This window comes from Myodes glareolus, chromosome 20 (genome assembly GCF_982192425.1).
Source record: "Myodes glareolus chromosome 20, mMyoGla1.1, whole genome shotgun sequence".
Taxonomy (NCBI): Eukaryota; Metazoa; Chordata; class Mammalia; order Rodentia; family Cricetidae; genus Myodes; species Myodes glareolus.
This window is the reverse complement of record NC_142045.1, coordinates 45242580-45314312: the sequence shown is the minus strand read 5'-3', so window position 1 is coordinate 45314312 and position 71733 is coordinate 45242580. Positions and strand designations below refer to the sequence as shown.

The 71733-nt window shown below is 45.9% G+C and overlaps 2 long non-coding RNA genes across 3 annotated transcripts; both read left to right on the top strand.

Moving 5' to 3' along the window:
* The first annotated feature begins 11531 nt into the window (after positions 1 to 11531).
* LOC125394067 (uncharacterized) lies at positions 11532 to 12971 on the top strand. Of its 2 annotated transcripts, none has more exons than XR_015735734.1 (3): positions 11532 to 11668; positions 12335 to 12586; positions 12663 to 12971. It is a non-coding gene; the product is annotated as an uncharacterized LOC125394067 (long non-coding RNA). The 2 variants fall into 2 exon arrangements; XR_014999315.2 differs by lacking the exon at positions 11532 to 11668 and adding an exon at positions 11685 to 12047.
* Positions 12972 to 29267: 16296 nt separating this feature from the next.
* On the top strand, positions 29268 to 38186 carry LOC148118809 (uncharacterized). Its single transcript, XR_015735733.1, has 4 exons — positions 29268 to 31304; positions 31654 to 31750; positions 36302 to 36442; positions 37677 to 38186. It is a non-coding gene; the product is annotated as an uncharacterized LOC148118809 (long non-coding RNA).
* Positions 38187 to 71733: the final 33547 nt, after the last annotated feature.

The window sequence follows — 71733 nt, the reverse complement described above, 5'->3', positions numbered from 1 at the left end:
GTGTGGTAAGGGAGGGGTCGACTTCAGGGCAGTGGGTACACTTTGGAAATGGAACCATTCTCTCTCTTGAATGTGGGGTGGGGGCTTGTAAGAGTCAAAGTTGACTTGGAAGCCCCACTTGCCCAAGGACAGATAACTTCCTCGAATGTTGGGTGCTGTAGTCCTTGGGAGTTACAAGTCACATGTTTTTGCTCCCCCACACAAGTTTGTTTGCACCAGATATGCTCGATCAGATGTAGGCAGGAAGTATGCAGCCAGGAAATACATCAGGATGTATGTCTACCCCTGATTGAACTCCGTGGGAAATATGGTGACCCTGTATGTTTGCCTTTTTAAGCCCCTGCAAAACGTGACTCATGGCCATTTCCTGGGAACCCACAAGTGGACCTGGCCAGAGTCTATCTTCCTGGCCAAAATTTAATTAATGTTCGCTTCAAATTTGGCTCAAAGATTGTGATATAAAAAGCCATGTGCCTGTATGCATTCGTCAAAACTCACAGAACTGTACATTACAAAAGGAGAATTGATGTACAAATTATATGTTAACATAAAGAGATTCTCAAGTTCACTGTAGACTGGAGATAACCACTGAGCACTGCGAATGTGATGATCTGTAAGAACGTCCCTTTAGCCAAGAGAGCAAATGTGAAGAGAATCTCTAAAGCCGTGAGTGAGCGAAGGCTGGGGCAGGCTGCAGGGAGAGTTTGCGGCGAGCTCTCACTGTATTTGTGCGGCTCCTGTTCTAGGCTGGCTGGGAGAGCCTCACCATGGAGGAAAACCTTCCCCAGTTAGTTCGATGTCTGAGGGAGAGGGAGCAGACACTCCTGAATCACACACCAACTTGGCAAAGGAGTCCCCTCCCTGCAATAGTAACTTTTGAGGCAGGGAACTGGTTAAAATTTATTTTAAGAAGAATCACGGCATTCTGGGAATAAGGCAAATTGGCCGTTTTCCTTGGCTACCGCCAGTCACACAGACCTCCTTGCAGGGGCTTGGCTATCTACGCCGTGACCAGGAGGGCACACCCTGCTCTCGCCCCAGGCAGAGGGGTAATAACAGCGTGCTAGGCTGGTAGTCTGTGTGCTGGAAGGGTTTATGAGGAGGAAGTCCGCAATTACATATTTCTGGGCAAACATTAACCAAGATTGAAACCTAGATTGGAAGAGAAAGAGCAGGCTGGGATCTTTAGCTGCCCTTGGGAGCTGTTCTGTGGATGGTGAACCGTGGTTAGACACCCCTCCCTCTTGCTCTGCTAGCTGGATGGAAGAGAAGACAGAGGCTAGGAGCTGGAGGGAAGCTTTTCTCACACCTGTCCCCAGAGCGCGACTGTAACACACAGTCGCTGTTGATGAGCGATGTTGGGAAAGCACTGTAGCTCCCATAACCAAGGCGAAGCCGCCACACAGGGCCCATTGTTGCCCTCCTACTGATGACCGAATCCATTCATCCCTGTGGCTTCCCAGCTGCCGCTGAGCACTGAGAGAGGCCTCTTCTTGGCAGAGTCACCCAGAGCATCTCAATCACTTCCTACCGTCACCCGAACAATTTTGGTTCAGCGCTGTGGTTTTGTAACTTCTATTTTTAAAGCTTCTTAGACCGAACCCTGATGTGCCCAGTTGGGCTAGGCAAACTTAAAACGAAAACGGGGGAGCTAAAATTAGCTCGACATCAAGATGGTACAGCTCATGTTCATTCTATTTCGGAGCAACCACAGTCATTATATGGAAGGCTTCCTGTGTCTTGTCCTTACCACATGCTTTAGGGAGCCACAGGGCCAGAGGCAGCCATCAAATAAAGAACCCAACGTCTTTCCAGACAAATAGCCCTAACTTCTCTTAGCATAGGTCAGGGCAGAGGATGGCACTCAGAGCAGTGATTGATCCTGTGTTCCTTACCAGCTGATCAAGGTGATGGGACCTTCTCTCAAGGTTGGGTTTGGTGGCCCAGAATTTAACTTCCGTCCCCACAAAGAAAATACAGGTAAAGCCTCCTCTTAGTGTGTCTTCACCAAGAACTCAGAGGTGGACGGATCCACTGAGGAAGAAAACCTGACTCACCACACAGGGTGAAGGACGTTTTGATGAGGGCAGAAGGTCAGAGTTCTAATTCAGTTGCACTCTGTAGCTGGTTGTGTGGTTTGGGCTCAGTTTCACCCGTTGAATTCAGAGGTTTGAACTCAGATTCTAAGGCTCAAAGTTCTGGCATTTCTCAGCTCTTCTGAAGGGAGAGAGAGAATCATTCTCAACTCTCATTGTAACCACAGAGAACCAGCATTTGGCTTTTTTTTTTTTTAAATTCTAGAACATTGTGATTGAAACTGCTTTGGGGGTAAGAAGTCTTGTGAGACAATGTCTATTACTCACCTTCAAGGTACTTGACTTTGAACTGAAGGCCATAGAGTTCTGAATGCTTTGCCCATTGAGCTAAAATTTCCAGGGGGAGACATTAACAACATCTACCCCCCACCCCATCCCCCACCTCTAACCCCCTGGTCCCATTGACAAACAGAGGCAAAATTCCTCTGGGGAGTTCACTCTGGAGAAACCTGTGAGTTTATTGGACTTTTTCATAGAGCACAGTTGAGGGATTAATTTACAGGAATGTGGGTACTCCTCCCCCAGAAGGCTGCACCTGGAAAGTCTTACCCAGCAGGAATGAGGGCTTTCCTGTAGCCATATAGATGGAGCCCCCACCCCAGTCTTTCCTGGCCTATTCCCCCCTGCCCTTAAGACCCTCCTCCAGGTCATGTGAAACTAAGTCAGGGGGCCGAGGGCACCTAGATACCCAGGTGAGGGTCTTGTGACCCTTTCCAGTCCTCTGCAAGAGAGTGTAAACGACCAATAAATCCATTTGGGATAATTCTTTCACAAGGGGACAGAGCTGAATTCCCCAAGATAGAGGCTTCACCTGTTAACCCTTCATTAGCTTGATTGGGATGGTAGGTAGGGCCCAGCCACAAGCCTATTTGAAGTCAGGCTGTATAGTAACCTTTCGGTGTGTCATGGGGAAGCTCAATGGGTTATGTCATCTAAACTGGCAATGCAAGGTTCCTTACAATCTGCTGACTTCCAGGTGTGTCATTATAGTTTTTTTTATTGCCGCCCCCACCCCTGGAGCCTCCGAAAGGGAGGACCCGCAAAGAGAGTATTCAGGGCTACTTGGTCACGGATGACCTGTCTGTTGGTGATAGTGGAGACCGAGAGGTGGGTTACTGAGGGTGAAACTTCAGGACACAAGAAACTGGAATTCTCTGACTCCCTCCAGTGTCTTTTGTAATATCTCCTGTCTAGTCTCCATTTTATCAGTTTGGGTTTTGGCTAGAAGTTTGTCAATCTTATTGATTTTTCTCAAAGAACCAATTCTTTGTTTCATTGATGTGTGTGTGTGTGTGTGTGTGTGTGTGTGTGTGTGTGTGTTGTTTTGTTTCTTTTTCATTGATTTAAGCCATGAGTTTGATTATTTCTTCTGTTCAGGGGCATTCTTCTTGCTTTTCTAGAGCTTTCAGGTGTGTGCCTAAGTTACTAAAGTAACATCTCTCCTATCTTTAGATGTATGCACTCAGTGCTGTGAACCTGTGTCTTAGAACCACCTTCATTGTGTCCCATAGTTTGGGGTATGTTCTGTCTTCATTTTCATTGAATTCCAGAAAGGTTTAAGTTTTCGTCTTAACCCAACTTTCATTCAGTAGAGAGTTGTTCAGCTTCCACGAGTTTGTATACTTTCTGCCGTTTCTGTTGCTGATCCAGCTTTAATCCATGGTGGCCAGATAGGAGGCATATTGTCTCATCTTGTCTTGGTTGTTTGTATTTGGGGCTGGGACCTAGGCATCTGGAGTTATAATGTTAGAAGTATGTCTTGGTGTAGATATCTGGTCTTGCCTTTATTGGGTAGGTGTTCCATTCCTTGGCTGCTGTTGTCCATTTTGGGCCCTAGCCAAGTGTGGTGGCTGCAGGGTTTCTGAGTACCAGGCAAATGTCCTGCTCTGGGATCCCTAGTAGAGATCAGATCTGTGGGTTGGTGGGGAGTCACAAAGGAACGGAAAAGGGGAACAAGGAAGAAGTGAGGGACCCTGGTTGCTGGCTTTACACCACGAGGCTGAGCCCCAAGTTCTTCTTCTTTTTTCTTTCTTTTTGAAAATATTTATTTATTTATCTATCTATCTATTAATTTATTATGTATACAATATTCTTTCTGCCAGAAGAGGGCACCAGACCTCATTACAGATGGTTGTGAGCCACCATGTGGTTGCTGGGAATTGAACTCAGGACCTTTGGAAGAGTAGGCAATGCTCTTAACCTCTGAGCCATCTCTCCAGCCCTCGTCTTCTTCTTTAATTATAGTTCTCTCTGTGTCTCTGTCTGTGTCTCTCTGTGTGTATGCCAGAGGTCAATCATACACATCGTTCTCCAGGGGCTTTGTTTTTTGAAAACAGGGTCTCTCACTGACTTGTGACTCACCACGCAGGCCAGACTATCTGACCAGCAAGCCCCAGGTTCCAGAAATCAAACTCAGGTCCTCACCAAATGAGCCATCTCCCCAGCCCTAATTATAGTTTAATAGCACCGGGCTCAAAGCCAGTAATGTGTCTTGTGTTCGTTCTAGTTTTTTTCTTTGGGCTTGATTTATGGTCAACATTTTATAAACACACCACAAAGCCCCGTCGAGCAGGTGTGACAACTCTACCGGTCTCTTACATTCAAGTGCATCATCTTTACCAACCCCAAATTTCACTCATCATTTGTTTACCGGAATTTTAGCTAATGCCTGCCCAGCTGATTTTAACTTTTAAACGTATTTATTTACTTATTTATTGTGCTTTATGGGGGGAGGTAGGCGTGTGGGGGGGGAAGCATATGTGCCGTGTTGCGCATCTGGAGATCGGAGGACAACTTGCAAAGGCTTGATTCCCTCCTTTGACTGCATGGGTCCTGGGGACTGAGCTCAAGTCCTCAGTCTTGGTGGCTGCTGAGCTATCTCTCTAGCCCCAGTTGGCTTTTCACACACTGATGATTGCAGGTCCTCTGGCCTCCTGGTGTGCGTCTTCATATTGTCTGTGCCCTGTGGGCTGTAATGTAACTATCTTGTGTATCAGGGCAGGTATAATCACGCTATCATTTTCCTTTCCCTCCCTCTGTTTACCTCCTTCCCTTCGCATCCCTCCTCCCTTCCTCTCCGTCCTCCCCAACACCCTCCTTTCCTCTTTCCGGTGCTGGAGCTCTGGTGCTGAGCTACACCCCCAGCTCAAGGATTGCAGCCATTCTCACAAAGGTTCCTATTTGTTTTGTTTAATAATTTTGCTTGTTTAACAAGAACACCGTGACCAGCATTTGTGGCCACGTGGGGTAATAACTATAAGTTAGATGGACAAAGGAAAGCACCATGCATAAAACATATTGTTCATGCCTTTTCTTTAACCTCTAAGGCCAGTTTTCAACAAAAGCCGTTACTGGGGTAAGCAATCAGTGGCTGCATTCTGGGTTCTGCCCTGGCATCCCAAAGGCTGCTGGATTAGCTTCCGTGGTCAAAGCCTCTGGAGATTAGATTCCCTCCTCTACTGGCATGGCTCAGTCTGGCTGTGCTCTATGAGTTGGTTGATCTGTCATCTGGGGGCCTATGCCCATTCTCCTCCATGCCCTCTGGGGCCATATGTCTGTGGTTTCTTATGCTCTGGACTTGTCTTGAGAGCCTGTGTATATTTTGAGCTCTGTCTTTTCTGAGGTCGGGTCTCTGTGTTTCCTTAGCCTTCCTACGTCTTTTGGGTCCAAAGTTTTTCTGGGACCCCAAGCTCATGGGCCTAGCTCTTTTCTTTGGCCAACCCACGTTGCCCATTTTATTCCCCAGGGCATGTGACTTGGTCCTAAAGGGACCGAGAATGGTCCATGAGAGCATGAGCCTCTGCAAGCCGAGGACCACCCAGGCCGTGATGTTCTCAGGCTCTTCCGTTCTGATTGGGCCATCCTTTGGTTCTGGCCCTTTCTGTGTCCACTTAAAAACTGGGGCTTTGGTAGACAATTTGTACTTGAAATCAGAACCGGCTCTGAAGCTAGTATCAAAGCATGATGCCCTCCCTCCTAACACCTTTCCTTCGCTGAGTGTGTCCCGCAGTTACCTGACTGCTGCTCACCAGCACATCCTGCTGATTTTATCTCTAGGATGTGCCTTGGCCCCAGCTGCTTCTTGTCTCCGCCCTTCCTAACAGGAGCGCCTGCTGGCTCGGTTTGTTTTGTTTGGATTTCTACAGGACTTTCCAGATTTATCTCCCTGATGCCTATCTTCACGGCAGCTGAGTGATTATTTAAAAATGTAAATGAGATCATGTACGTTTGCAAGACCCAACAAACCTCTTCACAGGCCAAGTAGGACTGGCCTCATCTCCCCGCCTCTGCATGGTCTGTGATTTTAGCCGGCGCCCTCCTTCTCAGTCCCTTTCTTCCCTTCTGTGTGCACCAAACCACACTGACATTCTCTCTGCTCAGGAACAGGGCACATTTTGAACCAGGTTATCACGTAGCCCAGGCTAACTTCCAATTAGCTACGTAGACAGGGATGACCTTGAACCCCTAGTCCTCTTGTCACCATCTTCTGGGTATGACAGTCACTTCTGTCACCGCTGGTGTTTTATAGTACTGGCCATTACACCTTCATGTTAAGCCAGCACTCTGCCAACGGAGTCACATCCCCGGCACCCACAAGACCATTTTCCGTTCAACCGCGGCACACATGATTTCCTGATTAATCATGTTGCTATATTTGTTTGCCTCTCTGCTGGAGAATGATGAATAAGGTGCGTGAATGTTTACATATGCTGTTAAACATGTGTAAATATGTAAATATGTTTAAACTTAGTATGTTTTTTACTTACAGTCACGGTCACCATACCAATGTAATGCAACCCCATTCCTCAGTCCCTGGCCTACGGCCCTTCTCATGGATTAGGTCTTTAATCTTCAGGGCAGTCTTATGAGGTCAGGACTGTTATTATCTATATTTTATTGTTGACAGAATCAAGGCACAAAGAATTGCAATGACTTTTCCAGGCCTGAACCAGATAAATAGGGGGTAAAGGGATTTGTGATCCGGAAAACGAAAGGCAGACACTTGAGGGCTCCACTCACAGAGTGAGGAAGGACAGACCCTCCGCCTTTAACTGTTGGGGAGACAGGAAAAGTGAGGAAACAGTCACATCCAAATAGGAGAAGGGGTCAGCAGAGTAGGAACAGAGAACTTTATTACATTATCCAAGAGTCTCTTGCTATTAGAGTATGTCAGAAAATACTGACCGGCCTTCACATATGCTGAGACTTCTTTTTTTCGCTAAGGTGACTATTTGGCATTGTCTTTGTGCAAAGTGGGGAGGCTGCAGGTGAGGTGGTTTAATTATAAAACGCACTGAAGGTTAGGGATGTGGATCAGTCTGTAGAGTGCTTGCCTAGAGCAAACCCCTGGTGTCCTGGTCACTGCTCTGCAACTGTGACGAGAGACCATGACCATGGCATTTAACTGGGGCTGAAATTACAGTTTCAGAGGTTTAGTCCATTATCATCTTGGCGGGGAACATGGCGGTGTGCAGGCAGACATGGTGCTGGAGAAATCCACGGGCTAACACGGGAACCAACTTGGGCTTTTGAAGCCTCAAAGTCCACCCCCATAGAGACACACTTCTTCCAACAAGGCCACACCTGCTCCAATAAGGTCATATCTCCTCATCTCTCTGAAGTAGCACCACTCCCTAACGACCGAGCATTCAAATCTATGAGCCTATGGAGGCCATTCTTATCCAAACCAGCACAGCTGGGCTCAGACTCCAGCACAGTATAAACCAGGTACGATGGTATTGTGTCTGCAATCCCAGCACTTGGGAGGTGGAGGGAGGAGGATCAGGAGTCTGGAAGTCATCCTTGGCTACACAGCTAAATCAAAGCAAACCTGGTCTGCACTAGACCTTGTCTCAAAAAACAAAAGCAAATCCAACAAACAGTGAAGAAAGTCTGTAGAGATTTTTTCCCCCCTGAAATGATTTTGTGTCTGAGCTCATTTATTTTTTTATAGTCACTGTGAGAAAGAATATTTAAAGGTGGTTTGTGGACGGCTGAAAATTGAACCCAAGGACCGAGAGAAAGCTGTGATCTATTGACTTTGAAAACTCATTTTGAACTCTGACACACCATGCCAGAGTGTGAGATTGCATGTGAGTGTGCAATCCCCACGGTCAAAGTGCCAACCTGCTCCCAGGTCCACCAAGCTGCTGGGCACGCCATGCTGAAACACCAGTAGGTACGACTAACTGCAGAGATTGAGTCACGGTTGCCTTCCCCAAGCATACTCTCCGCTCCAGCTTGGTGATGAGATTTTTTTTGAGAACCACAGAGTCTCTGTCTGATTCCGGTAACTCAGGAAACTTGAGGGTTAGACAATCAGTGGTCACCAAAGCTGTCCTAAGCTCCTTCACACAGAAGGAGAAAAAAATGAGACCTGGACAAGGAACGAGCAATGTGAACATAGTCTGTTAAAGGAAAAGGGGAGCTGTCTCTCCGGAGTCAGTAAATGGCTGCTTTCCCCTTTGCCTGATCCCTCCACAGAGTCAGAGACGCCATCAACTCTCACCCCTGCTCTTGGCATTCAGGCATTTACACCGGCTTGCCCTTGAGGACTTAGTAGGACAAGCCATCAACAGCAGCCAAGATGTGACCCTCCTACAGCCACTGAGTAGAGCATGCCCCCAATGCGCATGTGTTATACCGCCTTTTACAAGGCAAGTCCTTCTCTCTTGCTCAGAGGCCACCACTGCACACTCTCAAACCCCCCACTTGAGCTCCGTTGCACGGTGTGACTGTGTGGTGCCCCTTAGCTCCAACCCGCCAAGGTTTCCTTCTGCCCTTAAATTGTTACACCTCAAATGGGGGTTGAGTGGGGAGTTGGAGAGAATACCTTGATCCATTTTGTCCCAACATGTTTCACTCATTTTGTAGGTTACTGATTAAATTTCTTTTTACACCACTACCTCATGGCCCACTACAGGCCCTGCCTTCTCCCTCCTGGGTACCAGCTCTTGTTCTGCTTGAAGCCAGTCTAAGATCCTTGAGGGGGTTAGAGGAGGAGTTAACTGTATTTCATCCCTGTGGCAGACCTAGGAGTTATGATCCCAGTTGAGGAAACTGAGACCAGAAAGGTTACACAATCTGCCCATCAACACACAGCCCCAAAGTTCAGAGCTGGAATCTGAACCCAGTTACAGGCTTGTGTAAAACAAAACAAGAGAACGAGGAGTGGAGGGGCTGTTTGCCTGGCTGATGTGCCTGTCTCCCTTGGTCTTCAAGAAGGTGATGTTAGAGTCTTATCACAAGAAACAAAGGCTCAGATAGGACTGAGGCGTTTTCCCTGTCTAACTCCAGAGTCTGTATATAGTAACTTACCTTAACTTCTGTTAAAATGCTTGCTTGTGCAAACCTCCCCCTCCAGCTAAACTGCTTAGCTTAGCTTCTGTTAAACTGTTTACACACACACACACACACACACACACACACACACACACACACACACTGTTATGGTTAATTGTCACTTTAAGAGACGAACTACGCCCACTCCCGGTGACCCTCCCCTGACTCTCTCTCGCCATCTTGACTCTCACTGTTCCCCTTTTGGCGCACTTGTCCCTCTCTCCCGCTTCCCTTCTCTGTCTCTCTCCTCTTCTTCTCTTTCTTCCCACCCACCCTCTAAGTAATAAATATCCAATTCTATTCTGTATGATGTGTCTGTCCATGTGCCTGCTCACACCCCTGGGCTCACTGGGACCGGTCCTCCTGCAGTGCACCAACCCACCCGGGAACAGCCTCCGCTCGGGACCAGCAGTCAGCCTTCTCTGCCTAGGACTAGCTGCTCTATGGGCCCGCTGCCTACTGCCGCTGAGGATCTTGCAGCATTATTAACACACACCCTTGCTGAGTGAGATCCAGGGTGTATGTTTTGCTTTTAAAAGCCCTTACCTTAAACACCTAGTTCTACACTCGGGGTTCCAAGGTTCCTGGCTGGAATAAAGACTTTCAGTTGGCTATAAACTGTCCGAGTGGTCATCTCTGGTGGGCTCCCTCTAACACCCTCTTGAGGATTTTAGTCTCATGGACCAAATGGAAGCTTGAGGATAGTTTTACTTAAAATAGAGTTTTAAAAGACCCCAGGGCAGCAGGCAAGCTGAAATATTACAGCCCGTAGGAGGAGAACAGAGAAGGAAAAAAGCCTTGCTGTTTGTGCTAAGACGCCATGAAGGTCAGACAGCTTGAAGCTACATGGTAGGGGAGGGGAATGTTAAAGGAAAAGTCAGGAAGCCCAAAGTACCAGGAGAAGCATGCTTAGGTTCTGGCCTTCATCGAAAAGAAAGGCAGAGAAAAGAAAAAAGAAAAGATGCACCTTTTTTGAATCACAGAGGTGGGCAAACGTTAGGGGGTGGGAATTCTGGGAAGGAAAAGCACATTATCTCAGTCAGGAGCTAATTATTCCACCCATTTCTTATTATGGTTTAAAGTAAGCTTGCCTTCCTAGGGGTCCCTTAGCCAGGCCATTGATGAGGCCAGCTAGGATGTTAACTCTTCACCTAGGTCGGAGATTTTTATCCTCTTGACCAGTGGTTTCCCCTTAATGGACCTTCACTGCTGCTGTGTCAGTTACGCCCTCTGGGGGGGAAACTCTACCATCCTTTAGGAGATGAGCTGAAATTGGGGACTACATATAATCCATTTTATCATGAAAATCTGGGCAGTTCTAAGTCGGTCCACTGGAAGGGCTGAAGTTCTCATCTCTACCCCCAGGTAGATCCTTGAGAAGGCGGTCGGAAACCTGGCATTCTGGCCAAAGAAACAAGGCCACCGTGTGAACTGCAGCTTTGGAGTCCCTGCCCTGCCCAGCCTGCCATTCCAGCTTCTGTCTTCTGTTCTCATAGTTTATGTTTTTATTGTGTTAATATGTTCATAATATAAAATCAGCTGGCATTTGTAGAGCCCAGGTTGTGTTCCGGGCCACTATATTAAAGTCAACATTTATCTCATTGAATCCTCCCAGGATCCAGTGCCTTTTTATGGAGGAGACAGCAGAGGTTAGGAAAGGTACTCTAGTCAGTGGCCTGATGAAGGCCTTGTTGCAATGTTCTGGGCAGAAGGAACATTTTCAAGACTTTTTGTCTTCCCCTGTGCTGGAAATAAACAAACTGGAATTAATGTCTTAAAAAAATTGAATACTAAAAAATATGCTATCTAATTTTAAAATGGTTTTCTTTTGGAAGGAGTGACTAGTTTGGAGTCGCATTATTTGTGAGGTATTTCCCCAAAGGGTCTGCAAGGCTAATCTGGTTAATTCTGGTTACTTCCTCTTTCAGTCTTTCTGTGGCTTCTCTTCTATTCTCAGGACAGCCCCCATTAGTGTCTCCGGAAGGACTGAGTGGGGGGCAGGGTGTCGGGTCCCTGGGAAACTCATTTGCATACCTCTTGTGACAAAGGCGACTACATGCTGGTTAAGACAATGTGCTGTCTGATAAACAGACCGTGTCTCCAGTGTCTGCTGGGCTTGTGCCAGAGAGTGGCTGCCTTTGATACAGGTGCTGTTTATTCTTCCTGGAAGTCCAAGGACAGGACAAACTGTTACAGGACCTGCGGTCACAGCCTGTGCCCTAGTGAACCAGGTTTGGCCACCAGTTAAAAAAGCTAAATTAATATTGAAAAGCAGAAAAAGCAGAAAAAGGAGATTTATTCAATGTAGCTACATGGGGAGGAGGAATAGAAAGATCCAGTGACTCCCCTTCCTCAAATCTATCTTTGGAGTCCTGACAGGAGGATGAGGTTTAAATAGAAAGCAAGAGACATACAAACTGAGCCGTCTGGCCAAGGTGTGGTCCGCCATTGTCTGGGCTCCAAGTCTCTCCGGCAAAGCCCCTGATGAGTTGTAACGCTTTCTAGTGGAGACAGCTTTCCTCTGGCTGTCCCCAGGCTTCAGTATTTTCTTGTCCTGGAAGGAGATCCCTGGGGCGATTCCTCTGGGTCCCGAGAGAGGGACACAGGCAGGTGGGTTACACAGCCTTTTCTCGCAGAAATTCCTTGGGTCAACAATCTTTCTTAGTGTCGGATTATGGGGAAGCATTGGAATTCCCCCCAGATGCTGCCTAGCTTGGTGAAGAGGCTATAAATAAGAAAGTTTTGTCTTCTCTAGCTATAAATATCTTGGGGTTCGGGGAAATGAGGGAAACAGTGCAACGGAGAAATACTGATCAAGGTTTGCCAAGCTTTTGTTGATAAATATTTATTTCCACTTCTTGTTTTCTGCATGTTCTCCTTCCCCTTCCCTTTCCCAGCCCAGCACACACAGATAAAAAGGAAATGGAAGATTAAACAATTAACTGGGGACAGAGAACTTGCGGCTTCAGAATCTGGATAAAGTGGACCAGAAGGATGGCTCAACCGTCAAGAGCGCCGCTTGCAGAGCGCCAGGGTGGTTCCTAGCACCAGCATAGTGACTTACTGTCTATAACTACAGTTCTAGAGGCTCCAGTACCCCTTCTGAGCCCTGGGGAACCTGGGCATCCATTGACTGCACATAGATGCAGGTAAAACATCATACACATAGAAAATCTTAAAGAGAATCTGGGTAGTGAAGTAATAATTTCTGTCTTTTTCCTGCAGCTGATGACTCTGAGACACCATCCTTTTTGGCAGTGGAGGCTAGAAATCTCTCAATTCAGCTTGGCATTTCCTGTTCTACTTAGAAGACATTCAAATCTAAATGTGACATAGTTGAAGACCCATCTCTATCGGTAACTGTAACCACGGAAAGAAAGGTGTTCTGAGACACACAGATTGCTTTATCTCGTTTAGTCAATGATTCTTACAAACATGCGTTCCCTAAACACGTGTTAGGTTTTTCTTAAGAAGAGCCTCTCCGCCGATACAATAATAATTCCAATTAGACCAAATTAAACAGAATTAAAAGATGCCCATGTTTAATGCAATGCTCTCGGGTGGCCCTGGAAAAGCATGGAGAGGGAAAGAGGAAAGGGGAGACCATGCGAACATATGTTCATTCTCTGGGGGGCAGTTTAAGGAGCCTCTGGGAGTGGTCTTGACCCTCCCTGGGGGGGTGTCTCTGTTTGGCGGGTTTTCTTGGTCCTTCCTGGGGAGGGGTCTTATTCCAGGAGCTGGGGTGAAGCCCCCAGGCAAACAATCCAGATGTTTTGTATTAAGGGGTGTTAGGGAGCTGGGGCGATGCTTCCCACCAAACACCAGGGAACAAATGGTGCAGTTACATCCTTTCTGCATCTGCAGTGTCCCAAGAAAGCGCCCCTGAATTTGTATGAGTCCAGTCGTGCAGCAGCCGGGAGGCCTGCTGCCTTGGAAGCTGCTGTGGAGAGCGGGGGACAGTCTGAGACAGACAGCATCTGGTGCTCTGAAGGATCACATGTGACCTGTGAGAAAGTCTCATAGCCTTATGGCGGCTGAGGGGTGCAAAACTGTGGGGCCTAGACGCTAAACTGGGAGAATGAGACATTACAAGGGAGGTCTGTGGGGAAACCATGGGAAGAGTGGCTGCAGTGTCCCCAACCCTCTGCTGCAGCTGCTCTGTGTCCCCGGCTGCCTTTGCGTCCTTGCTGGTGCCAGGCAGGAACTTTTAGGGGCAACCACCTGTGCTTCCAGAAGGAAAAGCTCCTGCCTTTTAAATAGCTACAGACACTCACCTGGATTGTTGGCTGTTTGTTTCAAACAAGATCCTCCAGAGAAACCCGCGAGAACAGTTCAACTTGTGTAACTTGGGCTTGGTTTTTTTTTTTTTTTTTTTTTTTTTTTTTTGGTGACAGAGTAAACGTTGGTCATTGTCGGACTGAACTTTCTTCTCAGAGGTCATCCGATTTGGCATTCTGGGAGCGTGTAATTCATGAGCTGATCTGAGCAAACTGAAGAGTTCCAGTAGGACTCAAGATGCCAGAAGACATCCTCTGAAAGCCCCTTGCTTTCTCACCTAGGCCTTGCTTTGGAAAGTCTCTCTGGTGCCTCCTTCAAGGGGAGAACCCTTCACGCTGGTGATCGTGCTGAATAAATAAAAGCAGAAGAAATCCGCCAGAGTCTAGTGCTCGTTGCCAATCTAGAAAAATCCGCCAGAATCTAGTGACCATTGCCAATCTAGAAAAAGCTGGCATGACTTGACAGACAGCAGCCACTGTCAGAAAAGCAAATCCTGCCATGCGTTGACCGTCTGTGAACATTGGGCTTGTTATCGGGACCTCACCCGTGTTGTTTTGTCTCATGATTTTGCTCAGAAACAGATAGAAGAATATCTTGGTTCCCTTTCTATGGCTGTGATGTGACAACAGGATGACCAAGACGGAAGGGATTATTTGGGGCTCCCGGTTCCAGAGAGTTAGAGTTCGTCATCATCACCGTGGCAAGGGGCATGGTCAGGTAAGCAGGCATGGTCAGGTAAGCAGGCACGGTACTGGAGCCATGGCTGAGATCTCATAGCGGCTCCACAAGCAGGAAGTGGAGAGTGCACACCGAGTGGACCTAAGCCTACTCCAGAAGCGCCTCCTCTGACAAGTCCACACTTCTTCCTCCCTCCCCAACAGCCACCAACCAGGAACCAAAAACTCAAATGAGGAGACTCATTCAAAACACTGCAGAGACCGCCATCCCCCACTTGAGCTTTTCGGTCTGCTCTTTCAGCCTCTGCTTTCTCTCATCCACTATCCTGCTGTGGGCTTTATGACTTTCTATTTCAAGGACTACGAGAATGGGGAGCAGGGCCTTGTGTCACCTTCTAAAGTGCAATGCCATGATTCAAGCAGTCTCCTCCACGCCAGTGCTTCAAGCCCCACTGTGACTGGGGGCCAGCTGCCTTTCTGGGAAGTCATGTTCCAGTTCTCTGCTTCCCAGATTCCTGGGGCTCTGGCTATCTCTTGATTCTCTAAAGAGAACAGCATGGCTGCTGCTCGAAGCCGCTATCTCAGAGCAAAGGCATGACATAAAGTGCAGAACTCAACCAGTGTGGGTTGCTCCTTGACGGCATCTGTGGCCAACGACTACATCAGAGGAGAAGGAAGGTGAAGCCCAGGGTTTCCATAGCCATTTGGCCCATTTCCCAAAGGTTTTACTAGCAGGTGTTTGAAGACAGGAAGCGGCTAGGGTGTGGTCCAGCCCTGGGCTTGTCTCTCTCATCAAAGAAGCTGGGAAGAAATCTGTAGGTCTTTGTAGGTCATTCACGTATTTGAAAGAAGTCTGGCATTCGTGCAGGGTTTGTAGGCCAACCAAGTGTCTCTGTAAGGCAGAGCACAGCACCTGGTCGGTTGGGTACGGATGCTTTTTATCAAAGTTCTTTGACATTCAAGGCCTGAACAAAAAAAGTACATAGTTTTGGTTGATATTCTATGGCCCTCCAGCTGGGCTCCCCCGCCTTCTTCCTCTTTTATGGATACTTGAAGGTTTAAATTTTCCTTTTTTTCTTCCTTTCTCCCTCCCAACTGTGTCTAATTTAATTGTCTTTCTGTCTTTCTTTCTTTCTTCCTTCCTTCCTTCCTTCCTTCCTTCCTTCCTTCCTTCCTTTCTTTCTTTCTGTACCCAGAATTTTTGGTTATTGGTAAACTTTTAAAAATGCCACTGGACATGTAGACATACATAATTTATAATCAGTCATGATTGGAGCCCATGAAATCCTTTGCTTGCTTGGAAGGGATTCTAATTAGCAAGGACAGTTTCTGGTCTCCATCCTGCATGCCTTGTTAATAATAATGTTTCTAATCAGATAGAATCTCCTTCCTCTATGACTTAATCTCTCCCCATTCTGTTTCTCAATAGCCAATTCTATTGCAGTTACCTTTAATAAAAGTTGTGGTTAGCGTATGATAACAAACAGCTGACTTGTCAGAGATAAGAATTGGACTCTTAGAATTTTCCAGATGTTCTCGTGCTCTTTTATAACAAATTCAGTGAAAATGAGCTGCAGAGAAACCTCGTTAAAGAGCACTTGTTTACTCAAAAAGAACTCTCCAATTTAAAGAACATGCTCTTCTCCTTGTTAACGAGGCTCCCTGCTCTTTATTTTTGCCGTAAGGATATTGGGTAGCTGGCCTGGCTATTGAGAACAATTTATTTTTCCTGTCGTTTGAATTCCAGGTTGGGATGGTTTAATTCTTTTAAGCAGCGAGGAGATGAAGGCCGTATGAAATACGGGGGATTTACTGCCACAGTGGACAGGAGTGGCCAGGGGCTAAAATCTTGCATTCAGAAAGTATGATGATGTGGTTCTTTATGTGTGAGCGTGTAAAGGACCCCTGCGGGTAGGGAGGGAATGTCATGAGGTGCCTCTGCTGAGCCTCTTGACACTCACGTGCTAAGGCTTGTAGCGGGGAAGTCATCTCAGGCAGAACTGTGTAGGTGATTTACTTCCTTAGCCGCTCATATCTTGCTATCGATTGATGACTTAAATATGCATTAAGCTGCGGATATTTCTTGGAGCTATTTTGTGCCATAGCCCCACCCACCTGCCTCCTGCCTGGTCTCTGCTTCCTCTCTGGAAACACAACAAGGGATGCCTCAGGCTCAGAGGTCCTAGCCCTGTTCCTTTCCACCACAGTGTCTGTGCTAAGATTAACCCTTCCTTCTCCGAGGTGCTTCTTGTTGGTACTGGCTGCAGCGATGAAGGTAACGCAGTCTCTTTGGACTGTTGTGGAATCACCCATGGGTACTCCCTTGTCTAGGGGTCTTCTTACATCTCCAAACCTGTGGAAGCTGATCACTATCATCCAAACTTGAATCCATCAAAAGCTGCTCCCGCCTGCTTGGATGTTTTTCTGCTTAGCATTAACTCTCAGCTTGACACAGCTTCGAATCCTGGAGAAGACTTGTTTTTTTCAGGTTGGTCTGCGGCCTTGTCTGTGAGGGGTTGGTTGGATTGTCTGAACTGATGGAGAAGGACCCAGCTCCCTGTAGGTGGTCCAAGACTCTACAGAAAAACTAGCTAAGGGGCCTGGAGAAATGGTCTAGCAATTAAGAGAAGGGGTTAACAACAGTACATACTGCTCCAGCATAGGACCAGGGATCGATTCTCAGCAGCCAGGTTGGATGTCTAGAACTCCAGGTCCAGGGGATCCAGACTCTTCTGGACTCTACGGGCACCTGATGTACACACAAACCTACATATAGACAGGCATAAACATAATTAAAAATAAAATCTAAAACGAGAAAGGAAGGAAGGAAGGACAAGAATAAGACCACTACCACAATTTTTGAGTCAAATTTGAAGCAAGCTTTATTAAATACTGGCCAGGACCATGGAGACTGGTGAGGTCCAAACCTGGGATTCCCAAAGTATGGCACCAAATTATATTAGTCAGGGGCTTACAAAGGCAAAACTCGTAAGGTGATGTACTTCCCACCATCATCCAATCAGGTGCAAGCATGCATCCTGACCAACTTTCTGCCTCCATATTTCCACCTGTGTGGGATCAAGCGTACATCGTGTGCCTTTGGGGCAAACATGCTTGTTTACAGAAGTGAAAACACCGGACTTGTTTCTTACAGGAATGACCCCCAGAAGTTCGGGAAGTTATCTGTCCTTGGGCAAGGGGATCTTATAGGTTAGAGGCATTTTTGCTTTTTAGGTCTCTTAAGCGTAGTAATTGAAACTTGAAACACACCGTTCTCCATCGCAGTGGACCAAAGAGAAGAGCCATCTTACAGCATCCTTAGATAGCGGGGTGGCACCAGCAGTGACCACACCACACCCTGTGCCACGCTCTGTATCCATATACTGCCTGGCACAGCCTCCTGCAGTCAGTCCAGGCTGTCCTTCCTAACCCACGGAGTACACACAGGTCTTCAGTAAATGTTTTCCTGTGTAGGTGGGTGATATCGCCATGTTCTAGTTTAATCTCTGTTGCTGTGACTAATACCCTGCCCAGAGAACAAATTAAAAAAGGTTTATTTATCTCACAGTTTCAGATTATAGTCCATCACTGTGGGAGTTTGAATATAATTGGCCCCATAATCCTCTGGGGACTGGCCCTATTAGGAGGTGTGGCTTTGTTAGAGTGGCTCCGGCCTTGTTGGAGGAAGTGTGTAACTGTGACAGCAGGAGTTGAGGTTTAATTTAGTCAGTGAGTATGTGACATATACTCATATACAAATATATACAAATATTCCTATGTGTGAATTGTCAGGTGACTTCCTATTGCCTGCCACTTGGCTATTTATTTCTCCAGTATGCCTGCCTGCATCCCCGCCATGATGGACCGAACTTCTGAACTGTAAGTGAGCCACCACAATTAAATGTCTCCTTTATAAGAGCTGCCGTGGTCATGGCGTCTCTTCACAGCAACAGAAAACCCCAATTAAGACATTCACTAGGGGAAGGACGTCAAGGCAGGGATTCAAGGGCTAGCCACATCATACCCAGGGTCAAGGCATAAAGAGACAAATAAGCCCTTGCTGTTGCCCACTTAGCCAGCTTTCTCGGTCACAGCTCACACTCCAGCCCTGAGACTCAAAGCCCAGTGGTAGATGCCACTAATGTTCAGACGGTGGAGCAGGATTGAGAGAGGCCGTTCTGTGTTATACATGGAGAATTTGTTCCAAAACAATGCATACTAAATAAAGAATAACGGACTCTTCTAATGGCCCTAGGTTCACAGTGTCCATCTTCAGGGGAGGCCAGGCTGTTTCAGAGATCTCGTCCTGGTATTTTGATCCATTAGGTGCACTCTGCCTACAATTTTCCTGAGCAAAATACAAACCCTAGGGTTGCAGACCTAGGTTCCCGGCACCAGGAGGAAATCACCAGGTGTATGATGCTTAGTGGTCAGCGTCGGTTTGTCACAGACGGAACAACCTGAGGAGGGAGTCTCGATGGAGTTATCTAGATTGGATTGACTTGGGAGCATCTTCCTTGTGAGCTGAGGTGGGAAGCCCCACCCTGAATGTGGGCAGCGCCATCTCAGGGCTGGAGTGTGAGTTAGTGACAACAGCCCCTTCATCTGTTCTTTTGTAGGGCTCTGGCGAAGGAAGGGATTTATATGTGGCAGGGGGAGACTCGAGTGGCACATTTGGAACTTCGCCCTGCCTGGCCTCAACCCACCCGGCTTCCCAGTTGGTGCTGGAAGAGGCTGTAACCACGAACTAGTTTTCAGCTGAGAACCACCTAGTGTCGGGCCTGTGTTCAGCATCTCGTCTGCTTTTGCTTTTTAGGTTAGACCCTTACCTTGTTTTAATAGTAAAGTTAGCAAACGTAGATGGACAGAAAGAAAAAAAAAAAGCAAGCACCGTAAAAGGAAGAATTACCCAGGAGAAAAGCATCGTATTTCCCCTCTTGGGTTAATAGCTTTTAAGAATGCTAGACACTCTTTCATGGCTGAGCGGATGTCCCTCACAGCATAGATCAATTAGCGCCCTGTGTTATACTTTCTGTCACGACTTTGTAAATTTACAGATAGTAAATTTACATCATGAGCTTGGCCTGATGTTTTCAAAGAAATTCCTCCTTATTAAACAAATTTTAAACAATGCATAACAACTGTCTCTCTCCGACTTAGAATTACAAACCCCAGATGCAAGCCGGCTTTTTAAGAGTCAGGAAAATAAATCTTTAAGTAAACACCATGAAGTGGGCCACAAGTAACATCTTTCCGTGAGGCAGGAAGGGAGAGAGGCATTCCTGTAAATCAAGACGCTCGAGAGAGAAATGGGCCAAGGGGACTCTGAAGGCAGGTTTGGAAGGGGCAGTTCGGCTGCTCTCCAAGCGTTCCTAGGCTTCAAGAAGCGGGAGTCCACATTCTAGGGAGCCCCCGCCTTCACACCTTTGTCGTTTTGCTTTGCAAGTTGGCTGTGGAGATACCACTGAGCTCCTGGGGGACATTCTGTCTGCTCTGGGCCACCTGTGGCTCCCAACGACAAGGGTAGAGAGCTTCTGGTCAATGCTGTCTCTGTCTGAGCAAAGTTTTTGTTTGTTTGTTTGTCCCGTTCCCCTCCCCCCCCAACACTTTCCAGAATCAAAATTAAGATCTGGATAAAGCAGATGGTGGTGGCGCACACCTTTAATTCCAGCACTTGGGAGGCAGAGGCAGGTGGACCTTTGTGAAGTCGAGGGCCCTGTCTTGAACACCCCCCCTCCCCGCTCCCCCAACCAAAAGAAGAAAGATCTGGATAAAACCGGACTAACTTCATCATAACCCTGTTGATTTCAAAACCCTTAGCAGAAAGGAAAATAGGGGCGGTTCACTTTGAGCCTGTGCCTTCCCTGAACACTTTCTCTTCTACAGCACAGTGGCACTAGCCTGGGTTTTCAACTGACAATGAGGAACATTTGTGTGTCACATGACATCCGCTGCTTATTAGATATTAATATCTCCAGGTTTATATCGAGGAGAGCCCAGGTATGGGAAATACAGATGGTGAGACCAACTCTCTGGGGGAGAGACTGGAATTCGACTTTAAATGGTTCCCTTTGGAGACTGGACTCTCTAGCTCAGAACACAGGTTGATAAATTCAGGTCAATGATTTCCTGTCAGGGGAGACAGGCTTGCTGCAGCTGGCTGATTGCCCCCGGCAGCTGCTGTCCGTAGGTGAGGTTCGGATGTCCCCGGGACAGGGCTCAAAATGACAGGCTGCTGGGGTCTCCTGTCCCCTGTAGACCGGGGTTTGTTCTCTACATTATCCCCCCCCCCCACCCCGTACACACCAGCTCACGGGCTAGGCATGTTTACACTGATTCGTGTTTCTACACAGCTCCATCCCTGGCTTCCCCAGGCTTTATTCCAACTTGATCAGAGGGACCCGCTCTGTGCCAAGCTCCTTGTCTTGAAGTAACTCATTACTGCAAGAGGATGGTGACGGATCTTGTGGTTTAAAGTGCTTCACCTGTTTATGAGTGTCGAACGAAGGAACCCTGTTGAAAGAGCTATTGTTCTTGCTTTATATTAGTGATTTAAGGGGGCACTCTCTTTTGACTCTTCCTTGGTTTTATTTCCTAGAGGCTCCAACTTGTGTCTGTAATTCCCCCAGAGTTCATCTCTTCCTGTGAGAGAAAGAGTCTATAGGTACCTTCTGCCCCTATACCCTGTCTAGATGGAAAATCAATCTTCAGAAATTAAAATAGAGTCCATTTTCAAGGCAATAAATATAACAGTATTGACAAGTAACACTGAGGGTTTGATTCAGTGCAGCAGGCAAAGGAGGCTACCCCATAGGAAAACAAAACCCCTTGGTCTGGGAGAGGAGCCCAGACACAGGTATTGTTCACCTTTCAAGCATGGTACTGCTTTACGTGTCCCTGATTTCTTTCTTAATTTGGAAGTTGTTGTTAAGTTATTGCCTTTCAATCACTTACTTTCTGCATAATCAAGCCCCAAACAAAATAAGAGAAAATAAGAATAACACAAGTGTGCAAAAACCGGAATCATTGTCTGAGGGTCCCGGATAAGAGACACGAGAGTGAACGGCGATTGCTGGATGCAGCGGAAGATGCTGCGTTTTAAAACAGAGACGAGGAGTTTTCCAGGAGAGTAATTTTCCTTCTCTAAAGAGGGGAGTGTGGAGAGGGCTTTGCAGGCTGCTGCGGCCTGAGCGGAATTGCTAAGGGCTCCTCTCTGTGCACCGCAAGCTTGACACCAGGCTTCATTTGACTGAGCCAAAGAAAAGGGTCCTTTTGTTGCTATTTTTTTCTTTCTTTCTTTCTTTTCCTCCCTAGTGTCATCTCTCACGGTTGCCCGGGCAACCACTGTGTATCCTTTCAGCATAGGTTCCTGGGCCCCAGGAAGGAAGTGCTCCAGCTCTGGCCTGCTATTTTTATAGAACCATTACATAACACAGTCTATTAGAGCTCCCGCTTGGCGTTTTATTGCACAAAGGGGAAATTAAGTTTGATGACTCCTAAACGTTGGATGAAGGATGTCAGGTGACTCCGGGATTGTTTGGCTTAGGCCCTATAGCGACAATATTCCCAGAAGCAATTCTAGGAGAACTGATATTCAACCGAGCCCTTGGCAATGATCCTGTCTGAGGAAGCAGGGCTCTCTCTGGTTTTGCAGCCACAGACAGGCAGGCACTCTTCTCGGTTGAGGCAGAGGGAAGTTGTTCATTGTTTTTTTTTCCCTCCCAAGACAGGGTTTTTCTGTGTAGCTCTGGCTGTCCTTAAACCCGCTTTGTAGAGCAGGTTGGCCTCACACTCACAGATCAAGCAATCTCTGCCTCCTGTCTGCTGGGATTAAAGGTGTGGATTGCACACTGGGAGCTTTTTAAACACTCTTGTACATCTTTTCTGCGGCTGGGTGGTTACTGGCAAGAAGAATAGGATTCAAAGACAGGGCTAGGCTGCCTCCCTGACCACTGCCCAGTCATGGCAGCATGGCCTGGGTGCTGTGGTCAGCTCTGGGAAGCTCTGAAGTGGTCCTTGGGAGGGGGATAGAGTAAATAAGTAGCCTCTAGCAGACTCATAAGGTCAATAGGAAATGCAAGCTGTCAGCTCTGCTGTTCCCACTAGACTGCCCACGGTTTGCTACCAAGTTGAAGTAATGAAGGCAGATCAGAAGTTCCACCCCACAGTAGAAGCCTCTTTGTCCACAGGGAGACTTAAGACTTAAAGGGTCTGGGGTAGTCTCATTTCCATGGCCTTCCTGCCATTTTGGGCCTTCCCAGCATGCACTGGGGCTCTTGGAACTTGTAGGCTCAGCCTTTCTTCTCTGTACTGCTTGGTAGAGTAATTTGTTATGGATGTTTCACTGCCACTGGATAAACAGACTTAAATATTTCTACTTTTTCTTGTGTTCCTGCTCAGCAATACTCAGACCAAATCTTTGCATTTCTTTCCTATCAACCATTTCTCAGCAGACAAACGGGTGATAAGTGTCTTACAGTCTAGTTTGAGTCTGACATTAGCTGCCTGGGGTTGAGGATACCTTAGGTGACAATATCTCAATGTCCCGTGCTTGAGGCCAGCTCTCAGTGGTAGTTCTGGCTTTAGCCACAACCTCTGTCTGATCTTGCTACAAATCAGAGGTTTCCAGGACTCTCAGCTGAGGTCTGGCATTTTTCAGGGATGGCTGACAGAATACCAAATACTTACCAGTGTGGGTATCTCTTTCAAGTCCCAGCCGTTTCTAAAACTTACCTCATTCATATAAACTCAGATGTGGTGGCTGGAAGGGGCTTCCTTATGAAAAGTAAAGATGGCGGATGTGTATGAACAGCTCTGTGAGGAGGTACACAGAAAAGGCCAGAGAGTCCCAGGGCCAGGGGCTTCTGTCTTCATAGCATAGACAACAGCATCTGTCTAACATGAAGTGTTCATTGACCTGGAAGCTCTCTGAATCCCTTCCTGTGAGGACTTCCTGTATAGAGACATGTGATTTAATCACTGGAGTTGGTCATCAAGTCAACCCTGACATCAACTCCCTTTCTAGGAGACCTGGGTGGGCCTGATGCTCCCCATCCTCTGAGCAGGTGGCATGCTTTCTGTGGTTAAAGGAACCAAAAAGCTAGGGGAAGCTGAAGATACCCCCCCCATCACAGCAAGGGCCTTGACAATTTCCAGTAACCCGTATGAAATACCATCTTTTGCTGTCCCCTTCAATGGCTCTCCTGGCTCCCTCATTTCCACAAGTAACTGAATTCAGATACTGAGTTTGGATGCCCACCTGAACTTTCATCTCATGGCTGGAGAAAATGGGCCTGAAGAGGCTAGGTTGTTGCTCAAAGTTACCTACAGATTGGGCACAGAGGAAAGTTCTCGGTGTGATTGTCCCCAGTCTCTCCTTGCCCTACCAGGCCTAATGGGCTGATTCTACAGACCGTGAGACATAGGCTTAAGCCAATAGAAAGTCTTCATTAGCCGACTTGTGACTGCACCAGGTATTTGAGACCTCAGGGTGGCTCCCATCCTTTCTCATAGTGAGTTTTTAGGCACAAAAACCATGATCCGGGTTGACATACTTCAGTTAATAAGGACAGTTAGCAAGAGTGGAGCAACAGAGGCCAAAGAGCAGAATTAGAACATTTAGAGACGTTTCTGGAACCACGGGCTTCCGCGGAGCCAGTCTTTGTTTCTGTTTTTTTTTTTTTTTTTTTTTTTTTTTTTGCAAGTGGTGTTGTTCATGTGCCAAGTTAGAGTCCCTGAATGGTACTTCCATCACGGACTCAGTTGTGATAAGCTCTGGGCCCTGTTACATCCCTGTCTTACCGGTCCTTTTCTCACGACCTTCTCTAACTCAGCCTTTTCCCATTCCCACCCACCACAGTAATTGAGTCCCTTATTTATCCTGAAGGTAGATTATTTTGGTTTCCTAGCTGGTTATTTTCCTCAGCCTCTGCCCCTTGAATCAATATTGTATTTTGCCTTTGGAATAAATTCATAATATTATCATGCCACTTTTGATAGCTGAGATATTTTAAAGCTTGAATTTCACACCTGATCATCTGGTCCCCTATCAACCTTTCCTGGTTTTTATTTATTTATTTATTTTTCTGTGTGTCTGTTCATAAGTGAGCAGGTGTGCTTGGAGAAGCCAGAGGACAACCTATGTCACTCTTTAACTGCTAGCTAGTCTAATTTTGAGACAGGGTCTCTTCCTGCCCTGGAACTTAACAAGTGGTGTAGGAGGGTCTTCTTTCTATGTGTTGCTTTCATTTGTCAAATAAAGAAACTGCCTTGGCTTCTTGATAGGGCAGAATTTAGATAGGTGGAGTAGACTGAATGGGTAGAGTAGACAGAACAGAATTCTGGGAGAAAGAAAGCAGAGTCAGGCAGACGCCATGGCTCTTCTCTCCTAGACGGATGCTGGTTAGAGTCATGCCGGTAAACCACAGGCAAGTGGCGATACAGATCATTAGAAATGGGTTGAATCAATATGTGAGAATTAGTCAATAAGAAGCTAGAACTAATGGGCCAGGCAGTGTTTAAATGAATAGTTTCCGTGTAATTATTTTGGGTGCAAACTAGCTGGGAGGCAGGCTGGAACGCAGCCTGATGCTCCATTTACAACAAACAAGTCAGCTAACCTAGCTGGCCAACAAGCCCCAGGGGTCTACCTTTTCTGTGCTGGAATTACAAGAACAAGCTAACATTTTTTAAACCTATTTTTTGTTTATACATTGTTTTTGTTTGCATTTTTTCTTACATATTTTTGTAATTTTTTTACACCTTTGTTCATCGTGTGTGTGTGTGTGTGTGTGTGTGTGCATATGTGTCTGTGCGTGTGTGTAGGTGAGCACACACATGGCTCCATACCAGTGTGAAGGTCAGAGAAACAATCTTCAGGAGTTCAGCTCTCTCTTTTCACCATTTGGGTTCCAGGGATTGAGCTCACTCAGATCATTATCTCGGTCATAGGAGCCTTTACCCCCTGAGCCGTCTGATCAGTTATCCCCTAAACCCCACCTTCTTATTTTTATTATTTTATTTTTTGAGACTGATGTCTACAGAATGAGAATGGTGGAGAGGGACCTGCTGCTGTACCTAGAGTTAACACCTTAACACTGGAAACGAGGCTCACACTTCATTGCATTACAGTGAACATCAGCCCCTTTTGCTGTGGCTTTATCCAAACACAATTCCATGGCCATTCTGCAAACCACTTTTATCTGTAATGCAAAGTCACCTATGTATTTTTTCAAAGGAATCATAAAATTATAGGTACAACCTAGTGTGTCTACAGTCTTACTCTGACCAAGAGATTTTTTAAAAACATCACACAGTAGAATCAGGAGGTGATAACTTTGATATTTGTGGTCCAGATCGGACATAAGAAAAGGTAAGTTTAACCATAGAAACTCTGTGCTGCTTAGTCTCCATTGGTTGCTTGGTACTCCACCAGAAGCAGCCGAGACACTGAATGGATTTGGCTCCTTAAGGATTTCCATGGTGCCTTGAGGTACCTGAAGGGGGACTACTGATGGAATGCAGGTAGGAGTGGGAGGAGCTTCCCGGAAGGAAGCTCCCTCCTTAAAATGAGGATTCTGAGGTACTGAGAATTCATCTTCATACTCGCATGTCAAGAACTTTGCTTACTCGGCCCAGTTCTCCTGCCTTTAATTTTTGTCTCCCACAGGAACTAGTCTCAACCCTCATCCAAGGTAGAGTGATACGGAGCTGATGGGGTAGTGCAGACCTTCCATGAAGACCTGCCGCCTAAGCTACCCATTGGGTATTTGCATCACGCTCAAGGGGCAACCAATAGAGGAGACGCTTCTTGCTGTCTTGGAGTGTATTAAACACAGGAGGGAGTGCCACATAAAAATGACATAGCTGTTAAAATGAAATTATACAAAGAATAAGTTTGCCACCAGCTCCAAAAGCTGTGGACGAGAACAGGGTGCATTAGAGGGCCAGAGTCCGGCAGTGTTTGAGTGGTTGTCAGTGAGGAGCAGAGATGGGGGTGACACACAGTAGAGATGAGGACGCAGGGAAGACCCCTTCGCCTCGAAGCCTGAAGAGCTAGATGGAAGGAGAGAAGCAGATGGCCCAGAGGAGGAAGAGGGAAGGCCACCCGGGCAGAAGGAACAGTGCTGAGAGCCAAGAAGAAGCAAGGGTCGCACCGTTTCCCCGCGACTGAGAAAAAGCCAGGCTGTCTAGTCCGAGGCCGGGGTTTGGGGTGGGGGGTTACAGAACTGTGTGTTGTTCTGTTTCTCCTCGCTGTGACACATGCCCCGGTGTCACCTAGCGCTGTGACAGAAGAATTGAAGTGGGGAGGGGTTTATTTTGGCTTACAGTTTGAGAGTATAGCTCATAATGGTGGGGAAAGCAGGTGGCCGGGGTGGTTTGTTTTCTGGTGACAGAAGCTGGCGCAGCTGGTATCTGGTGGTGGAGACAGGTAGCCGAGAGCCTAGGTGGAGACAGGCTGGGCTATAGTGTCACCAGCTGCAGCACAAGTGTTCAAGTCCAGGAGCCTGTGGTGGACATTTCCCATTTTAACAATGTGCATACAATTAAAGAAATGCTTGCTTTTTTAATGTATATGTCTATGCGAGCATATGCAGGTGCCTAGGGAGGACGCTGGAGTCCCCGGAGCTGAGTCATAGGTAGTTGTGATCTGCCGGACATGGGTGCTGGGAACTGAACTTGGGTCCTCTGGAAGAACAGAAAATGCTCTTAATTACTCAGTCCCTCTCTAGTCCCTGAATGCCGTTTTTCTTTCTTTCTTTCTTTTTTATTTTTATTTTATTGGTTTTTTCCTCTTAAAAGAAGTCCGGCAGGATGACACCCCATGTTTCTGCCAGTTTCCTGTTTTATTTCACTACCACATTCCCAGGCTAGCTGCCCATGCGCGGAACAGGGAGGGACTATTAGGGCATGCAGGGGCTGCTTCCTACCCATCAGTCTTGGCAAGGGCACTGCGCTCCTCTCTGTCAAATTATTTTTAGAGTACCCCTCTTTTCCTCTTTCCTTTTTCAGAACTGAGGGTAAGACAAGGGCCTGTCATCTTCAGAATGAGGTGAGCCACAAGCTCGGGCTTCCCGAGAGTCAGTGCTCGGTGGCCAAACTCGTGGGCGGACGTCATCTTTATGACTTTTTGTGGAAGTGTGGTAGGAACCAGAGGTACTTCCTCCTTCATCAGCCTGAGAAAAGACACCTCTGGTTCTCCTTCTGCCCTATCAATAATTCTCTCTGCCTCGAATCGTGAGCTAAGCGCTGCTGAGTGGCTTCTGAGGGTGTGAAGTCACTGTGGTTTTTTGTTGGTGTTTCACCGTGACCTATCAACTACTTTTCTGTGGCTTCAGTGAGGACAGGAGTTCCCTCTTTTGTTAGCAAACAGAGCAATGCATCCTTTTTCAAGGTTTTGGGATCCTAAAGGAGGCATTTGGCCTGTAAAGGAGGCATTTGGCCTGTCGGACCAGACTCAGTTATTTGGTAGGACTAGAACAAGAAACAAGAGGTGTAATGTGACTTATCTACCTGGATACACATTAGTGAAAGAAAACCCCTCAGATAGGGCAGAGTTACAACTGCTTGCTTTTATTGGAAGAAGAAAGAGCCTTATATCAGTGGACAATTCTCTGTGGGAGGGGAAGATCTCTTCATTCAGGACCAACAGAGCAGAACCCACATATCCACCTATGTAAAATGCAAGACTCTTGTCAACGACCTTGGATTCTGTTTGCAGCCTCTTAGCCGGAGGGTTGATGCTTTTAAGAGTGAGGTTTCTTCATAGCTACTCAATTTTGTGAGACTTCTGAGTGTCAGGGGAGGTGATACATAGTGGATACTCTGTGTATCAGTGCTGAAGGGCAGCTTGTTTATTATTATTACTATTATTATTATTATTAATTTCCTGACAGAACCATGAGGGGAACTTTACATGCCGTCGACAGGTATTAAGTCTCTGGCTCCTGCCACCTGGGAAGATATAAGCTAATGTATCTATGGTGTCAAGTTTTACAACTCAGCTGTCACTTGGTTTCCTTGTGTTTTAAAAAAGGATGCTTTTCATAAGAGAAAAAGCATAAATTATGTGCTGAGTTTATATGCCTGGAGCCAGTGGGTACTGTTGGACTTCGGGCTTTACTTCAGCTTTGGTGTACACTGTGTGTGTGTGTGTGTGTGTGTGTGTGTGTGTGTGTGTAGTGTGAGACTGGTGGGGTGTGTGTATGTGTGTGAGGTGTGTGCATTGGTTCATGTCTATGCCGGCGCATATGCACATAGAGACGAGTGATCAGCCTTGGGTGTCATTTCTTAGAATCCATCCAACTTGCCTTTTGAGGCAGGGACCTGGGACCTGGGCTGCTGGCATCGCTGCCCCCCAATGTGGGGATTACAAGTGCATTCCTGGCTTTTTCCCCTGGGTGCTTGGGATCAAAACCAGGGTGCTGTGCTTGCATGGCAAATGCTTTACTGGCTGAACCATCTTCCCAGCCCTGAGATTATACTACTTTATCTCTGTCTGCTTCTTTGTAGATTGCTTAAGACAAATAATTCTACAGACTTTTTTTTTTGCTTTATTATCCGCTAAAATGAGTGACTGACAAACATTTCCAAGAGCAGCAGTTTTGACTTTCCAAAGCCTCATGCTACAAACTCCTTAAAGTTTTACAGATTATGATTACTGGTGTTTTTGTATGTTAGCCAATCAAGGCAACACAGGAATGTTAGCCATCTTGAATTCCAGCCAAACCTACACCTTCTAAGAAGCTCTTGCTTAATTTTGGGTCTCTGGAAACTTTTGGTTAATTCTTACTTTTCTCTATTCTGTTTTTATTCTTTTTAACTATAATGCTCTTTAATAATGACTTTTTAAAAATTCCTTAAAAAAATCCACCCATTCTTCAAGAGGTACTTAATATTCAGTATTATAATAAAAGGTTGTTATGAAGAAAATCTTTTGGTAAAGTTGATTCTTAGACTTTAGTTTGCCAAAATAGCCCAAGATATATTGCGGGGGATTTGCACTGTGGCAGTGCCTTTGAAGTGTGGTTGCCTGCCTTTAATTTTGCAGTGAACCCTAATCTCATTAGGTTTCATAAGGCAGTGTTTGTACTGGCACAAAAGCTGTCCAAACAAAGCCAAAATGTTGACACCACCGTCCTCTGATGGCGTTTCGAATGAATACATTAAACACACTTGCGATACATTGCATTAAACTAAGGAATAAATTTTGAACTTTGAACTCAGCAGGATTAAAAAAAAAAAAAAAGCTTGGCTCGATAGCCGAGCAATTGTGTTGTGGTTGTTCCGCAGTAGAGGAGTCTACTGTGCTGTTGCAAAAACCAGACAGGCTAACATTTTCTGCATGCAGCAAGTGCCGTGAGATTAAAGAATTCAAGCATTGATTAGAACTCAGGTCCAGTTGTGGGGGGCTGCTCAATGGAGGGGAAAGTAGGCTGATGGGTTCACTCTGAAATCCTCAGAATAAACTTCGATTAAATTGGTTCCTGGCAGGCCAAAAGCATACCTCCCTGTTAGTGTGTGCTGCCGAGTCTATCTTCAAACTACACTGTTGGTTTACATATTTAAAAATCATCTTTACAAACCTAGCTGTCCTTTTCCTACGGATGGGATAGAAACTCAGAAATCTCAAGATCAAGTGGTGAGAGATTCCCTTGAAAGGGAGGCAGCCACAATTCTGGAGGTGAGAATTCACTAAATCTAATGGCTTGGGTCATTGATGGCTGCTATATAGATACTGTATAAAACAACAAGATTCCCCCATAAAATGTTCATTGACCCACACACTTGGAATGTGACTATTAGGGAGCCTGCACATAGAGCCTTCCATCAGGAAGAACGTGGACCATAAACCCATGTGCTAAAATCTGGGCATGTTACCATGGGAACTTTGTAACCCCCCCTCCCTCAAGTCTGGTTCCTTCCACTCTTTTGATACTAGTTGCCTGCACTTTACTTTCAGCTTCACTGAAGACATCCTAAGGCATCTCCTTAGAATCCATTGCACGAGAGGTAGTCACAGTGGCGTTGAGGGCATGATCTATGGAGTCCCTTTTTTATGACTGCCATGAAAAATATTCTTTCAGGTCTCCATGTCAAGAGACGTTGTAATTTCTCTGAATAGCTGGCTTGATTTTATTAAGGCATGGTGATCCTGTGTCTAGTTATCTACCAGTCTTTTTGTCTTTATCTTTGTGTGTCTCTGTGTGTGTGTTTAGAAACCTTAGAGTGCTATTTCCTAATGTTAGTAATCAGAGAGGACTAAAGGGGATGGTCCGTGTGTATTATTTCCCTGTGGCTTTGTTGCTTGTCTACCTTTATTTTCCCATTGTGTAAATGCTCCCCCAGGTCAGTATCTTTCTAACCACATATTGTTTTTAAAGTTGCCTTTAACCCTTTCAGGGAAGGCACAGAGTTACACATGTCCATAAATTCATACAAACACACTCCAATTCATGCTCGCTGGTACACGAAGAGGTGTATTCTGGACCAGAGAAATGCACATCGATAAATTCATACACAAATGAACCCCAACGCACGCTTGCACGTGGTGTGAACGAGTGTATGCTCTCTAAAACCACAGCAAACAGAAACCACAAGTTGTGTGGTGTTGGCTGAAGAAGGGACGATGAGAATGTCAAGTGACACCGCAGTCCAGCAGCTCCACGGAGGACCTTGAGGACGGTCACAGCAAGGAGAGCTGCCCAAGCCAGGTCAGACAGGGCCAAGGACGCTTTCTCATCCTTGTAATGAGAAGTTTGGCATCTGACTGCAAGTCTGCAGTGTTCCTGGACACTTCAACAGCATTGGACCACAGCGCTTCACGGACTTTGTCCAACAAGACGTGTTCTGCTTGTTACCAGCCAAAATCATGAACCTCCCCAAAATTTACCTCTACGGACCAGAGCACCAGGTTAGCAAGAGAAACCCTTACTTCTCACCAAGGCTGGGTCAACATCCTTAGAGAAGCAATGGGTAGAAATTGCAGTATCCGCTGGGCTTGAGCTTGTTGCTTTGCTTCTAAATAGCTGCCGGGGCAGTGTAGTCAGGAAGATTATTTGCTTTCCCATCTTACTCAAGCTCAGCTGGTGTCAAGGTCTCCAGCAGGTCCTCAAGGTCAAGAATATGATGCATCTTCCATGGATAAGGGCTAGTGGCCATAGACTGAGTGGGAATTTGGCTCAGAGTAAGTGATAAGTAGTATTATATGATGGGAAACTAATGTCTCCTTTCTTTCTATTGGTCCTGGCCTGCACGAGGAGATTGCTCATCCGAGAGGTGATTTGATTCCCACTTATGAATGACTCAGACAATGGAACCCTTACCCTTACTTGAGCCATTGCGGCACACAGCCTGAAGGTAATGACCCAGTGTAACTCCTGGATTTAAGTTTCTGGTTTGCTGACATCTAGCTCCCTGATCTTAGGCAAGTTAACTTATTATCTTTAGGTATTAGTTTTGCTGTCTTGGAGACAGAGCTAATGCTAAGGGGTGTGTTAGAGTTCAGTGCATTTCCAGCTAATACTTAAGACAGTGGTGACTGTATTAATCATCATATAAATGGCAGAGGTCACATTCATTGCTGTGGGATAACCCTTCGGTACCCTGTGATATATGTTGCCCTCACTGGTTGATAATGAAAGCTGCTTTGACCTATAGCAAAACAGAGTGTAGCTAGGCAGGAAAGTCAAACTGAGTACAGGGATGAAGAAGGGTGGGGTGAGGGAGATGCAAGTCAGCTACCCAAGAAGCAAGATGTCAGCAGACTGGCAATGCCACAGCTACAAGGCAATACATAGATGAATAGAAATGCATTAATTTAAATGTAAGAGCTAGCTAGTAATAAGCCTGAACTATAGGCCAAACATCCTGTAATCAATGGCTACTCCATCAATAGACTCACAAGTGGGTAGCATTGTTGGGAGATGCTGGAAACTCATGGAGGCCAGGCTTCTTTGAAGGGGATAGGTACCTGGGGTGTTCTCATCCTGCCTGTTTCTTGCTTCTCCGGCTGCATTTCTGAGCAGCATCACTCCACCGTGTCTTTTCTGTCCCCTGATTCCTTCTGTCCACAAACTAGAAGAACAAAGAAGCCACACGGCACGGTCTGAGTGATGAGCACACATTAAGTTGCCTTTCTCAGGTATTTTGTCACCGCAGTTAAAAAATAAAGTGCTGTCATGCCCACTTGTCCTCGATCACCGGGTAGGTGGGGTGGCAGTACCGAGGAGTCCTTACTTATGCACAGGTTTAGCATTGCTCCTTTCAATCCTAGTTTATCTTGGAATTTTTATTAAAAATGCGGCTAAAATTCAAATTTAAAATAGATTTATTTTGTATTTTTTTCTTTTTCTTTTTCTTTTTTTTTTGCCCCAGAGTCAAGGCCTGAACTCAAGGCCTTGTGCTTGTTAGTCAGTGCTCTACCCCTGAGCTAAATCTCCAACATCCCAAGAAAAGTTATTTTGTTTTGATTTGTGTGTGTAGTGTGTGTGTGTCTGTGTCTGTGTGTGTGTGTGTGTGTGTGTACTCACAAGTGTTTGTACACACAAGCTATGGAGACCAGAAGAAGGTATCAAATTCCTTGGATTTGGAGTTAGAGGAGCATGGGAGTCACCCTATAAATTGGCGCTGTGAACTGAAGCCCTATCTACCTGGAGAGTAGCAAGTGCTCTTAACCACTGAGCCATCTCCCCGACCCCTAAAGAACCAACTCTCTGGCCCCTAAAGAGCCATCATCTTCTTGATCCCTAAAGAGCCATTGTCTTGGCCCCTAAAGAGCCATCTCTCTGGCCCCAAAGAGCCATCTCCCAGGCGATCCATCTATTGGGCACCTGAAGCTCGACTTATTGAGCTTTATGCAGCAGAGATGTTTGTCAGTGCCCACCTGCACTTAAACAGCCAGGATTTCCACTCTAGCTTGGCATTTCATTGAACAAATTGATTTGTTGTTTCCCGTTATTGGATGTTTGCTTCGCTTCCATTCCTTCCCCTTCTATTATCTCGTCACCAGTGCCCCCGTGATCAGAGCTTCTTAAAGGATCTTCATAGCCACCAGCGTAAGCAGGGACCAGCTTTACCACAGCCTCCCCAGCATCAAGCATCATGGAAATGATTAGGTTCTGCTGTTTAATACTTCATGCAATTTGAATAATCTTTTCTTTCATTTGTTCTTACTTCTTCACGTGTAGGGTTTGCTGTGCCGGCAAGAGCTTTCTGCAAACAAGGGAAGCTTCTATTGTCTTGGGTTTGCAAGGAGAATTTGAGGTGGCTTTGTACAAGGCCCTTCCTGCCTGGCTCCTGCAAGCCTAATAATCCATCTTTTCCCTCTATGATTCATTCTGAGCTTAGTGGTTAATCTCCTATTTCTAGTTTTATGCCTGCTCCACCCCCTTGCCTGGATCTGAGGCATCCTTCCCGTCAACAATTCAAATGTCTTGGCTATTCATTCTCCCTTTTGGTTCAGAGAGCTTTAGCTGTCAACTTTATTCCCTTGTCAGCAACCACTTTTATCCTTACTGGCTTAGGCAGGCTGCCTGCCTTGGCTTTCTCTACAAGTGTACTTGTGTAGAGTGTTTGCCTCCTAGGAAGGCCACTGTAACACAGCACCATCAAGTGACAACGTATGAGGGGCCAGGTCTTTATGAGCAGTTTATGACTCCTTGGAAGATTTATAGTCAAGAGATGATATCAAAGAGAACCAAATGCTCAAGTTCTGGAATGATGATGATGATGATACGGCTCACATGATTGCTTAACAGTTTCTTGAAGCACAGTACACGGATGTGTGCATGGCAGCTGCATGCTGTCCAGTATAGCTCTATCTGTGCCTGGCATTTCCTGTATCTCTTCTACCTCCTATAACCCTCTTCGACTTTGATTTTCCAGCTTGCTGATCTCTGGCCTTGCTTTGATTCTTCTTTCATCTCCTTCATGTTCTCCACAGAAATGAGGTCAGAATCTGGCTCATTGCATAGAAAACCAAAGTGCAAGATGCTAACGAGTGCAAGGAATGTCTGTTACAGGAAAGTTGGAATTGCAGAAAGAGACTTGGGTTTGGAATTTCCCACCCTATCTGACTCTTAGTGAATTGATGTAATGTTCTTATTTGGATTGAAAGGGAAAATTAGAATTGAGGTGGAAAGGAATTAGTCAACAAGCAAATACAAAAGCCCACAGCAACTCTCCCAGTCTGTGACAGAGCAGGGCTATGGAACAGCACAAGCCGCAAAGAAGGCTCCATTGGTGTTTGCAGCAAGGAGTGGATTTTATAGCAAAGTGGCTTCTAGATTCCTCTTCATTGTATCTTAGTTACAAGATTTGTTTTTCCCCAGAGCTCATAAACATATGTGTGTGTGTGTGTGTGTATATATATATATATATATATAGTTAAATTAATTCTCTGTATACAGAACTCTGTGATGTAATTTCTCTTTGAGGGCATATTTCCACTCCACCTGGTTAAATATCTATCTATCTATCTATCTATCTATCTATCTATCTATCTATCTATCTATCTATCTATATACCACTGAATATCTATACTAGAATAGCAAAAGAATTTTATGATTATATGATGAACCAGTTCCTCCCAAAGCCTATTGGGCCACAAATGAGATCAATCATGGTGAATAAAGCTGATAAGGCGATAGGGTGGCATTCTAGAATCCCTCTTTCCTCCAACCTAGGGCCTTGCACGTATTAGGGAAGTAGTCCACTTGCACGTAATAGGGAGGTAGTCTCCCTCCCTCTCTCTCTGTGTGTGAGATATGTGCACACGTGCATGTCTATGCTCGTGGGAGCCAGATGTTGACATTAGGATGTCTTCCTTAGTTACTTTTGCGCCTTAGTTTTTGAGCCAGAGTCTCTCTGCCAATTTGGAGCCTGCTATTTCTGCTAGATTAGATGTCCACTGTGCTCCTGGGTTGACTGGTCTGTGCTCTCAGTCCTGGGATTACAGACACACTGTAAAATCTGACTTTTACATGGATGTCAGGGAACAGAATTCAGGTCCTCCCTCTTGCACAGCCCATGCCCATGGTGCTAGCTCCCCAGCCTCTCCATAGTTTTACTTCAGAATTAATGCCCTCCGTTAAGTTGCCAGAGTCTAGCCTGAGATCACACTACTTCTTACAGAATTCAAGGGAGACTTCAGCATTTCCTGATACTGAAATGATTGCAAAATATAAATACATAAAACTATTATTCCGTCTAACAGAGCATGCCATCTCTTTTGACCTGGAGATTCCTTCTTGATGGCCCACGTTTCTGGGCATCTTTTAAAACATGTTTTGGAAATGTTTTTATGGAGAGGTGTCTGGGCTTTATTTAGTCCTTCATTTTAAACTGAATCAATCAGTAAAAAAAGAGGAACAGGTGTGTGGTTAGCCTGCCTGAGGGCTCAAGCCCCAGCACTGGAAAAAATAAAGAAATAAGAAGAGTAAGGATACGTGCTGGTAAGAAACATCCATGAAAATGGACTCCTGATGGCATTTTCGCACACAAATGTGGTGTGATTTGATCATATCCACCCCCGTTACCCTGTCTTGTCCCTCTCTTGCTCTTGACTCCTGCCTCTTCCCAGCTCGCCCCCATCTTTCTTCCTTGCTTGCTTTTTCCCTGCCCCACTTTGACTCCATGAGTTTCACAAGGATTGCTTACAGGTAGGGTCGCGCCTCTCAGAGGGAAATACAAGTCTACAAGCATTCATTCACTTTAAGAGGGCATCGTGAGAGGAACTTAGCCTTGGTGCTGCATATGGCAGCTTCCTCTCCACATGCTGAAAGCGTGGTCCATCATGTGCCTGGGGAGGGCATCCCAAGCTGTGCTTCCCTGACTTCGCAGTAGCTTTCTGCACTTTGGGCTTAATGTTCATATTACTTCTTCAGCTGTTTTGTTCTCTGTGCCTCGTAGGTCTGAAGAGAAAATCCTCACTCCTGCTTTATCGATCTTCAAACCTCCCAGCAGATCATGATACATCCATATCCTCTGTTCCTGTTCTTCTCTGGAAGTGTGACAAGCAGCAACATGGATAGAGAGCATGTACACATGCATGTACGTGTTTGCAGACTTCGTGTGAGAAAGGTTAACATGTCCAGAAAAAACATAAACTCAATTTTATTATATAATACCTATTATTTAGAATCCTGAAAACATCTAATAATTATTTTTGTTTATATCATTTATACATTTCCTCGATTATATTTGAACAAAGAATATTTCAGCCTTAGACTAGCTTGTACTAGAATCTGTTCACTAGCTGGAAGCAAACATTTCTTCGAGGAAATAACAGGCCTTGCTACTCTTCTGTATATTTTTTTTTGTTTTGGACATGGATGCCCATAAGCTGCAACGTGAAGGCTCTGAGGAAGGACTGGCTGGTCAGGCTCACTATGCTAACTTGGATCATGGGCCATCCTAGGAACTGGGGTTGTTTCCTCCATAGATGCTCCTGTGTGTGGATCGGTTGCTAAGCAACTTGCATTCTTATGGGGATGGGCTAGAGAAGAAAAGGGCACCAGGTGATAAAACACAGAGAGAAAATGGCGAAGACACAGGAAAAGAGTAGAGAGAGCCGCCATTTACGCAACAGAGGGCACAGCAATTTGAAAATGTGGACAACATTCTGGCTTAATAGTTATTTCAGCAGCTACCAATCTATGCTTATATCTTTCCAATGGCTAAGGTTCTTTGTGTATCCTTTCATCTACCCCTCTCTATACCTGAATGGACTGATTCTGAGGTTACAAGGAACAAGCAGCATGGAGCCCTGAATCTATTAACCACTTTGCCCATCATCGCCTACTGTGCTGTTGGTCATTGTGCTAGCGTCATCATCGCTGGGCCAGAAATAGCGTAAGGGGAGGAGGGGTTTAGTTTGCTCATGGTTACAGATGGATACAATACAGGTAGGGTCAGAAGTGCCCATGGTAGTAGGGGGCAGAGCAGGAGCAAGACGGGCCTGAGCAGGACATAGCCCCCAAGGATGTCCCTCCAGCGACCTCCTTCCTCCAGCCAGGCTCCACCTTCCACAGTTCTGTGTACTAGGCTATCATAGTCTGGTTGTCTCTGAAAATGCCCTCCTGTAGATACACACAAGGGTGCCTTCGCTCATGCCCTAGGTTCGTCTCAAACCCGTCAACCAGGCAATCAAGACCATCACGTTGCTCATCCAGCTGGTTTGACTTGTGAATGGGGAAAAGAAAAGGCTGTGGTTTGGGAAGGACATAATAACCAGGGTCACTGCTCCCTCGAGGATAAATGTTTACTATTTGGTTTTCCTCTCCAGGTAAAGCCCCTGCACCAGCAGATGCGCTGGCCCTGTGTACGGGGTAATTCACGGTGAGCGCAGGAAAGAGCATGTGTGAGATTTTTGTCTCTCAGCAGCACCTGCTGCATTGGCGGAATTAGTCTTTCTATTGAACACTTTACCCCTGAAACTTGTGGCCAGCCACCGTCTTGAAGAAGGTATGACAGAATGGAGTGGCGATACTGAGACGCGGGTGGATGGCGAAGAGGGGAGCAGGTGTGAACTCAAGTGTGCTGTCTGTGCTTAGCTCGGCTGCCCACGGAGTTTTCTCCAGTTCTTTGTGTCCCTGGCGAAGGCTATGAGGTCTTCTGCTCCTAACAGCCCGCACCCCAGACACACTCAGACACCTCCCACAGGGTGTGAGCATTGTTCTTGTCTTAGATTCAGGTGCTTGAAGACCCTGCAGCTCCTGGTGGGGTCTGGACTGGGGAGGTGCTTGAAAGTTCAGCTTCTTTGCTGTTATCTGGAATAAACTGAGATTTAACCATGTTCTGGAGTTTTCTTATAGGAGCAAGGGAAGGCCTGGGTGTGAAACGATACTTCCATTTGGCTTACTCTTCTCGCTGGCTTCTTTTATCCTGTGTTAGATGCTTTACAGATGATTGCTTAATAAATAAATCACAAGCAGAAGGAGTACTGTCTTGGCCAGGTGTGGTGGCTCGCATCTGTGATCCCCATCACTTGGGAGACAGAGGCTGATGGAGCTCCGATTTCAGGCTAGCCCGGTCTACATAACAAGTTCCAGGTCAGCCAGAGCGACATAGTGAGAGTCTGTCTTAAATATATATATATATATATATATATATATATATATATATAATGGCTTGGGTTGGGGATGCAGCTCAGGTGCCATACATAGTGCACAAAACCCTGTGTTCCACCCCCGGGATTGCATAAGCCAGGCACACATCTACGATCCAGTCTATGATTCTGGTGCTTGGAAGAGGGAGGCAAAAGGATCAGGAGTTCAAGGTCATTGTGGACTTCACAGATCTTCAGAGGACAGCTGGGCTTATATGATACCTGTCTCCAAAATGAACACAAAACAAACCAAAACAAGCAAGCAAAACGAAACAAGCAAGCAAAACGAAAGAACAGGCTCTTCCAGACCCCAACCGTTTGAAAGATTCCAGAGTGGCCCACATTGGCATCAGCCAAGTGTCTAGATCTGACAGAACAACTGAGGACTGATTGGTGGTCGTTTATGTTTACGACAGCCGGTTCACTCTCACGAATGTTCAGAGTGGATAACAAGGCCCGTACCTGGGTCAAATATATTTATTAAGTGGAAGAAGGTCCTGATCCTGTTGGGAGCTAATATGCCAGGAGGTGAGCAGGTGAAATTAGTCAGTAGTGGGGCGTCAAACTTAATCTGTGCTAGACTTGATCTCATTCAAATACATATAATAATTTTATTAATTTTTAAGAAGAATGTCATACATATGTCAAATGTATTTTGATCGTATTTGCCACCCTCTTTTCTTCCTTACTCTTCCCAGGTCCACCTCCCCTCCCCTCCCAACTTGGTGTCTTTTTCTTTTAAATAACTGAGACTAGTCTCACAAAAGAGAGGAAAATACACACTGGAGCCCTGCTCCAAGGGAAAACCTTTAAACCCTGACGGTTGGGAAGGCAAGCCTTGGAGAAGTGGTGTGTGTCAGGATGCCAGGGACATTTTGCTGAAGAGCCAAGCCAGCTCTTGAAGAGTGTGGCGGCATGAACGCGAGGGGTTCTTCAGAGGCTCCAGTATCTGAGCACTCAGGTTTCTGCTTGGTGGCTCCTTGGGGAGGGTTAGGAGGTGCAGCCATGCTGGAGGAAGTGTGTCACTGCAGGTGGGGTCTAAGTGCCCTTGAGAACTCTCTGGTCTCTTGATTCCCGCCCTTCTGCCCTGCCTGCTTGCTGTGGTGGACCCCGGGGGTCCTGGAGCCCTGGAGCCCTAAGCGGAAACAAACGTTTCCGTTAGTGTGTTGCTTTTGGTCACAGAGTTCTGTCATGACAACAGAGAATTGGCAAAGTATCTGGCAGCAGCAGTGAGAGCAAACAGTGGTGTGGTTGCTCTGGGGACATGGGTAAGAGAGCTAAGGCCTGAATGTCACCCGAGATATGCTCCTGTCATCGTGACATGATCTGTCACCCTGAGAGCTGTCTCTGTTACCCTGAGATCTGATTCTGTCACCCTGAGACTTGACCTTATCACCCTGAGACCTGTCCCTGTCACCCTGAGACCTGTCCCTGTCACCCTGAGACCTGTCCCTGTCATCCTGAGACCTGTCCATGTCACCTTGAGACCTGTCCCTGTCACCCTGAGACCTGATCATATTGCCTGACACCTGTTCCTTTCCCCTGTCATTCTGAGTTCCTCCCTTGTCACCCTGAGACCTGACCTTGTCACCCTGAGATCTTCCCCTGTCACCTTGAGACCTGTCCCTGTCACCCTGAGACCTGACCTTGTCACTCTGAGATCTGTCCCTGTTACCCTGAGATCTGGCCCCATCACTCTGAGACTTAATTCTGTCACCCGAGACCTTCCTCTGTTAACCTGAGTTCCTCGGCGTCACCCCGAGACCTGCCCCTGTCACCCGAAGGATTGTAAATGGACGCTGCTCCTTGTCTGGCACTAGCCTGCTTCATGAATCTCCGTTGTTGCTGTAACGTTACCGAGCACAGGCAGCACATTTGTCCCTTACTCTTATAAAGCCTACAAACCCTCAAATTAGAAAAGAATACGGATACTTTTGTAAGTTTCATGTATAGTCAGTGAGGCCTTTCTTATGGAATCTGTGACATTGCCCTTGTGAGCATCTGTGGGAAGAAAGGAAGGAAGGGGAAGGAAGGAGGAAAGAGAAGGAAATTAGAGTAGGAAGGAAGACAGAAGGGTGGGAAGACAGGAAGGAAGGAGGAAGGAAAGGGAACAGGGAGGGAAGCAAGGAAGGAAGAGGGAGGGAAGGAGGAAGGAGGGAAGAAAAGAAGGAGGGAAGAAAGTGAAAGGAAGGAAGGAAGGAAGGAAGGAAGGAAAGAAGTTGGGAATTTTGGAAGGAAGGAAGAAGGAAAGAAAGAGGAGGAAAGGAGGGAGGAAGGTAGGATGGAGGAAGGAAAGAGAAATGTGCCCCTGACCTCCCGGCTGCGCTCTGCTCCTGAGCTTTCTCAGCCGGATCTGGAGTTGAAATGTGGTAGTTTACGGCACCAGAGGCTGATCCTGCCCCAGCTGGAACCCAGACATCCCTAAAGTGGGTGTTTGGGATCTGGGACCCAGCCTCTCTGTAGAGAAGAGCCTGGACTGCAGAGTCTGCTCACATGGAACTATTTGCACAGGCTAAGTGGCAAGCACTCAGAATAATCACGTCTGTGAGGTGTGTCTGTGACATCTCCGCTCCCAGCTTCACATTGTTGCAGGGACTTGAGAATGCTTCGAAGGACAGAGTACTCGGCTGGCTTCTGGTAGCATGGAGTAGCTGGGTGGCGTGGAGTAGCTGGGTGGTGTGGAGTAGCTGGGGTGCTGTACTGTGTGGTGGGTGCAGGGAGGTTTCTCTGGCCTTTTCCTCCCTGCATTTTAATTTCCTTTTCTGCTGCTCAAGAGGCACCATAACATACTTTAATATACCATCTCCAACACAGTTTTAAAGTATGTGCCGGGGCCTGGGGAGATAGCTCAGGTGTTGAAGTCTTTCTGTGTAAGACTGGGGACCTGAACTTGCTGAAGCCATGTGTGGTGGTCCGTCATCCTTATAACCTCGGCACTGGAGAGTTTCCCACAGAGGGATTTCTAGGGCACACTGGCCAGCTAGCGTAGCCTGTTGGGAAAGCCCTAGATCCCCCATCTCAACAAACAATAGTGTTTTGATGAAGGACTCTTGAGACTGACTTTGATTTTCACATGCGTGCACACCCCCCCCCACACACAGATGAACGTGCACACATGTGCACACCTGCACACTAAAATATGCAAATAGAGTATGAAGTTGTGGTTGGAAATTGATTTTATTCTTTGGGGCTCACTGTAACTTTCTAGGCTGGGTACACTTGGCGAGTTCCTGAACCAAAAGGATGCTGTGGGTGAATTCTTCTGGCAAAGCGGCCCTGTTGCTTACTGGGTTTCTTGGCTTCCTACCTCTCCTGACTCAGGTACTGGTTGTTCAGACAGTCGAGTTCCCTACTCCCTGACTCCATTTTTAATACAAGCCAGGGGTGCAAAGCGCCCAGCTTAGCCTGTCAGAACTTGAGAGCTCTGTAAACACTGGAGTTCTTGTTGCCATAACACCAGGAAAAATAATATGGGATCCTGCGTATAAATATAGCGGAAGCCCTGGGGAATGGGAACAGTTCTACATGACTTGAAGTCCAATCTCTTAGGAAGGAAACGTCAGCGGGGTCCCTGAATTCAGAGTGGGTTTTTGCCTACCTGTGGTGCTCAGCTTCCTAGACAATAGCCAGGCCTCAGGATTAGTTTTACCACAGTGTTGTTATCTCTTCTGTTCTCTCTCTCTCTTTCTCTCTTTTATTAATATTCACATAAGCCATGGGAAATGACAAGCATCTTACGTCGGGCACAGGGGCCTGTGAATGATTAACTTCTGTTCCCTGGGTGGGGACTCCGCATAGCAACCTCTTGGCTCACACCCCTTTGGCCCAGCCACAGCAGCCCAGGGCTCTGGACCAACTCTCCCCTTGGAGGTGGAGTGAGCTTTGCTGAGGTACACATGACACTGGCGTGGTGTTTATAGGCTGCTGTCTCTGTTGCCCACTCCTGGTGTTCTGCATGTGACTGGCTAACTGCATTTCCCTCTGTGCATATGTATTTGGCTGGTCTTTGCTTTCATACTTATTCTTGCTTTTTGAGGAGTACTTTTGAGAATCTAAGTTAGACTTGGCCATGGTCATGCCTGAATCTGGCTTATACCACTGACTTTTATGGGTTTCTCTCAAATACTATGAGAAAGCAGGCAAACCTTGGCAAATTTCATACTGAATAATTAGAATCAATAGAGAGCTCCATAATGGCCTAAGTTTTAATTATAAGTCAACTCAAATTGTGTTGTTAAATCTTAGCAATCTTGGAGTGAAAAACTTAAGCCACTCGGTAAAGGATGGAAACCCTGCTGGGCCTGATAGGTGCTCATCTTTGCTTCTAGCACCAGGGAGGTAGAGGTAGGCCGATTTCTGTGAGTTTGAGGCTACCCTGGTCTCCATTGCAAGTTCCAGGCCAGCCAGGGCTACAAAGTTGAGACCCTGTCTCAGCCCTCTCCCCACCAAAAAACCCCATCCAAACCAAAGCAACAACAACAACAAAAAAAACCCCACAAGAGGTGAAAACAAACCGTGTGTGGATATGGACACAGTCAGGACACCGAGAATATGTTGAGGGCCCGTATAGGTAAGTAGAAAGACTGAAATCAAGGCCGATTCCATTTATTGTTGTTTCTCAAACATCTACGTAATAAGATCTAGTTTTGAAAAACAGCAACAGGAGTTCAAAGTGCCAGAAGAAAATGAAGGGATGCTAAGTACACAAGGGGCAGTGAGGTTGTAGGAAAATGTACCCTAGTTATGGTAGATGGAGCTGGGATACTTGGGGCACTGAAATTTAGATTCAAGCCAATCCAGATGTTTGTTTATTAATAATGTCCCCAGTGTTATAGAACTCCAAATCCCAGGAGCTCCTCTTGAAATATAAGGACAATGCACGGTCTTCATTCTTTCTCGGCTGTTTTAATTCCAGGGGTTTTTCTGTAATTGTGATTTTCCTGTACATGTGCTCGGAAAGGCTGGCACTCCCCATGCCTTGCAGATCTGCCCTAGCAAAGCTTTCCTCTCCTAACGTTTCTCTTCTTGCTGCCATGGCAATAAAGAAAGAAACTTGGCACCGGGATATAATCTCTCCAGCGCGTTTCTCCTCTGAGGTCCCGAGCTTTGGTTATCCCACCCAAGACTCAGAATCAGCTGGTACAGAACAGCTGCCCATTCACAGCTTTGTTCCGGTAGCCACTGAAGACAAAACCATTTTAGTGGAGCACCCTCGGCTGCTCTCCAACCCCTCACAATGCCTGGGTCATCCCCAAGAAGAAACTTTGGAGGAAAGGGTGAAGGGCCAGCATTTCTTACAGTTTTTGACACGCCGTGTATTTATGGAGTTGAAAAGGTTTGGCGCTATTGATTTCTCTAGATTGGATACCTTGGAGGTGAGGAGGGGTGCAAACCCCCAAGCTGTGTAACTCTGAAACAGAAGCTCAGCAGGGGGAGGCTGGCTGCTGTGTGTGGGGTGAGCCTCCCACCAGCATCTGCTGCTCCCTTTGGCTTATTGGTACCACGTGGGAGTGGAGCACTCCAGTGCCTGCGATCCCGATTTGTCAATAACGTTCCCAATCTTGCTATTTTTGTGACTCCTGCATAGTTTTAGACGCTGGCAATTAAGATGAGTTAAAGTCAAAACATCTGGAGGGCCGGTCCAGACATGCTCTGGCATGAAGGCCGCCAGTGCCCGACCCCAGGCTAGGCTGTTTCCCACTTCATGTTTCTCAGTTCTCCGGATTCTAAAATCATCAATTGTCTGGGGCCCCTCTCCTACTCCCACATCTTAAAAGCTTAGTGCCTTGGTGGTGCTACCGGAAGGGGGACGCACCTTTCAGAGGTGGGGCCTCGCTGGACTGGGAGTCCTTCAGGTCATTGGGTGAATGACCTTGAAGGAAGGGCACTGTGGGACCCTGGTCCCTTCCCTGCCAGGTTTGTGACATCCCTTACTCTCACCATGGTGTTCAGTCTGACTGCACACAGAGCCCTCCAGGGCTATGGGCCAAGATAAACATTTTCTCTTTCATAAGTTGATTATATCGGGTATTTGTCACAAGGATGGAAGCTGTGTAACACATGGCATAATTTATTTATACATTTCATTTTTATTCTGGTTGAGTACCACGTAAAGCACATATGTTTTGGAGGCCGAGAGATGTCAGCTTTAGTAGTTCCAGAGTTTAGCAAATTGTGCTTGCAGCAGCTTGGATACTACACATAGAAGCAAAAACCTGTTTCACGTGGTGCTGGGCAGATTCAGTAGACCTCTCCGTGCGGCACGGAAGGCTAGTTTGGTGATCTTTGCACGGTTATATTATCAACAGTTCGTTACTGTTCTGAACGTTGACCAGTGCCTTGTAGTTCTGAAGACACGAGTCAGCCCCACAAAGCGTTTCTCTCAGAGCCAGGAGAGAGTTCTCTGCATTGGCCACCTTTCATCTCTGTGATGCAATGCTTGAGCAAAGCAGCTCGAAGGCGTTGGTTTACACTTGAGAAGGAACAGTCCATCATGAGGGAGGAGCCTAAGAGGCGGGTCCCATGGCATCTCCAGTCAGGAAACAGAGGGAGATGGACATTGAATTCAACTTGCTTTTTCTTTTTATTTAGTTCAGGACCTCAGTTCATGGAACTTAGGGTGGGTTTTTTTTAAATCTCATTTAACCTAACCTTGACACTTCCTCATAGATATGTCAGAGATTAGTTGTCTAGGTGATTCTAGATCCTGCCAAGGTGATGATCACTATTAACTATCATAGTCTCTCTCTCTCTGTCTCTCTCTGTCTCTCTGTCTCTCTCTGTCTCTTTTCTCTCTCTCTCTCTCCCTCTCTCTCTGTCTCTCTCTCTCTTTTCTCTCTCTCTCCCTCCCTCCCTCCTTCTCTCTCTCTGTCTCTCTCTCTTTACTTAAGCAGCCTTTAATGAAAGTTATATGTGAGATGCCTGTACTTCTGCATCTATTTTCGGTTGTTTTTCCTTGTATCTTGTATTTGACCTTCTTTCCCCATGTCAAGACTTGGCTTTTCTTTCCAGAATTGTGTGTGGGGTTTGTGTGTGTGTGTGTGTGTGTGTGTGTGTGGTCTTTGTCCAGCTTTAGCCTGGTGATAACCACCTTGCCAGGGTGGATGGCCACATGGGCCTTTTCTCGTTGTACTCGTTCACGTAGATGGCTCATTTATGTCTACACACCCGGACCACTTTGCCAATCTGCGGACCTTTGTGGTGTCCGCAGAAAATCTGAACTTCATTATCTTTTCGATGGACGTAGATTGAATATTGTACTTCTGTCTTCATTCTTTGGAAAGAGGGGAAGACATACCTTCCTCTGAATGTGAGAAGGTGGATTGAGATACAGCTTGTAGTTCTTGCTTCAATCAGAAGTCACAGAGAGACTGACCTTCATTTTGGTGGTTGACAATCCAGCGAAGGCAGATATATTCTTGATGGGAGATATATTCTATCAAGGACCGTCTGCAGCCTTCCACAAGTTCAGAATTTTGGGACCAGAAGAACCCAGGAAGAAACAGAAACTCTAAGAGTTAGGGATTGTAGAGTCATGCGTTTTTATCAGAGGCAATGAGCTGGAACTTGACACATGAATGCCTTCATTCAAGCAGTGTGACCTGCGAAGAACATGACCTCTTACGAAGATGAACCTGAAGACTCCACCTGCAGGGGTATTGTGAAGCAGAAGGATGGGGGCCTCATTCTTCCCATCTGTTTTGCGGGATGATTGACCTTGGAATTGAATAAGTGATCAGGATTTAAAGTATTCCCTTCCTTTGGATGCAGGCAGGTCTGCTATGAGAGACGACTTCCCTCCTGCCTGCAACTGACAGTAGCAAGAGGACATTCTGCCAGTTGGGGTGGACAGGGTGGCGTCTGAGAAGACACCTGCCGCTTCCGTCTTGCTTTCTGTTCACAATTTGACCTGGGTAATGCGTTTGTATTCAAAGGGCAATTCCTTCTTCTTTGCCTCCCTTTCCCTCCCTTTCTTAGAAATAGAACTCTGGGTTTATGCGTTGTCAAATGTGATAGGCGAGTGTCCTCCCTCCAGATCATGTGGACTGTCAAATTAAAGATGGTTTGTTTCTGGAAAAATGTTCCCAGAGGCTCTACAGCCTCTGCCAGCAAGCATTTCTTTAAAAAAAATTATTAAATGTATTCATTTTATTTTCTGTGTAAATGCGTTGACTTCACGTATGTATGTGCACCACACGCATGGTTGGTGGCTGCAGAGCTCAGAAGGGTACATTGGATCCCCTGGAACTGGAGCTATTGATGGTTGTGACCACCATGTGGGTGCTGGGAACCAAACTTGGATAGCCTGCAAAAGCAGCAAGTGCAACTCTTAACTGCTGAGCCATCTCTTCAGCCCCCAGCAAATGCTTCTTAACAGCAGTTACCTACTGAGCAGGCAAGCTTGCAGAACTGTTTTAGAACTTGTAACTTTATTTTATAGTTTATTTGGAATGGATTCCAGTAAGGGCTATGACTTGTAATTGTTTGATATATTCAATCTTTGGAACTATTATTTCCCCCCTTCAATAGTTTTGTTTATAATAGCCTCATCATTTCCATTTTGTAAAGTATTTCCACAACTTGCAGTCTGCTCTATGGATCCCCACAGTGTTGTGAAACTCCTTCCCCCTCCCCCTGCATTTCCTCTAAGCTGGAGTTAGACCCAGAGGCATTGCTTTGTTCGGGTCTGGCTTCGTTTCTTGGCAAAGAGCAGTTACATACTTCCACACCCAGCATTTGGTGGGGGCTGACACCTGCTGTGGGAGTAGACTGTTCTGCAGAGATGGGTCGCCATGGTGACATGACTGCTCTAACATGGCTGCCACTAGCCTGCTGAGCTGCTAAACACTTAGAAGGTGACTAGGATCATTGGAAAATGGATCCTTTCCTTTTTTTTTTTTAATAAAAGATTAACTTTACGTGTATGACTGTTTTGCTTGAATGTATATCTATATCATATGCATCCTGTAGCTGGAGTTACAGACAGTTGTGAGCCACTGTGTGGGTGCTGGGAATTGAACCCAGGTCCTCTGCAAGAGCAAGTGCTCTAAATCCTGAGCCATCTCTCCAGGCCCAGACACTGATTTATTAATGTGAAACTTTCTAATTATTTTAGATTTAAGGAGCAGTATGTGGCTACCTGTTTGAAAGCCACGAACTGATAACTGTTACTTTGTTTTCCTAATCAGAAACTTTCTCTTTTGTTCTGCTTTCTATCATGAGGTTCAGTTCATACCAAAGAGAAAGGCAGAATGCACACAAACCCAGTATTCATGGGTTTCAGCCTGTTCACGGCCTTCAGCCAGTTCACGAATAAGATCAGAGGCACCTTTGGGTTAACATCACAAAGCAAGGAGGATTGGGACCAGCGGTGAGGAGTGAGTTCAGATGGTTAGTGCTGACTGCCAACCAGATGGGATTCAGAATCTCCACAGAAACAAACCTGGGCATGTCTGGGAGGGCTTATCTAGATTCAGTTAGCTGAATTGAAGAGACTCACCCTACATGTGGCTATACCGTCCCAGGGGCCGGAGTTCCCTCTGAATGAAAAGGAAAAGCCTAGTTGTGTGTATCTGCTTCCTGAGGCCCTGTGATAGCTGCCTGGGTTCCTGCCATGATGGACTGTACCCCTAAACCACAAGCCAAAGCCTCCCTCCCTTTTTCCTTCCTTCCATCTCTCCCCATCCCTCCCTCCCTCCCTCTCTCCCCATCCCTCCCTCCTTCCTCCCTCTCTCCCCATCCCTCCCTCCTCCCTCCCTCCCTCTTTCCCCATCCCTCCCTCCTCTCTCCCTTCCTTCATTGTTTTTGTCACAACAACAAGCTGAGCCACTAACGCAGTCACACAGCTCTGAAATGTGACTTCACACAGGAAGTGAAGGAAGATGTCTAGGGAGAACACTAGAGAGGGTGCAGGCTGACCTGTACTGGGTTATGATTTGCTTCATGGGTTTTTTCTCTATCCCTCCAAGTGCCAGCTTTCTGGGTGAAAGTTCTTTGTTGCATGAGGGCCGGCTTGTTGGGGTTTCTGTCCCACCCGGTACCCTATAGCCGGCAATTCCCAAAGAAAATCACACAGAGTCTACATTAGGTTATAAACTGATTGGCCCATTAGGTCAGGCTCCTTATTAGTCCTTGTAACTTACATTAATCCATTATCATTATCTATATGTAACATGAGGGCCGGCTTGTTGGGGTATCTGTTCCCGCCCGGTACCCCACTGCTGGCATACCCCAAGGAAAATCACACACAGGACTCCATAAGATTATAAACTGATTGGCCCTTAGCTCAGGCTACTTATTAGCTCTTATAACTTATGTTACCCCATTATCCTTATCTATGTTAGCACATGGCTCCGTACCTTTCTCAGCTGGGCAAGTTACATGCTGCCTCTTTGGTGGTCTGCGCAGGAGTGGCGGAGGGACCTTCCTCCTCCATAGCCTTATTCTATTCTCATTGCCCCACCTCTACTTCCTGTCTGGTTGACCCACCTATACTTCCTGCCTGGCCAATCAGCATTTTATTAAAATACACGATTGACAGAATACAGATAATTCTCCCGCACCAGTCCTTGACTGAGTCTTGACTTTTTATCCTTTCTTTCTTTCTTTCTTTCTTTCTTTCTTTCTTCCTTCCTTCCTTCCTTCCTTCCTTCCTTCCTTCCTTCCTTTCCTTCCTTTCTTTCTTTCTTTCTTTCTTTCTTTCTTTCTTTCTTTCTTTCTTTCTTTCTTTTCTGTTGCATTACAGGGCCTCACTATATAGTCTAGGCTGGCCTAAAGCTTATGGTCCTCAAGCCCCCACCTCCCGTGTGTTGGGTTTGTTGCTGTGCACCACCATAGCTGACATTTCAGTAATGACCTGCTCCTGCCAAGTTACTGTGGCTCCCTCCATATTGAACTTCTAACGTGAAATCTTGAGGATGCCTGTGCCTCTTCTAGGCAGAATTTTGCATCTTAGCATTTCAGTGTGGCAATAGTTTTTCTTTCCTCTAGGCCTCCAGGGCTCTCATCCTTTTCTGAGCTCACTTACAGAAGACCAGAGCTGTGGGTCATGAGAGGGTGGAGAGAGAGAGAGAGAGAGAGAGAGAGAGAGAGAGGAGAGAGAGAGAGAGCAAAGAGAGAGAACACTGTTTTTTCTGCTGTGGAGCCTGGGTGTGCCATGTGAGAACTCTTCGGCAATATTAGGCCACGTCTGCTTAGAAGGGGTAGAATGTAGCCCCGGGTGGTGGTCCTAGACAAATGGCTTCATCAGTTATTATAATGTGTGTGTGTGTGTGTGTGTGTGTGTGTGTGTGTGTGTGTGTCTCAATCTCAGAGAGAGCTGGTCTTATGCCAGGAAGGAGAATGACAATACTTTAGAACAAGGATGGATAAGCTTTTCCTGTAAAGGATTAGGTAGTAAATATTTTGACGGCGGGAGGCCATACCATCTCTGCTCAACTCTGAATCACAGTCCTAAAGCAGTTCAAACAACAACCCCTCCTCCAGCCATATGAACAAACCTGTCACTGTGACTCAGTGACACCTAATTTCCAAAATGAAGCAGCAGGCTGAATTTCGCCCATGGCCCCTGCTTGGTGCACTATACTCTAGACCTTCTTCCTCTTGCTTTTGAATTTCTAGTGTGAAGTAGGTGTTGGGGCGTTGGAAATCAACAGTTCTTGGGAAGAGCTGAAGTAGACATAGTCCTAGGTTGGAAACGTTGGATTGGAGTAAAAAGGGCTATTTAGTTCCCAGAGATAAGTCATTCTTGAGTCTTGTTCTCTAAAGCCTACTATGTGATAGGTTTCAGAGACCTGAAGATGAGAGGTCATTCAGGTTCTCAGGAGAGCTCTTCCCATAGGAGGGTCACAGCACACTAGCGCTAGATAGAAACAGAAGGCCTTTTGGGTGGAGACAAAGTAGGCTCAGGACACAAGGCAGGTGATGCACACATGATGGGGCCAAGCCTGATAATAAGAGTTGTCTTTCTGTTGGGGAGGTTGCTTGTTCATTTCCTCACCACCCTGACTCAAAATAATCACACAGAAACTATATTATTTAAACCACTGCTTGGCCAATCACTTAAACATATTGCTAGCTAACTCTTATATCTTTGGTTAACCCATTTCTATTAATCTGTGCATTGCCACATGGCTGTGGCTTACCAGCAATGTTCCCACATGTCTCTCTCCTGTGGCGGCTCCATGACTTCTCTCTGACTCTGCCTACTTTCTACCAGCATTCAGTTTAGTTTTCCCACCTAGCTTTGTTCTGCCTTATCACAGGCCAAAGCAGCCTCTTTATTCATGAACCAATAAAAGCAACACATTTGCAGAAGGACTTCCCACACGAGTCTCTCTTTTTTTATTTTCATTTCTGGCTGATGACAGTTCTGTGTCTTGAAGGTTGGTTTTCACAACCTCTGTGTAGTTGCTATGGGGATTTTGTGCGTCTTTGTTAAGAGATGTCCCTTAAAAGTTGTTGGGTCTCAGCCAGGTGTATCACGGGTAACGACACTTGCTGCCAAACCTGAAGACCTGAGTTGGTTCCCTGAGAACCACAGGGTGGAGGGAGAGATTCAGTTCTCGGAAGTTGTCCTCTGACCTTCCAGTGAGGTGCATCTGCTTCCCCCAAAAGTGTGTCAGTTGAAGGTGCTGACATCATCTTTCATTAAGGCACACTCATCCACTGGCAGCATTTGAAGGACTTCAGCTGGGGCCTCTCACAGGTGGACAGGAAGCAATGGAGCTGTTCCTAACACTCAGGCTCAATCTCAGAAGCTCCCATATTCTCAATGTGTGTGTGTTAGGACCTAGTCTCTTAGACATAACAAGTCAACTACCTGTTTATCCACCTGGTCCCTGGAGTGACTAAGCCCAGGAAGCTGAGGGACCTACACGAAATCAAGAGAACTGGCCTCGAAAGAAAACTCCAAGTTCAACTTGAGTGCTTGAGAGATACTTAGATCTTTCCAAGCGACCGTGCTCTTGGCACACACACAGCAGGTACAGACCAAAGTGTCTCAGTTTGCATCTTCCAACACTCAGAGATCTGGCTATGAGACGACAGACAGACTAAACAGAGTACAGTCACATGGTGAAGGCAAGGAACCCAAGAACTGACTGTTGCCGGGTTTGCCGCTCTTTTATTAACACGTTCTTGTCCAACCGTGGTGTGTCACGGTCCTACAGAGACCACGCTCTCACCCTGAGTCTTAATAATCTTAACTTGCCAGTGGGACGTGTGCATTTCAGGTAAAATTTAATATCGGTTAAGTATTAAAGCTGCTAATTTTGACAATCTGTTATATGTGAATTGGTTGATTTCCTTGTGTTTTGTGTTTTGCTTTCTTTAGTCTCAAGAGGCTGAGATTGGTGTGAGAGGTGAGCAGGACACAGAATCAAAGAGAGTCTCAGAAACTTGGTCAGCAAATTCTAATGAAGCATTTTGATGAAACACCAAAATAAGTGAAAATACTTCTCAGTGAGTAATATCATATCAGAACTTGAAGGAAGACTGTGGCAGGATGGGAAGAGAAGAAAACTGAGTGGCAGTGGGAAGGGAAAGGGGCCCTTGCTGGGTGTCTGAGGAAGGCCCCTGACCAACCAGGAGTCAGGATCCTATGGGTCAGGATTAATTGTGATGAGGTCAACGTATAGACAATACTCCTTCTGTAGAGAAATCCTTCCTGAGGAGGATGGAAATGGCAAACTGTATTTAAGGTCTGGGCATGCACAACCTTGAACAAGGCCGTTTTCCTCTCCCATTATTTTCTGAGACTCTTATGAAAAAGATGAGCAACTTTTCCCAGTGAAAACTTCCGAACTCCCTGTGTCATCTTCCTGACCTCTGGTTCGAGTTTCTTGGCTGCAATCCTGCCTGAGGATCCCTGGGAGCCATCCCATAATCTCCTTTACATTCCTAAGCAACCTACTGAAGCTGAGACTTCAGCACCCACTGAAATCTCATAGGCATCTGTTATAAAGGTAACGAGGCTTGTTTCTCTCTGGAGAAGCCACACTCTTGCTTCCTTGTGTGTTTTCTTCTTTCTCTGGACACCTTTCTTTCTGGTGACTCCTCACAAATCTACGGTGAAATGTTTTCTTTTAACAAAACCCAACGCCGCTTCCTACTGGCTCAGACTGAACTTCCTTTCTTTGATCGAGCCAACAATCCAGCTTCACCTGGGTTGAGGTCTCTGAAGGGAACTCTGGCTGCTGCAGAATGGGGCTGTGTCTACCCTTGAGGTCCCCCTTCCCTGCCCCCCGCCCCAACTCTGGTTCTTTCAAACCAACAGCAGCTAGGGTCCACAAGATAGCTGAGAGTTTTAAGGGACTTGCCACCAAGCTGGATGACTTGAGTTTAGCCCCTGGGACCTTCATGGTGTGGAAGGAGAGAGTGAGATTCTGCAAGTTGTTCTCTGACTTCTAAGTGTGTGCAGGGGCACACATGTGCCCCCATACATGAACACACACAAAAGAGGTAAATAAATGTAATGGAAAAATGAAAAATAATAACAAAGACAATCAGCTAGCCCTTGAGACATATCTGATGATTAAAAATCAGCAAACATTTCAACTTTATCTCATTTATCCCAGTTGCTGCACTTCTGGCTCGCCAACCGTGCGCCGTTGTAAGAGGAGGCCACAGTCTGGGGAGTTTAGAAGGCACAGGCCTTTCTCGACTACTTGTGACTCTGGGTCATCACAGTCTGGGGAAACTGACACAGATTGGGAAGGCCTGACAGATGCTCATTAAACGCAGAGAAGGGGAGCTGCTGCATACCTGGGGCCTTCACCCCTACTGACTGGTGTTTACAGTGGGCGCTCTGCAGGCTACCAGAGGAGAAAGGTAAACACCAGTAAACCCTTTCCTCTGCAATGGGGACCTACTTACAAGATATGTGGGTGTAACAGCAGCACAGAAACAGTAGGAGTAACCAGCCACTATCTGATCAGATTGAATGTTTGGTCCATGAGGTCGAACTCACGCCTGACACTGCTCAGGTGGCCCAGAACCAGAGTTGAGCTAGACTGTGGATCAAAGGGAAAACCAAATATTGCTATTTTGCTGGAGGACCCCAGCAGTGACTTTCTGCTGTCCTCACAGAAGAAGGTGTTCCAGAGAGACCCTTGTGTCTCTCAATCTGATTACCAGACTATTGAAACAATAGATCACAAAGAAATGGGAATTCTCTTCAGGAATCTCATGCTGGGAGAAGGAAAGAGCCCCAACCAGAGGGGATCTTGTCCCTGGAAAGATGTCACACAGCTCTAACAACTTGTTGACCACCTTACAGGATGTCCTGAAGTTCTGACAATGGTGGGTCAATGGCAGGACCACACCTTGGCCAGGACTGCTTGCTTAGATGTGCCATCCCTGCCCACTATTTAAGCATTGACCTCACCTTAGGTCCCAATGTAGCCACATCCAATAAATCTCCTTTTCACATCTTCTACTATTACTTTGACTTTTAATATTGTCTTACTGGGGATGAGGGGCTGAAATGGACTTGGGGCACAGGCTATGACCCCAAATTTGATGTGGGGGTGTCTGATCGTGCCCTCAGAAGAAATGTTGACAAGAAGCAAGAACCTGGATTCAGTTGATTTATTTATTTTTTAAGTTAAACCACATTTACTTTGTGCGTGCACTCATGCAGTCCCAGTGTGGAAGTCAGAGGACACTGTTTTGGAATCTGTTTTCTCCTCCTACCATGTGGGTTCTGAAGATAAAAATCAGACTCAAGTCAACTTGGTAGAAAAAAATTCTTTTACCCTCTAAGCCATCTCAGCCACCCCCGACTCATATTTTAATGGAATCATCAGCCCTCTTAATAAAGGTTCATTCATGGAGGCAGAGTCCTCATGAACGAATCAACTTAAAAGTAAGTGTCTCACCTCTCACTCTGTTGGCTGAAGATTTAATTTTCAACACATGAGCCTTTGGACACAAACTATAGTGTTTGTTCTTATTCTCCATCACATTCTTTTCACATATAAAATACACCTATTACAGACCAGTAATCTTAACTTCTTCCAGAATCAATTAAAATCTCCAGAGACCAGATTCTAGGGGAAATCAGACGTGAGTGATACTGAAATACGATTCACAGTAAGGAAAATTCTCCAGCTGCCAGTCTGTGAGGGCAAAGCAAAGAAAATTGCTTCCAAAACAGAACTGTGTGGCAGGCCCAGGACAGACACAGCACAGCGGGCCCAGGACAGACACAGTGGGACAGGCAGGCATTAAATCTTAGGACTCTGGAATGATCTTCTGGGACATACAATGGGAGAAGGGATTGGGTCCCAGACCTCAACAAGCTTCACGTGTGCAGCTTTCCTGGCCTTAGTCTGTGCTTCAGCTCTGGGGCTGTGGCCTCACGCTGGCCACTTTCCCAGACACTACGCACTGGTGGCTTTTACAGTTCTGGAATCTCGGGACACTCCTACAATGTCACAGGAGCCTCAAAGATCATTGAGGACAGACCCCTTCTCTAATGGAATCTGCCCCTGACCCTGGGCAGAAATATAGCATTCTGATCTTCTCCAAAGATGGGGGAACATTACATATTATTGTTTCCTCCTTTAAGAGTTAATCAGTCACCTGGCAAGAGACCATTCCTCAGGAATGGTGCCGTGTGGAGGAGCCGGAGGAATAATTATCCGCTTGATGAGATGTACTCTTCCTACCCTGTCACTGGTGCAGTGGCTTACAGAGCATCCGTCATGGAGCACTGTGGTGGCCTCAAAGGTGTCTTGGGTGAGGGTCTGCGTGTGTGTGTGCGTGTGCATGTGTGTGTTCATAGGTGTGTCCCTCTGTATCCGCTTTTGTGTTTTTAATGTGAGTTCTGAAGATCAAACTCAAGTCCTTATTGCTTGTACGGCAAACACTTTCCTGACTGGGCCGTCCCTTTAGCTCCTCTGATAACGTTCAACACTGAGTTTCTGTTATCTGTTCACCTGAGCTTAAAGAAGGTGCTTTTTGCTGTCAGTCTTCATCTCCATGACACGCCAATTCTGGGTCAATCCAAAGAAATAAAAAGAAAGGAAAATAGTGGAAACAGGAACCAAACCTTTTTCCGTGATGAAAACCCGTTACGCCTGGTAGCAGGCAGACAAAACAGGTGCTTAACTTCCTGGCCCTTTCTGTCCTTTAAAGAATTGACCTGGGGTGATGTGAGGATCCAGGCGAGCTCACTAATGTTTCAGAAACATCGGTCCCCTTCAAAGGAGTTTGTTGAATGAATCAGTGATAATTGGATCAACTCATGGAGGACAGGGTACTGTGCAACTAGCAATCATGGAAACAGGGGTCAAATATTTCTTCCTTGTAGGAAGAAGGTGAGAACTTAGTCCCACTAGCAGGAGTCCCTGGTGTGAGGAATGGTAAGGAGGAGTCGGGAGAGAGGGAAGCACAGCAGTCTTGGATGGTTTTCTGGTTAAACTGAGGGAGATTTGTGAGTTCCGTGTCTGTCAGCTCACACCGCTCTAGCTTCCATTGACTTTGCTCCGTATGGTTTCAGTTTCAAACTTTACAGAATGAAGCAAGGCAGCTGGAAATGCTGGCAGGCTTTGAAAACAATTGCTGAAATCTTATTTTCCCCACAGTTAAGGGTCCAGTCCACCATGGCTAGCTGTGGCAGCAGCTCAGGCAGGCTGGTCACACCACATCCATGGTCACGGTGAAGGGGCCAGTCTACCATGGCTAGCTGTGGCAGTAGTTCAGGCAGGCTGGTTACACCACATCCATAGTCAGCAAGCAGAAAGAGAGGATTGCTGATGGCTTTCTCCCTTCCCCCTCTTTTTATCCAGTCCAGGTCCCTAAATCCGTGGGATGATGTTGCCCACCTTGGGGTGAGCCGTCCTCCTCAGCTTCTCTGGAAATACCTAGGTGATCTAAACCCAGCTCAGTTGGCGATGAGGATTCCTTGCTGCACAGGGACAACATCAATTTAACCCTTTGACTTTCTAGTCAGCGAAACCCAGTCTGAACCCCAGCTAGTCACCTGCATCGTATGCATTAACTTGTAATAGCCACTGAGTAACTCCTTCAGTACCTGCAGTGGACGGATGCTCAGGGCGTTTGTGGGATGTTCAGGAAAGGCAAATAGGAGCTTTCATCTGACATCAGCTTATATGGGGGCTCAGTGGCAACTTGGCAGGTTCCACGTTCTTGGGTCCTGGATCATGGCATGGAACAAAGAAACATGACTTACACCAGAGGCAGGGATGGTTTATTAGGAAGAAGCATGCACCTGAAGGAGGAAAGAGAGCAAAGAGTCTAGCTTCCGAATTGGCCCACAGAGCAATGAGTTGGGGATTTTGTCACATAGTAGAGGCTTTTGGACTCATTTCTCTTGCCTCGTGTGTTACATGCAGTTCTACACACAACCTCAAACATTGCGTGTCCTTAGCATCTTAAATCACCACACCCAGGAGTTGTGCTTGAATATTATAATGGCCCATGGGCCACCTTCAGTTACTAAAGTCCCCTTGTACCTATACTGAGGTGAGGATTTATTTGACCTGGTAGGGGGTTGGGTTCTTGCTATCCTCCGTGCTGACTGTCTTTTTCATGTGCTAATTCTGTAATGCAGTGTGTAAGGCCTCTGGGCTCTCTCCCTAACTTACTCTCCTCTGTTTTTCTGTATGTAAAAAATACTGTCTTGAGAGAAAGTAGTAGGTAGGATTTTAGGAGGTTTCAGAAGAATGAGAAGTTCTGCCCTGTGTCTCTCTGGTCCCCAAAGCCCTCCTTTGCACTGAACCCATCTCTGGAGACCCTGCCCTTTGTCTTTGCTCCCGGGTTGTACTGTCGGATGCCTCTCACCCCTAAGGCCACATTCCCAGGCTTGCATTGCCGGACTGTCTGTCTCCTCACTTCCTACCACGGCTCAGTTACCAGACTTCAGTGGTTCACGGGGCATGAAACCTTTGGGACTTGAAGAAATTTCAGATTTGCCAATGGTCTCTAAAATCTCTCATTTTTGCAGTGAACTATGTTTTGTGGGCAGAGGTATCGAGAAGATGAGGTCGTGAGACGCTCTCATTTTCAGTAGGAGGTCCTCTGTGCTCGTCCGAACAGCGTGAGGGTTCAGCCATGGCGTTGGGTGCTCCTCCACAGAGCAATCTCATGCTCATCTTTTAAGATCTCTGCCTGGATCTTGGTCACCTGTGACTCACCGAGGACTGGGACAGCTGTAGGGATCTACAGGTGCATTTCAAACCATGCTGCGCTCTCATGATTGCTTATACATTGCTGGGAGGATAAGTTTGAAGCGTACTCTTGACTTAGCGCAGACACCTTGTCTCGGTGTGTGTGAAGTCTCTACACTGTTCCTTTAGCTCTTTCTCTCTTATGGGAATCCAACCCCGCGTCTGATTGTAGCAAGCAGAGATGGAGAGAGAAGAGGTGGGTTTTAGGACAAATGGGCCCGTCGACCCTCCCCCTTACACCTGGAAGAAGCCATTCTGAGTCATGTTGAGAGTCTTGAATTGCCCTGTGGTTTTTGCCTACAACTCAGCACAGCAGCAGCGAGGGAAGAAGGGCCTGGCAGTGCTAGGCCACACTGAGATCCGTCGTGGCTTGCGAAGCTGGCACTGAGCCAAAGCGTCTTCCTTTCATGCTCGGCGGGAAAGTATTTTACATTCACGGACTCTGACCTCACATTTGGAAGAGTGGTCAGAAGAGAATACTGGGCTGACTAGATGGCTCAGTGGGGAAAGGGCTTGCCGCGCAAGGCCTGACATCTTGAGTTCGAGTCCAGGAAACACTGCAAAGGTGGAAAGAAAGAACTGACTCCCTCCACAGAATGGTTCTCTAACTTCACACTCCCAGTGTGTCACGTGTACGCCAGGATTCGCCTCTTCTCTTTCTCTCTCTCTCTCTCTCTCTCTCTCTCTCTCTCTCTCTCCACACACACACACACACACACCAAAAACAAACCAATACTTTAAAAAGGATCCTGCTTATTGCAAATGAGCATGGTGATATTTCTGTAAGGATGACTAGAGGGGGTGGAAGTCCATGCACCACCTCCGCCTGGATTTACACTTCTGCTGAAGTAAAATTTAATTGCTCTTTCAAAGGCAGGAAAAGATTCCACTGCCGGGAAATATGGCATAAAGGATTTCTGCAAGCTTCCTCTGGGTTTTTCTTACAAATTCTAAATGAGAATTTTCTGCCAATTTCGCGGCAGAAGTGGCGGGGCCGAACAGTTTTGCCAATGGTTTTGATTATGGATTGTCTATACGACATCCATAAAAAATAACAAGAGGTGGGTCTGATGGGCACCGGGCTTTCTTAAAAAGCTAATAAAAATTATGGGCAATGGGAATAGATCTTAAGTTTTAGATGTTCTTCTTATACTACATATGGAAAGTCTATTTCTCAATAGTTTAGTGCTAGGAGCACAATAATCGGGGAAGAATATGTTCTCTTCAAAGTGCCAATAAGAACTCAAAATCTCATTTTCCAGCACAACCCAGCCTGAAATCAACCTGCTTTACGGTCATTATGGGCTCTGGCAGCAGAACACAGCGGAGGGTCAGAGGACTGGATGATCGATCCGGTCCCAGCTTCCTGAAGCCTGCAGCACGTGAGCTAATTTGTGCGCCGGGAAAGCGGAGAGCCTTCGGCACGGTGCTGGGTGTTCAGAGGGACAGGAAGCGCTCTCGAAGAAGAGCCGTGGGTGGACACGTTCTAGGACGTTGTGTCTTGGGAGTCAATGAGGCGTGCCTTGCACGGGGCGGGGCGGGGGGAGGGGTGTTCCTGGTGTCACTGTGAAGGGAAACCCACATATAGTTCTCAAACTGCTGCGGCGTTAGGCGCGAAGACACAAGATGACAAGCCACATGGTAGTGATGGGGAGCAGCTGTGGGAACACGTGGTCCTCACCTGCCTCCCTTTCTCAGTGTAACCAGAGCCCCTTGTGACACAGGTGTCCTGGCATGGGGCTGCCTTCGGTGGCTATTAAGTGTGTCACAAGAGGGGGAAATCAAAGAATTTAAATCCTTTAGTGTTCACATGTCTCGTATTATAGACCCAGATGGAGTGCTAGCCAAATCTTCTTACGTTGCATTTTTAATCTAAATTTAGTAGTGCCTTAACCATCAGAAACACTGAGCCAGTAGCTAAGACGTTTTCCGACAAGGGAAATTTGAGGAATAGATTATTTTAACTAAAGGGTCACCTAGTAGGTGACCTCCCAGTGTTGGCTTTACATGTGGGCGTGTACGGGCAATATATAGGCAACACAAATCAGACTTTATGGGTTAAAAAACCCCACAAAATTGGAAGGTAGATCTGGGAGGAGTAATGGGGAGGTGTGAGAGTAAATATGATCAAATAGGCATGGATGAAATCTGAAAGTATTAATAAGATGCCATATAAAAAGATAGCTGGGTATTTGGGGACCTGGGAGATGGCTCAGTTGGCAAAGAATTTGGTCTAGAAGCTTGAGAACCTGAACTGACATCTCCAAGACCCTCCTAGGAAGCTAAGGGTGGTGTGGTGTGTGCTCCTGTAAGCCCAGCACCGGGGAAGTGGGCCATCTGGGACTTGCTGGTATCTACTCTGGCTACATCAGGGAGTACTACGTTCACCAAGAGGCTCTTTCAGTAAGGTGGAGATAGGCTGAGGAAGAAGCTTGATGTTGACTCTGGCCTTCATACATATGAGTATGTACACACACACACACACACACACACAATTAAGTAGGCGACAAATTGCTTTCCTATTAACCAAAAGCAAGCAGTTACCAAATGGAGCTTAAGTGCTCTTAGTTACATTGTGAAAAGTACCGGAAACTTGGAAACTCAGCCAACTTCATCAAGATCTGTATAGGAAATGTATAGAATTACGTAAAAAGATATAATATATTACAATAAATAAGACATCAATATTTAAGGACTGAAAGAGTAAACTTTACAACAGATTTTTTAAATTATTTTAAAATTTTGCCAGACAGGGGTGGCACACACCTTTAATCCCAGCAGTTGGAAGGCAGAGACAGGCAGATCTCTGTGAGTGTGAGGCCAGCCTGAACTACAGAGCTAATTCTGGAATGGCCAGGGAAATGTAGAGAAATCCTGTCTTTCTCTCTATATATAAAATAATATATTTATTTATTATTATGTGTATGTGTGCATACATGTACGTTTGTACATGCACATGTGCTTGTGTGTTCTCACGGATGTGTTACAATACACCCGTGGAGGTCAGAGGATAACTTTGAGATGTCAGTTTTCTCTTTTCACTTTTCTGTGTGTGTCAGGTTTGCACCACCAGGTAGCAAATTGAGAAGCGGTGATTTGCTTTGTGAAACACCAAACGTATTATAAAGCTACTATTATTGCGTTGGTTTAGTACAGTCAGAGGAATAAACAGGTACAAAAGTGAGAGGAGGAGAAACAACGACTTAGGAGTTATGAAGGTTGGTTTTAATGATCAACTTCACACTGTAGAATCACTGGGGACGAGATTGTCAGCGAGGGATTCCTGAGTTGGGCTGACCTGTAGGCATGTCTGTAGGATGTTATTTTGGTTTATGGGAGTCCACTCACGTGGATGGAACAGTTCCCGAGGCAGAAGGTCCAGAACTGGATGTGTGGACAATGCTAGCAGAGCATGGACACTCACATTCTTTCCTTCTCTCTGCTTCTCGACTGTAGATGCCATGTGACCGGCTGTCTTGAGTCTTTTTCCCTCCAGTGATGGACTGGACCCTGGAGATGTCAGCCAAAATAAACCCGTTCTCCCCTAAGTTGCTTTAGTCAGAGTACTTTATCACAGCAAGAGGGAATGAAACTAAGACAGATAGGTATATAACACGCATGGATATTTGATTTTTTGATAGCAATGCATAGCCGATTGTGAAGGGACTCATCTTTCATAGCCACGGTAAGATGAGGAGTAATTAAGACAGAAAAACGAGGCTGTAGTATCACCTCACACCTGGAAAATCAACTCCGAGACTGTGTGGTCTGAAAGAGAAGAATCCTCTCTGGGCTCATGTGTTGGAACGCTTGCTCTCCGTTGGCGGCAATGTTTTGGGAGGTTATGGAACTTTAGAATGTGGAGCCGTGCTGGAGGAAGAGTCACTGCTGGCAGGCTTGGAGCGTTTGCTTTCTCTGCTTCCTTTGTGTAGCTGAGATGTGATCTCTCGGGTTCCTGCTCTGCGTGCCCGCTGCCAGACCAGCCCCACATTATGGACTGGCCATGTGGAGCTGTAAGCCAGCATACACTCTCTTTCACCCATTGTGTTTGGCCATGGTATTGTATTTGAGCAACAAAAAGCAGCTAACAAGGACACCTACATCCCAACTCTTGGTCGGGTTTGTTGCTGTTGTTTCTGATTTATTTATTTATTTATTTATTTATTTATTTATTTATTTATTTTTGAGACAGGGTCTCTTGTTGCCTTGGACCTTATCAGATAGACTGGACTGGCTGCCCAGGAAGTCCCAGGGTGCTTCTGTCTCCACAGGTCCCTATCACGAGGATGGTAACCACACTTGCTTGCCTTTTTGACAGGGGTTTTGGGGCTTGAACTCAGGTCCTCATGCTTGTAAGACAAACGCTTTATGTGGCTCTGTGGCCTGGCCATGGTTTTCAGTTATTCCTTGAGAATTTCATGCAATATATTTGTATCATACTCCTTCACCTCTTCCAGTTCCTCCCTGATACTCCTCCACCTCCCAGACTCATGTTCTTTCTCCCTTAAGAAAACAATACCAAAACCAAAATCAAAAACAGAACAGAAAAAAGCACGAGGAAACATGGAGTATGGGCCCACTCAAGACTCCTGGGCATGGGGCCTTCAGTGGAGTGTGCCTGTTATACCCGCCCCGACCCACTCTGCCGAAGAAAACTGACTTTTTTTTCCCTCTCCCAGCAGCTATAATTACAAATAGTTTCTTGGCTAAGGGTGGGAGTTTTTGTCTGTGCCCCTTCCTCCCTGCTGAAATTCTTGTCTGCCTTGAATTTGTACAGGTCTGGACCACACTCTCAGAGTTTCTAGGAGCTCATGTGAGCATCAGTCTGCTGCATCTGGAACACACTGTCTCTTCAGGATTCCTCTCCTCCCTCTGGCTCATACTCTCTTTCTGCTTCCTCTTCCACAGAGATCTCTGAGCCTTGAGGTGGGAGGGGTTGGGTAAAGACACCCCATTTAGGACCGCGTGCTCCCAAGTCTCTCCCTCGCTGCATGCTGTCCAATTGTGGGTTTCTGTGTTAACTCCCTACTAGGGCAAGAAGCAGCTTCCCTGCGTGTGGAGTAAGGCTCTCGTCTGTGGGCATAGCAATAAGTCATTAGGATTATTTTATGCCCATTGTCATCTAGCAAAATAGTAGTAAGTTTTCCCCTAGCAGCCATGGATATTTTTAAGGATCAGGTACTCACTGGCTGTTTCTTTCTCAGTAAGGTTGTGCTAATTTGCATTTTGGTCCAAAGGAGTATGGGAACATCAGCCTACCAATCCACACAATAGCATTTTAAAGAGTTCTGCCCATCGAAATAGCTCCCAGAGGCCTCTTGTTTTCATTAGACCCAAATTTTCTTTATTAAAGAGCTTAAACTTTTCTCACAGTTTTATTAACTATTTGACTCTTGTCTTTTGCTCTTGTTTCCACTACGGCGTCTATGCTTTCTCTGTTCTCATGGGGAATATGGCTGCCAGATGCTTTTCTAACAGAGCACCGCTCTTCCCCAGGGACATGCGCTGTAAGGGAGAAAAGTGACGGCTTTTACTTCCAAGGCAATCGGTCCCAGGAATACAGTCTATGCCTGTGTTGTGTTGCTGACTGTAAACTTTCTGGGCCATGCACCTTTCCAGTCTACAGTCATTACTAGGGTAGTATCGCCATGGAAACAGTATTCTGGGCTGGACCTTGAGTCTTCTCCAAAGGCTCAAGCATTGAAGACCTGGTGTGTAGTGTTTTGCTTTTGGGAAGTGGTGAAAGCTGGTGTCTGTGTCTGTATGTGTGCACCTGCACATGAGAAGACAGGCCAGTCTGTGTGTGTGTGTGTGTGTGCACCTGCACATGAGAAGACAGGCCAGTCTGTGTGTGTGTGTGTGTGTGTGTGTGTGCACCTGCACATGAGGAGACGGGCCAGTCTCAGCTGTTATTCATCAGGTGCCATTGATTTTATATTTTGCAACAAGGTCTCTAATGGGCCTAGAATTTGTCAGTCTAGTCAGGTTGGCTGATGGGCCGTAGGGACCTGCCTGGCCCTAGTGTTTGATTGACATGTGTACGCTATTATGCTGGCTTATTTATTTATTTTTAATTAAAGTTATTTTAATGTAGATTCTGGGGGCCTGAATTCAGGTCCTCATGCCTGCAAGCCTCTGCTGGTTTTATCACTTCAGCTCGGCTGATGGAAACATTTGAAAAATGGAATCTAGTACGAGAACCCCCATTTCCTCCCCTACCTTTCCTCTCTTCTTACTGGTGTGTGTGTGTGTGTGTGTGTGTGTGTGTGTGTAAGAGAGAGAGAGACAGACAGACAGACACACACAAAGGAGGAGAGAGAGAGAGAGAGAGAGAGAGAGAGGTTTCCATTCAGTCCAGGCTTTTCTCAAATATGGAAGCATAAATGTTATCGTGATTTGGATTTCACAAGTCCCCCAAAGCCCGAGTGCTACAGGCTTGCTCCCCAAGGTAGTGATGTCCAGAGTGGGGTGTTTGGGAGGTGAATGGTCGTCAAGGCTTTGACCCAAATTAATGATTCATGGAATCACAGCTTGATAGTCTGTGGGAAGGAGGGAGTAGGACCTTGTTGGAGTAAGCACTATCAAATGGCACCAAAGGTTGCATTTGCCCCTTCCTTTGTCTCCAAATGATGTGAGCGGTGTCTCTCTGCCATGTGCTCTGAGGGAGCTGCTCTGCCTCCCTTAGGTCTAACACAACTTTCTTACATCTCTTTCCCCCCTTCCTTTCCCTTCCCTTCTCTTTTCTTTTTCCCTTCATTTCTTCCTCCCTCTCTCCCTCCCTCCTTCCCTCCCTCCCTTCCTCCCTCCCTCTTTCCCTTCCTCCCTCCTCCCTTCTTCTCTTCCTCCCTCCTTCCTTCCTTTCTTTTTTTAGACAGGGTCTCACTGTAGCTCTGGCTGTCCTGAAACTCACTAGTAGACCAGGCTGGCTTTGAACTCACGGAGATCCACTTGCTTCTGCCTGGAAAATACTGGGATTAAAGGCATGTGCCACTGTGCCCCATGACTTTTACTTTACTTTTTTTCCTCTTTTACTTTAGAGCTGAATAGAATTTCAATATATACCAAAATTTTATTATTCATTCATTTATTGATGGACTAGGTTGTTTCCTATTCTTTGCTATAGTGAATAAAACAGCAGTAATTATAGGGGTACAAATATCTCTATGGCAGTGTATGACATTCTCTGTGTACATACTTAGGAGTGAAATAGCTGGGTCATATGGTAGTTCTATTTTTTTTTTAATTTTTGGAGAAATTTCCAAACGGATTTCCATAATGGCTGCATTAATTTTCACCCCTACTAAAACTCAGAGTTTTAATTTTCAGTTCTCTGATAGCTAGAGACATTGAATACTTAAAAAAAGAATAGTTATTGGTCATTTGGGTTTCTTTCATTAAAAGCTGCTTATTCAGTTTATTTGCCCACTTATTGACACTTTTGTTTATTTTGTATTTAATTTCCACACTTTCTAAATTCTAGATACTAGCTTGTACAGAAACCTTTTATTTTCGTGAAATCCTATCTGTTGATACTGGGGCCTGTGCTACCTCAGATACCTTTAAAGGTATCCCTTGTGTTTTCTTCTAGAAGTTTCAATGTTTTAGGTTTCAAATTATGGTATTCTACCCCTTAATTTAGAACCTAATTCTATTCTTCTTGGGTGGAAAGGCACTTTTGTGAGCACCCTTTGTTGATAGAATACCTACCCCCATCCCCAGTGCATGTTTTTTTTTTTTCAAAATTAAGTGAGTATAATCTTATTATTTTACTTCCAGGTTCTCCCGTCTATTCTGTTGATTTTCCTATGTGTGTTATGCCAGTACCAGGCTGTCTGCATCCCCATAGCTCTGTAGCATAACTTAAGGCTGGGCATAACATAACAGCTCCAGGTCTCTTCTTTTTATTTAGGATTTCTTTGGCTACTCATGGTCCTTTGTGGTTCTACAGGAATTCTTGAATTTTTCCAAACCTATGAAACATGATACTGGGATTTTGATAGATGTTGTATTAAATATGTAAATGAATTTTGGTAGTATAATCATTTTTACAATATCAAGCATGCCAATCTAGGAGCATGCCAATCTAGGAATGTCTTTCCATTGTCTGATAGCTTCTGTGATTTCCCTTTTTAATTTCTAGAAGTTTCTTATAGACATTTTGCTTCATTAGTTAGATATATTCTTAAATACTTAATTTTTTGGAGCTATTTTGAATGGGATATTTTTTCTTAATTTCTTTCCTTGAGAGTACACTATTGGTAAAAGTGAAAGCTACTTTTAATTTTAAATATCGATTTTGTATCCTGCAACTTCATTGTGTTTATTAAGCCCAAGAATTTTCTAGTAGACTCAGCTGCGTCTTTTAACTAAAGAATCATGTCATATGTAATAGAAATAAGTTGACTTTCCCCCCTTCCTATTGTTACCCCTTTTATGTCTCTCTCTTGTCTAAGTGCTATAGCTAAGACCTCCAGCATTATATTGAGTAAGAGAGGAGAGGCTGGATATGCTCACCTCATTCTTGGTTCTAGAGGAACTGCTCTCAGTTTGTCTTTGTTTAGTAATGTGTTGGCTATAGGTTTGCTGCACGGAGCTTTTATCATTTTGATGGATGTTCCATCTCTTCCTAAAGTTTCCAAAACTTTCATCATGAAGATATGATGAGCGTTGTCAAGGAGGCTTTCACCGCTAATTGAAATAATCATGTGATTTCTGTCCTTAAACTTATATAGATGTTATATTAGATTTGTTGAATACACACACACACACGCACGCACGCACACACACACGCACGCACACACACACACACACACATATATCTATATCTATATATATATCTCCAGATTGCCTTGCCTTTGTGGAATGAAAACCACTTGGTATTAATGTATAATCTTCTTAATGTGTTCCTGAATCAATTTGAAAGCATTTTGTTGACAATTTTTGCATTTATGTTTATCAGAAAAAATCATTTGGAGCTTGCACTTTCTCTCTCTCTCTCTCTCTTTTTCTCTCTCTCTTCCTCTCCCACCTTCCTTTTCTAGCATCTTTACACGACTTTGGCATTAGAAGACCATCGACTGGCTTCATAGAGTGAATTTGGTAGTGTTTCTTCACTTCCTGTTTTATGGAACAAATTAAGAAGAACTGAACTGAGGTCTTGACAATTTGATAGAATTAGCAGTGAACCCATTGGGTCTGGGCTGTTCTTTGAGACGAAGCTTTTGATGAAAACTCTATCTCATTGTATGCGATATGTCTGTTTAAGTTATTTACATCATCAGGGCTTAATTTTGGTAAATGGCATGCATTTATAAATTCCTCAATTTTATTGGGTTATCCAGCTTATTCGAATATCAGCTTTCTAATGATGGTCTGTATTTTTGTAATGAATTTTAAAAATGAAGTTGTGGGCATGTTTGCCATGTAAGGTATAATACTAGATATTTCACATCATCTGTTTTTTAAATATAGTGCTTTTTGATGAGAAGGATTTGTTTATAGATTTTGTGTTGTATTTTGGATATTAAATGTCCCTCCGAAGACACTGTTTACAGAAGACTTGGTCTCTGGTTGGTGGAGCTATATGGAGGTGGCTGGATTAAAGGAATTATAACTTCATCAATAGATTTGTTGAGTGGGGCCTAGAGGTAGAAGCAGGTCATTGTGGGTTGTCCTGGAGTGATAAACATTGGTCCTGGCCCCGCCTCCCTCTGCCACCGCGGTGCTGTGCTTCAATACAGACCTAGGATCCACCTGCCCACTGGCCCGAGCCTCTGAAACCCAGAGCCAAACCCAATCCTCTCTTCTCCACCCTGTTCCTCTCAGTGCTTCATCACAGTGAGGAAAACATGGCACTCACTGTAGGAAATAGATACACCTCCCAACTTCTGAGTCATAGTTCCAACCACAGACATCACTGTAACCGCAGGAACCTTTGTGTGGAACGGGTCTCTCAAGAGTATAATGAGTTGTCCTTGTGTCTCCACCCTCACTGTCACCGTTAGCATGCTTTCCTGCGGGGAGAAACCAGGAACAAAGGCTGAGCAGTTTACAGGCTGCGCAAAGGGACACGGCTTTGGCTGAGAGGAAGAGATGTCTCAGAGCCAGCATGCTGAGCTGTGGTGGCCTGGGCTGCAAGGCTCAATAAAGGTTTCCCTCATCAAGATATTGCCTCACTGGACCCAACTTCCAGGTTTGATATGTTTCCTGGCTGGTCAAAATATGAAAACCTTCTCTCTTCACAATTCTTTAAAAAGTGTTTTATATCACACAACATATGACATGTACATAGCTTTAGCACCTATGTACTGGGTATAATAATCTTTAAATCAGAAATACAAATCAAGTCAGAGGCTTTAGGTAGCTCAAGTTAAGGCCAGTAAATTTTATCACAATTTTTTTTTCTGGAGCTACACATGGTTTTTTGCATCTTTGTTTCCCTGTGCCATTTAAAATGGAAGGATATGACCCTCATGAGATCCCATAGAACACACGTAGCTTCTGCCAGTCTTCAAGAGTTCACCAGGATTGAGTGGTCCCAGTGGATTCGTGGAAAGCTTAGAATACCAATATTTGTTTTCGATCTCTGTGGTGGTTTCAATGAAAATAGCCCCCACAGGTCCATAGGGAGTGGAATTATTAAGAGGTGAGGCCTTACCTCATTGGAGTGGGTGTGGCTGTGTTGGAGAAAGTGTGCCACTGGGAATAGGCTTTGAGGTTTCAGATGCTCAAGCCAGGCCCAGTGTCATGCTCTCTTCCTGCTGCCTGCCAATCCGGATGTAGAACTCTCAGTAGCACCATGTCTGCCTGCATGTCACTGTGCTACCAGCCATGATGATAACTGACTAAATCTATGAACCGTAAGCCAGTCCAATTAAATGTTTCCTTATAAGAGTTCCCATGCATATGGTGTCTCTTCACAGCAATAGAACCCTAACTAAGACAGTTCCTCACTACTGGGGCAACTCAGGTTTCCGCCATACACTATATTTTAAAGTAAGCCCTATATAAACATCACCAACAGACAGTACACAGCAGGTCCCCCTGGCACATCTGACACTATTCCATTTGAAAATGTTCTCACCGTTTGTGGTGGTGATAAGGTGCTGTGGAAACATTTTGTTTGCCCCATATGGCCTTTAAACACAGGCAATAGATTGTAATATTTGCAAAGAACTTTATCTTTAACCCCATTATGCTGCTTATGTTCCTGCTCAAGGATGGAGGGTATTTTTGTTGTTGTTGGTTTTTGTTTATCTTGAGTGATAATTCCAGGGGCTGGAGAGATGGCTTAGTGGTTAATAGCCCTGGGTATACTCTGCAAGAGTACATGGTACAGGATTAGTTCTCAGCACCCACATGACAACTCACAGCCATCTGTAACTCCAGTTTCAGGGCATTTGATACCTTCTACCTCCAAGAACACCAAGCGTGTACATGGTATACATACATACATGCAGGGAGACACATTTGTACACACAAAATAAAATAAATCTAAAAGGGTAGCAGTTCTAACATCTATAAAATTTAAATAGAAATCATGATTCTTTGTCCGAAGCTGGGCACTGACAAGAATGTTTTAACCTTTGTAACAAGATCTTAATTTGACATGATGCTAAGTTTTAGCTTTGTTCACCTTTACTGTCAAAGCGTAAGGATGCCTGTACATGGTACCCACACTTAAATCATAAAAAGAAACCTAGGTTTGTTTGCAGTTTTTTAATCTGTTGTTAATAAGCGTGAAGGAACACAGCCTTGTCTAATAAACACATCAAGCTAATGGGTACCAGAGCCCTTCAGAAGGGTGTTTGCTGTTTGCTGTTTAGATTTCAGTCAGAATTAATCAACAATGGATGGGGCCTGCTGCATTTATTAGCAGCTTGAATCTCTGTGATTTAATGCCAGGTCCCTTTGACTCATTCCAGTGAGCGCTGGCAGGTTTACAGTGTGGATACATACATCCTCCAGCCTCAAAAAGAAAAGGAAAAATAGAGCCTACACAGAGAGACCACAGGATTGGCAAGCATTTCCCGAGAGCCATTTTGAATCTAGCCCTGTACTGGGAGCCTGTGAATAGGAAGCAATTGATTCAGGAACAGTGGGGCCTCCTCTCCACCCCCCGCCCGCCCAAGGAAGCCTTCAGCTGTGCAGATGGCTGGCTGGCATATCCAGTCTGCTTTTGTCTTTTCCTGTACATGGTGCGCTACTTTCTTCTCACACTTTACATTGCCTTTCTTCTTTCCCCCCTGCCCGTCGCTCTAAGCTTCCGAATGTGGGGGGACAAGGAGAGGTTGCAGGGCTTAGCAAAGATGCTGGAGCAGCCGCAGACTCTTTCCCACAGGTTGACGGCATGGCAATGCAGCCTGCTTGTCATGGTTGGCACCCGGATGGTCTTTGCACCGAAGTGTCAACTTTTCATTGTGTCCTCTGGAAGCAGATTCAAAGGTAAATCTAGAGAATAGCCCGGCCCCCCCACTGTGCCAAGGCTCCCAAAAATGTACCTGCTTGCTTAATAGCCCTGTTTCGGGACATTTACTTTTCAAAGTGGCCTCATTTTTCAGTCACAAAGATGGGCATTCTTTACCAGAACCTTCCACAGCCCGTGGCCTTCTGTCCTGCTTCTCAGAGGTGACTGTGTTGCCAGAGCAGAGTGTCTGTAGAAAGGCGTTATTATCAAGGAACTCCTCAGTAAAAACTGGGTGGAGCTTTGCTATTCTAGAACCATCTACTTCCCTCAGAGGATAGGATTTGCAATGGCTTCCCTCTCTCTTTTCCTTCCTGGGTCTTGAACTGTGGGCCTGGTAAAGCTCTCCCGGATCCCAGGCTGGCCTTGAACCTGTGCCGCCAAGGAAGACCTTGAGCTCAAGCTCCTCCTTCTACTGTCTACCTTTGGGATGCTGGGATTACAGGTGCATCCTAGCATCCCTGCCCCTGAGCGCCAGCCCAGCCCTAGAAGCTGCACTTTGAGTGAGCTTGAGTCCGTCTAGTCTAAGCCCCAGAAACTAATTCTCTCTCCTCCTGTCCTACTTCATTGCCTGTAGTCCTTCGCTCTCCCTTTCAAACAGAAATGCATTTTGAAGAACACTATGGTAAAGAGACATTTGTTCAAATATGTCATTGTTACATATTTAAGGCATATCAAATCTATGTATAGATGAGAAGCTACTGTGGGTCCCCCTCTTCTCTTTTGCATGGTTGGTCCAGAAATGGGGAATCAATATGACTCTGGAATATCTTCCATTTACATGGGAAACGTGTGCAGACAGCTCCTCCTCTCATACCGTAAGCAGCGTGTGTAACGCATTCAGCCAAGGGTAGCAAAGGACCTTGTTCTGTGCATTTTGGCACACCATTGGCAAGCTCCTAACACCGGGATGCTTTCTCCCTGCTCAGTCATTCTTCACAGACGCAGCTCTCTGGTTGGTGAAGGGCATTCATTTAGTCTCTACCATGCTTCATTTTCTTACCAGCTCTCTTCTAAATTGTGTGTTAAAGGCATGGCGTGTAACAAGCAGCTGTGCTCTCAAATGAAAAATGTTTCAAAACCAAGAACAAATTTTTGGATAAAAATGTGACTTTGTTATATCTTTGAAATAATAGTAATAATAATTGATGATGATGATGATGATGATAATAATAATAATAATAATAATAATAATAATAATAAATACCCAATAGTGGTAAAAGATAAGAAGGATCATGTTCAGCAAAACTGTGCAGCATCCACAAATGCAACCATGGCAACACAGTGTAAGTTCCCCCAGTGGGAGACCAGGAAGACCCTGTGACTGCTGTGTGCTGGCCCCAGTGGATGCCTTTGGTCTTTGACGCGGGTTCTGATTGATGTGCTGAGAGAGATTAGGGCGCACACAGGGAATCGCTGATGTATATGTAATGTGTTGCTGCATGCTGGCCATTGGGGGTAGAGAACACAGTAGGCAAGTGAACTTGCTGGGGAGCCACAGGCAGCTGAAAATTCATTTTCTTGAACTGGCTCATACCTTCTCTCTAGAGCTCGCCTGTACACTTGGCAAGATTACAAG